This window comes from Brassica rapa, chromosome A05, assembly GCF_000309985.2.
Source record: "Brassica rapa cultivar Chiifu-401-42 chromosome A05, CAAS_Brap_v3.01, whole genome shotgun sequence".
Classification (NCBI taxonomy): domain Eukaryota; kingdom Viridiplantae; phylum Streptophyta; class Magnoliopsida; order Brassicales; family Brassicaceae; genus Brassica; species Brassica rapa.
In genome coordinates, this window is record NC_024799.2 from 24,183,324 (window position 1) to 24,251,830 (window position 68,507).

Here is a 68,507-nt window from a genome sequence, read left to right on the forward strand (position 1 = left end):
GCTCTCTTTGGACCCACAAGCCAAAGCTTCCGAGATCCCTGAGCCTAACAAGAAGGTGTGGAGTGGAAAAGTTTTATCTTTTACTATGTGTGTTTGCCATTTAGTTTTTTTTTTTTGTATAACAAGCAGTGTGCTTTTGTGATTTGTTTGTGCAGACTGCTGTTTACCAGTATGGAGGTGTGGATTCACATGGTCAAGTTCCTACCTATGACCGTTCTTTGACTCCATTGCTTCCCAGTGATGCTGTTGACCCTTCTGTTTGCTATGTTCCCAATGCTTACCCGCAGTTTTATTATGGAGGTAGCTTCGTTCTAAACTCATTTTACAATCTTTAGTAACATCCACTTCACTCGCTTGTGCTTAACAAGTTTATCTCGTTTTATTAACTTTCAGGATATGGGAATGGTGACTGGAGCGAATACACTGGTTACCAGAATCCTGAAGGTGTTGACATGAGCTCTGTAAGTGTGTGCTTACTAGGTTCATTGTGTAGTTTTGTTTTGTGTTCGCATCTGCTCTGCTTAACAGCTTCGGATGGCTTTTTCCAGGGAATTTATGGAGAGAATGGCTCTATTGTGTATCCTCAGAGTTATGGGTATGCGGCTTATCCTTACTCGCCAGCGACAAGCCCTGGTCCACAGGTTGGCGGAGATGGGCAGTTGTATGGTGCTCAGCAGCAGTACCAGTATCCTGCCTTTTTCCCCACTGGAGCTTTTGCTTCGTCTGTTGCGACCCCTAACCAGGGAGATCTCTCTGCAAACAAAGCTGGTGGTGTGAAGACAGCGGAAACTAAGAATGTTGCATCTGCTACTGGTATGGCCAAGGGAAGCAACGGAGCAGTTACAGGGAAACCAAATAACCAGACCACACATAACACCGCAAGCAATTTGTATGGAAACGGTGCTCCGGGAGGAGGTTTTGCTGGTGGGTATGGTTATGATGGGTTTTATGCTCCTGTGCCATGTTACGACGGCTCTAAGTATTCAGATGTGCAGAGATCTGGTAGTGGAGTTGCTTCCTCCTATTCTAAGGCAACTACTGTACCATCATCGAGGAATCAAAATTACCGCTCAAATTCCCATTACACGGTATGTTATTTTTCTGTATTTCCTTGTATTGACGAACGCTATTTTTATTGGACTAAAAATTGGTCCTTAATCAATGTTTTCTTTTGCACCAGCCTGCCTCAATGACAGGCTACGGTACAGGTCAGGGATACTACAACAGGGTGTATCAGAACAAGGTATATGGTAGCTATGGAAGCTCAGGGAGATCTGGTATGAGTTATGGTTCTTCTGGGTATGATTCAAGAACAAATGGAAGAGGATGGGTGAGCACAACAGACAACAGATACAGAAACTGGGGAAGGGGTAACAGTTCCTTCTATGGAAATGAGAACAACGCAGATGGGTTGAATGAACTTAACAGGGGACCTAGAGCGAAGGGTACAAAGAACCAGAAGGAAAATTCAGAAGATAGCTTAGAGGTGAAGGAGCAGAATGTAGCTGAGGCTGTGGAGACGGAGAACACTTGCATTGTTCCTGACAGAGAACAGTACAACAAAGAAGATTTCCCAGTGGATTATGAGAATGCTATGTTCTTCGTCATCAAGTCCTACAGTGAAGATGATGTGCACAAGAGCATCAAGTATAACGTTTGGGCTAGCACCCCAAATGGAAACAAGAAGCTTGCTGCAGCGTACCAGGAAGCTCAGCAGAAGCCAGGCGGCTGTCCTATCTTTCTCTTTTTCTCGGTATGTTTTAATAATCCTCAAATCAATCATGCATTGCTTTCTGTTACTTTGTTTGATGATGTTGGAGCTAATATTCATCTCTTGTTTTTGTCTTCCAGGTCAATGCAAGTGGACAATTTGTTGGGCTTGCTGAAATGACAGGACCAGTTGATTTCAACACAAATGTGGAGTACTGGCAGCAAGACAAGTGGACTGGCTCTTTCCCTCTCAAGTGGCATATTGTGAAGGATGTTCCCAACAGCTTGCTGAAACACATTACCCTTGAGAACAATGAGAACAAGTCTGTCACCAACAGTAGAGACACACAAGAGGTAACAGACCTGTGAAGCCTTTACATCTCATTAAGTTGTGTCCTCTATTTTTCTTCCCGTGTGTTGAAGTTTGTTGTGTGGGATCGTATGACAGGTCAAGTTGGAGCAAGGCTTGAAGATTGTGAAGATTTTCAAGGAGCATACAAGCAAGACTTGCATTTTGGATGACTTTTCCTTCTATGAGGTTAGGCAAAAGACCATCTTGGAGAAGAAGGCTAAGCAACAGCAATCCCAGAAACAGGTTAGAACATACATGCTAACAGTTCTAGAACTCCTTCGTAGTTATAGTGTACAACAGTGTTCATCTAACATCTAAATGAACTTAAATTTAACAGGTAAGTGAGGAGAAGACTACAGCAGATGAGAAAAAGGAAACCGCAACTGCTGATTCGGCTAAGAAGGAATCTCCTCCTGCTACCAGTGATGTCAAGGCTGATGAGAATGGGTCTGTTGCAAAACCAGTCAGTGTGGTGGCAAATGGTTGCTAGATTAGGCGATGTAGCTCACGGCTTGTGCATTAAACGCAACAAGAGAGAAGAAGATATGAACAGTCCCGTTTACAGTTTCTCTAGAGAAGTGCCGTGAGCTTTGAAGCATGGAAGGAAGAGCCTTAGTACCTGAGACCGAGATTCTGTTTCTATGCCCTTAGAAGTTAAATGTCCCAGTTTTATTGTTTCTTCAATCTTTTCGTGTTCTCTTTTTACCTTTGTCTTTACAGTTTTTTCTTTTCTTTTTTTTTCATGTTCTGTCGTTGATCCTCCTGCCTTGTAAAATGCTTATAGGACCTACTAAATTGTGGGAAAAGTAAGAGAAAGAGGATATAATAGCAGGGTGGGAGTTGTTTCCATTTCTGTTGGATTGATGGGCAGATTTTTGTTTATTTTCCCCCTTTTTCTATTCTCCTGTTTCTTGTTTGGGTTCAGACATGACTCTATTTGAGGTCTGTTAGCATCTGAGGTTCTGTCTTCGTAGTTTCTTTCTTCTGTCACTGTCCAAAGTTACCTATTTGACTTCTGTTAGCATCTGAGATACTGTCTTCGTAGTTTCTTGCTTCTGTCACTGTCCAAAGTTACTTGTGAACCATTACTAGTTTCAGTATAAGATGTCTACCTTAAAAAGATTAATGATGTACATCTCTCGGGTTGAAAACATGTTAATGACAAGATTCAAGAAACTTAATTTAACTAGTGTTCCGGTCATGGTATGACAGAGAAAAAGAAAAGTATACGAAGTGCATTCCATCTTGTCTGATAAAAAAAACTAGTTTGATCTGAGGGACCTTAACCTGCAGTCCTTTATGACAAAAAAAAAAAGGGAAATTGCACCTTATAACCATAAAAAAAAACACAAATTCACTATCTAACCAAAAACACTTTCTCTCCCCTTATTTCTTTTCCTATCTATCTCTAACTTCTTACTAAAAATCTAATTACTCTTTTTTTTTTGGTTATTTGGCAAATAAGCCCAAAAAAAAAAGTTAACCTGTAGTTTTTTTTTTTGAACAAAAATCTGTAGTCTTAGATATTGATCCTTTGGGTTGTTTCTTGAAATGCTTCTCTATCTGTGTAAATGGCGTCTTTTCTGGGTTACATTGGAAAATGGAATGATGTACGAATTGGATGATGCGCTGCATGAATAACCGAAGCTATTAGAATAAACTTGATAATCCTTTTTTGCCCCTTTCTCTTTAAATACTCTATTGGTTCGTTCTCTCACACAGTAATTGTTTAAATAACCAGCGAGAATGTAATTGTTCTTCCCAACTCCCAAGTATAAATACACAATAATACTTTATAAATAGTTAGTGTTAGCCTGCTGGGATGAGATTAATCAAAAGAATCGTTCTCACCAAGTTGGTGATACTTATAAGTCAATGCATATAGCAAGTTTTATTTTGTTCATTTTCCCTATATTTGAATGGGTTGAGAATTACAATGTTAATAATCATTTTGAGTAAAGAAAAACATTGTAGTACCACTCAGTACACGATTTTAATAGGCAGTTAAAGCCTGACTGGTTGAAACACAGCGGTTGCGATTGCGGCTGCGGGCATTTGCGGATGCGGGTGGTTGTGGTTTCTAGCGGTTTTAAGAGATTTGTATGACTGGTTCTGCGATTAGAAATTGGTGTGTTTACGGGATACTTATGACTGGTTAACTACTAATAAATTAACAATATTTACATTTTATATAATTATAAAAATATCAAAAATCATAATATTATAATAAATATGTAAATTATACTTTCAAAGTTATAGTTTTAAAATTTTAAAATTATAGAAAATATTTTTATTTTAAAATTTTATAATATTAATTAAAATATAATAGATATATTTTAGTATTTTTATAATTCCATTTTAAAAAATTTATTGAATATTTTTATTTTATTTTGTATTTATATTTATATGGTTTTAAAAAAAAAAGAAAAAAAAATTATCCTCCCGCAACTGTCCGCAACCGCAAACGCTAGCTGGAACCAGCTTTTGAATTTAAGAGGTTTGGAGCGGTTTGAAGCGATTTGTAGCGGTTTGAAGCGATTTGTAGCGGTTTGTATGATTGTTTCGAAACGCTGTCAACCGCTATCAACCGCAAAAGTTGCGTTTGCGGGTGGTAGCGGGGAAACCAATCAAGCTCTAAGTATCAAACATTTGAAAGTCCATTTCATTTTATTTAAACAGTATCACATCACACACAATGAAACAACAACTCAACAAACAACAACTAACAAGATCAATAAGATCGTTACAACTCGTAAATTACTGATGAAGACCTTTACCACGTATAGAAGTACTGCCGTTAGAGCTGATCTTCATTCCTTTGCTGATATGTATATTTCCAACCCCGTTTCCTGTTTTTTAGTTTGATAAACCATGAATCAATTACTAATGACATGCATTTCTTAAATTAGGGTTTCTCTATTGTTCAAAAAATGAATTTATTGAAAATTTATAAGAATATAACGGTGAATCAATTATTAATGACATGCATCTAGCCTTGGGGCCAGAACTCATCTTAGTCTCTTTTCAGTTTAATGAAGGAATATGTTGCTCAAAAAAATATGATCCATCAACGATTGGATCATAGTATCATACATATATACAACAACAGAAATGTTACCAGTTTAGTTATATCATCACTTTATCGATCAAAGTCAAATATCAGTTTTACTAAATACACAATACACCGGTACTCCCCACATATACGGCTTTCACGTGACATGTACATCCACAAATAAATCTGACTTATGCCATCACACACACACACACACATACACAATCTCAAAATAACCATAGAATAAACAGAGAGGAGTGATGGAAACTTACTAGAGTGCGAGATGAGTAAGTTTCGTTGGCCAAAGCTGGGGTCAATTAGTGCAATGGACAAGATGAACATTACACCAATTAAGAAACCCAACTTCCATTTCATCATCTTTTTTTTTTTCTGATAGCTTAACGACGTTGAAGAACACTTAATTGTGGTCCTATATAATAGGATATAGAGAAACCGCGTTGTTAAATTATTACAAATGTACAACGAACGATGCATGTATAACGTTAATTGTGAAATGGAACCTTAGCCGCTCAATGCCATTGTCTTTCTGACGTTCTGTGACCCTGTCATCTCAGTGTCTTGTTTCTCACCCTTAATTTCTTGTGTTTACATTTCTTTTGTTGTTTTATTTCTCTCCTTGTTTTGTTTGTTGTTGTAATTTCTGTTAAAAGAAGATATACGTTTTCCACGTTTTGTATATATTTTTTCAGTTACAAAAAAAGATATACAAAAACGTGGAAATGAGTAGATTTTTGACTTTTTGTTCTAATGAATGCCATCCCTTCTCACATATAAGTTAAAGTTATAACGTTAGTTGTGTTGGAATCTTTTTCTTTTATAAATTTAATGGATTAAGTAAAAAGTTGGATAAATATGTTGAAAATGGATTTTTCTGCTCTTAAAAAAACTCTTATAATTTTTGGTTTAAAGAGTGAAAATGTATATTAGAAACATGTAGAAGAATATCACTAGTATAAATATAATATTTTCACAAAAACATGTTCAATAGTCTTAGAAAAAAACTACGAAAAGCGTGAGAGAAATGTTATGCAAAAGCACACTACACATATAGGACCGGCTTTTGGGGACTAGAAACAATTTTTTAAAAATATTAATAAATTTATTTTATATACTTTAAGGACTTATGCATATATATGTAAAAAATATCCAAAAATTTCGAGCGCGTTAATGTTTCACTTGCCTATGTCTAGATCTGATTTTGTATACTGTATAGTGTATACACACTGCCATTGTGAAGTAGACTTAACTCGTCCTTGACTCTTAGAGCATGATTATCCCTAGCACCCCTAATGTGGTGCTTAATCATTTTTTAGTAATAAATGTGTGTTAAGAACTTTAAATAAGATACCTTTAAATTTTTGTCCTCCAATGCAAGTATCTTATTTTGAGATTCTTAAAAAAAATTAAGCATTGTTTTATTTAAGATAAAATTTATAGGAATATATGTATAAAACCATTTGCAAAACATGGAAGTTTGGAATCTGAATACCATAATCACAAGCAACTAGAGAATCAAAGGAAGCCTGCTTTTATATTAGCATAGGAGGAAGGCAAAGAAACATTTACGGCTCTTTTTGTCTAAAGTAGGAGGGCGAAGAACAACATGCATAGTGATGACCATTCCATGAAGTTCGCCAACGGGAAGCGTTGATTCAGCCAGTGTCCTATTGTTGTCTAGTATCTTCCCGGCATTGATGAGCTTCACATCATTTACAGTCTTAGGAATGTTTTCTGAGTCTATCAAAACAGAGAGAAACACTTGAAAACTTCAGTCCCAACACAACCTTAAGCAGCAAGAAAATTCTAAACAAGGTTACAAAACATCTAAACAGCGAAAAGCAATACACAACTTCGGTCATCAATCTTCTTGCCACAGTATAACCTTTTAATTATCTGTTAAATTCTCAAATTTACAAAGTTCAGTACCTAATAACTTAAGCCAATAAAACGTTCGGTAGACATTAAAACATTACAGAAACAAAGAAAATGATGGAAAGGCAGAAACAAGAACTAAAGAATATGAAGTTTTTTTTATACAAGCAAACATAACGATGGAACATATGTTACCTTTAGGCCATCAGCGAATTTAAACTTGAGCTCTATCCAATCTTCACCTGCCATCTCTCTCTATTCCCTCCCACAAAACAACACAAAAATCCCAAATACAAAAAAGTCTTCGCCTTTTCTCTCTGGGGAATATCATCGAACACAAGATGAGCCCTTTTTGCCAATTCAACCTAAAAAACGAAAACCCAAATCAAATTTCGTAGAAAACTCCAAGACCCTGTTGCTGAAGAAGGATTCACTGCGAAAAGATACAGACTTTTATCCTCTTCTTGAAGAACATATCCAATTATAATTGAAGGGTTTTTCGATTTAAGAAAGAATGAAACATAAAGAATATGGAGAAGAAGAGAAGAGAGACGCTTTGGTGTTGCTGAGGAGGAGATCAACCGAGAAGAAGAAGAGGAGTAGTGAATCATCTCTTTGCTCGTTGAGAGAGAGAAAGGAGTTTCAGACCAAACTCTCTCTAATTGTAACACGTGTCCCTTAAGACCCGGCGCTTCCTTCTCCTAATTAAGCGTTGCTGCTTCAGATAATTGTCATTTTTCTTTTTCTTTAATTACAAAATAATCTAAGCACCTCTCCTAAGATCTCGCGTTAATGGTGGTCTTAGGTTTTGGTTAATGTGAAAATGTTTCTAAGATAGTTTTTAGTCCGCAAAATGTTTATTCTAAAAACACCAATAAGAAATTATTTTCCAACACAAAAAGCAACAAGACCAAGGGTTTTTGACTGATATGAGAAATTTCAAATTTGACATTTTGATCCTTCTTTAGCAGTCATTTATTTAACTTGCTTTGGTCATTGATTTATTAATCAAAATATAGCATGTCTCATCGATCTACTTTAAAGATAAACTTCTTGATGAAAAAAGGTCTATAAACATTTAGCCTACAAATTGTATCTGTACCTCATTTCATTGATGTCACACAGAATCTAGTTGTTAGAATCGTCATAATCTTTGATGACGAGAACCTTAATTTAACTACATCTCATCAAATTTGTGCTCATATAAGTCAATGCATGTAGTGAGCGCATGTCGACTTTTATTTATTTATGCTATTTTCCTTATATTTGCATGAGTTAAAATTACAATGTTAATCATTGATTTGGGTAGACATTTATTTTATAAAAAACACATTGTGACACAAATCAATACACAATTTTAACCATCAAACAAAAGAAGTTACATTTCACTTATTCAAAGAGAATCGAATCATAACACACATAGTGAAACAACAACAACAATGCACCAGATAATCACAATGGGATGGGATATTTAGGGTAGATCAATAAGATTATTACAACTCGTATATTAGACCATCCGCAACGCCAGTATTTCACTAATCCTTAGCACGTTAACCTAGGGTGATCTCAATAAAAAAATATTAACAAGGCTGAGATCGGTAAGGAGCAGTCCTTAAATAAGGTGTTTAAGGACTTAGTCCTTAGTGACGTGGCAACGTCTAATTGGGTCTGTCGAAATATGTATACCGGCTTAGAAAAAAAAATTTCATTCGCGAGACCACACGAAAAAGCGTTTATATCACAAATATAGATTCTAAGAATCAAAATGACCAAAATATTTTATTAAAGAGGTAAATATATATTTATACCCTTATGATTAACTAATCCAAACCATAGGGTTTAGAGTTAAGTGGTGGGAACTTGGGTTTGAGGTTTAAATTTTTATAAAATAGAAAATAAATATTAAAAATTTGAAAATAAAAATTTTAAAATAGTTTTAAAAAGCATTTACGAATTACAAAAAGAAAATTTGAAAAAAAAATTAAAAAAATTAAAAAAATATATAAAAAAAATTTGAATTTGAAAACATATAATCTAAAACTATAAAAAAAAATATATTTTATTTTTTTATATATCTAGGGTATTAGTGTTATTTTATCTATTAATGATATATTTTGATCATTTTTCTCCTTGTGGTCTATTTTTATGACCAAAACTTGAAAATAGTATATTTATGAGAATTACCATATATTTAATCATGCAATTAATAAATTTTTAAATTTCACATGTTTAAAAATTAAATCTTTTTTTTCTTCTTAAGAACTCCTAAATGGAGTACACCATTGGACACACATTTTTGATAAGAATCCTTAACTATTCAAACAAAAAAAAATTAAAAAAAAAATTACTTTAATATTGCTAAGAACTCCAATGATAGTAACACCATTGGAGATGCTCTTAGGGATGACGACCAGAGGCCATCCTCTGCAAATAATTCTATCAGTTGCCAGAAGAAAAGAGACAAAATCAAACCACCCCAATGCCTAGATCCACTATCACTAAAGTCATCTACATTCCTACTCAAATTTTCTTTTAAAATGGAATAAAAGTGAATATGAACTAAAAAATGCTTTAGTTCAACTCCATATCTCACTTTATAATAAAATTTATTCCATAAATGAAGTAGTATATATAATTTTTTGTGTTCATCATTCCATTATAAACTGGGAAATAGAATAGGATTAAAGCAATTTTATTCTATTTTAAAGAAAAAAAATTGAATTTTACATTGGAGATGCTCTAAAGTACAAACTCTCTGGGAATAGCTGACCAAGACACCTCCTTAGCCCTTAGGTGTTGGCTGCCTGAGTTGTGGGGCCGAGATCACTGCAACTATTGTTGAACGTTGCTTCTTGAGGGTAATAAGTAATAACAAGTCACTATCAGCCAGCCAATAACATGGCAAGGTTCATTGCTGTTCTCTCTGTCTAGACCTTGCCTATATCTGTGATGGGTACTATACTCTATCATCATCACTTTTTATATTCCATCTTTGATCTTGGAAGTCCCCAACTTTGCTTACAATCTTGGATGATAAAAAACGAAACTATACTGTTGTACTTTTTAACGTGTGAAAATAAACTTGATCTTGGAGCAGAAAAAAACAACAGAAAAATCGTCTCCATTTGAGTATTTACAATGTTCTATTAGAATCTTAAACAGTAATACAAAAGAACTTCGAGAGCCTTTCTTCAAGGACAAAATTCTCAGCAGGTTAAGCAGCTCCAAGGTGCTAAAACACCACACAACTTAGCTTTGCAAAGCACAAACTCGCCACTCTGTTAAAGATAAACATAACAATTAGATTCATGCACGTAGATTTTGGAAACATCAACCATTACCGAGAAAGGTGTGGGTTACATACTATTGCTGGATCTTCCTGAACTCCGTGAGGACCGGGTATATATTCTCAAAGGCTTTGTAAGTCTCCTCTCTCATCTGATAGTGTGAGTGGAGCTCATGAGATAAACACAAAAACCTAAAAAGAGAAAGCGAATTTTTTTACCTTGGCTCCAGTGATGACTATCTTGCCAGACACAAAAATTAGTAGCACAATCTTAGGCACTTTCATCCTGTAGATTAGCCCCGGAAACAACTCAGGCTCGTACTGGAAACATCAATATGAGATAGAGGGAGGCAACACACACAGTCAGCTTAATTATTAAGTTAAAAACATGTAGAATGAAGGTTGCAAAAAGTGTTGATATAACTTACACTTGAGAAAGCGGCGTGAGAGTATGCAAGACCTTCAAGTCTGATAGGGAACTTGACATCACAAGAACCTACTATATTCTGAATCTTGAAATCCTAAAGGACAATGTAACCATCAATATATCTGGTACAACTAAGCCAATCATGTAAGATAGGGGACAAGAGATTGGGAGGATAAGTACCTTGAACTTTGCAGGAAAACCAAGCTTTTGGACAATCCGAGCATACTAAACAATCACACATCCCCTATTAGCATAACATGATGTAGTGCAAATAGGTTAGGAGAAGGAAAGCTACCTTTCTTGCAGCCATCTTTGAAAAGTATTCACTCTTGGCTCCAGTACAAACCTAAATTTAAGATTAGACACCAAAATTCAGAAGAGAATTCAAAGCAAAAATCAAAATGAAATTTGAATGTATAAGAGTTATGAAAAAAAAAAAATAGCAATCAAGATATGACTAACCATTTTACCAGAGGCAAAAATTAATGCTGTAGTCTTTGGTTCTCTAATCCGCATGATCACAGCAGCAAAACGCTGTAAAAATGAAACACAATAAATCTATTTAAAAAAGATAAACTTAGCTATCCCCAGCTAGTTTTGAAAAGACCAGATAATATCTTAATTTTAACTCTAGTTAATCAGTTAACAAATCAATTCCAATTTTCTTTTGATTATTACAATAGAATGTTACTACAGTGGAAAACCTTAGGATTGTATTCAGCATTACGAGCTTGCAAAGCGATGGCTTTAAGATCTAGCTTGCAGTCCAAGTTCACCGTCGACACAATGTTCCTGCAAACAAAACATCCCACGATGAGATTATCATATCAACATGGTTCAATCATTGGACATACGAGACTCACTATAAAAAGAACTCACTGAAGAGTAGGTACAATCCCTGAAGGATGCTCGGCTAGGTCCACTGGATTACTCCCTTCCAATCCTTGATCTGTCATTTGCCTAACCATAACACACAAAAAAAACTAATCAGACCGTCTCATTTTTGATTATTCAATAACCGGTATAAACCGGGTTTAGATTCATCTTCAAAGCAATGACACATTTTGTCTATTCTATGAAAAACCGTAGCATCCAAACACAATCATTTCCGACCAATTAAACGAAGGAGAAGAGTTTCAGACCTTTCGTAAGAGAGATTCGGACACGAAATCTAGGGTTTTCGTGGAGATTTGGGGAAATGAAACGAAGAGGTGAGGCTTTTATATACAGATCTGAAGGATTGGAGAGGGAAAAAAAGATTTTGTAAATGGGAGTTTATATAAAGGGGGAGAGTGATTTGGCTCTCTCTTTCGTTTTCTCTCTTTATGTATGAACGAGGAGGATGAGGTCTCTTTTAGATCTGTGAGGAGAGAGGCTATCGCTTGCGTTTTGGAATTGGTTAGCTCTTTGGATATTTATAGGGTTTATATAGTTGTCTAATCCACCCCTGGTCGTCTTGTAATAATGAGGGTGCTTCGGTAAATTCATGGAAGAAGTCTAACATAACGACTCTCGCGCTTTTATTTACGCGACCGTCCACTGACATTCAGCCACGTCGGTACTCGAAAATAGGCATAAACAGACGGTGATTTTTGGTTTAATCAGTGTTTTTTAAAACTAGACCGAAAGTTAAACCGAATTTTTTTTGATCACGGTAATTCGACCGAGTCAAACCTGGTTGGTTTAATATATTTTAGTATATAAATTTAAATGTAATGTTATTAATTATGATATTAATTAATATATAAATAAATTTTAAACATAAAACATAAATTATGTTTAAATGAATGGTTTATAGATTTTTGATAGTTTTAGTGATTTTTATCATTTTAATAAGTTTGAAATCCAATCGGGCTACGTGACTAAGTTCATGGTCGAACCAGTTACTAGAACCAACCCGGCTATATAACTGGTTCATGATTGAACCGGTGATTGAACCCGGTTCAATCATCGGATCAGTCCACTTTTAAAAACACTGATTTAATTCGGTTTTGGTAAATAGACAAACACGTAACCGGGTTTTCATAAAAAAATGAACACTAGACCAACACCTCAAAGAATCAAAGTGTTTGCAACAACATTACAAGTTCTTGTAACAACAAAGAATGCTCCTGAGATCATCAAGTTCTCACCGCCATTGTTTCTCCATAAACGATGACAAAGATCTCGAAAACTCCGACACCAACGAAGCTGTTGACGTCTCCTTCTCCAAGCTCACCTCATCTCCGTCTCTCCAGAACTTGAGTATAACGAGATTCTCCTCTTCTGTCGACCTCTGAACCAAGATCCTCCACGCGAAGCCTCTCTTCCTCATCATCAGACAAATCTCCGCCGGGTAATTAGAACTCAACGTCACCAAGTAGAACCACCCCTTCTCCGAAAGCAAACGATCAACCACAGGTAACATTCTATCGATAACGCTCCTCCCGTTCTCTCCTCCAGCCCAAGCAGAGGCTATACCTTCCATACCAACTTCGTACTCGGGCGTAGGAACGTAAGGAGGGTTCACCACCATCACGTCCACCAAACCAGCGAGTCTCTCTTCTAGACAAGAAGCTATGTCCGTGCAGACAATCTCGGCTTTGACTCCGTGTGCTTCTAGAGTTTGGTTTGTTACGCGTGCGGCGATGGGGTTTGTGTCGGTGGCTAGGTAATGGACGTTGGGGAGTTTGGGTTTGAGGAGGAGGATGAGGGACGTGATGACGTATCCGCTTCCGCATCCGATCTCCATACAAAGGTTGGGGTTGTGGTTTATAAGGTTGGTCTGGTCGGCGAGTAGTGCATCGACTAGAGCGAATGAGTCATCGCATGGTTCGTAGACCTCACGATGCGAGCTTACACGCATGATGTCAGCGATTCGTGGTGGCTTCTCGGACATGACAGCCTACAAGAAACCAGACAGTAGTTAGAAAAGCTTATAACTTTGAGAACGTGTGTTCAATATGTCACAAAGAAACAAGCTTTACACAGATTCTATAAACAAAATCGTTAGAGGTTTGTTTATAATGTGAGATTAATGATGGGTTCTTCCTACAAAAGTAGACTCCTCGCGAAGTTCTAGTGAGACGTGAGATCTGATACATCCAGAATAAGAACGAGAGTTACCTACTGAAGATTAAGGATTGGAGATTTTCTTGTCTTGGAAAGCTTCGATTTTTATCAACTTGATAAGAGCAGTAGAGAAAAATCTCAGACGATAGATCTCCACGAACAAGGAGGCGACGGCGAAGGCGAGTGTGACAGGAGAAAAAAAAAGTTGAAAACATGCCCTTAAGTTTCAATAATTACACTTTAGCCCCAAAATAACAACGTAATTCGATCATTCAAATCCCATTTATTGAATAACGGGCCGTATGTTTATTAATGGGTCTTACACATATGTGTGTCGTTGCATCACATCAAACGGTTGACCAAAGTCGTTTATATACACTCTTTCAGTTCTAAAGCTTTTGAGTTTATATACACTCATTCAGTTCATACCACATTTTTCTTAAAATTTTACTCAGTAGTTCAAAAGAATTGTAAGAATTACAAATTACCGTGTGAAGAGCTTTGAAACAATCGTTAGTGCATACATATAAGACAAGACCAAGTCTTCTGCTCAAATAAATCAACTAAATGCACAAGTTAGCTACTATTTTATATTCCTTTTCAATGCTGATTATTATAGTAACGAACTGATCGAATCAAAACTCGAAACAATCAGAAAAAAAAAAGTCAAACAAAAAAAACAACTTGAAAATCCAACTTTCAACAAAACCTGAGAAAACTATGTACTGCAGCCAAAGTAACATCCAACTAATCACAAACCCTTCACCAAACCGACCCCTCACACTCTAACCCTCAATCATTAACCGACGGATTGTTCGAACTCGAGTCCACCGATGTTCCATTGTTCTCCATAGAAACATTACTCGACGTCTCCCCATCAGTCTTAGCTTCCCCATCATCATCCCCCGTAGGAAGCAAATATCTACACACAGGACACGAGCTATGAAGCTCAAGCCACGGCAACAAACACTCGCTGTGAAACTTATGCTTACACGGCATCTCTTTCGCCTCAACCCCAATCTCAAAATCATCCAAACACACAGTACACTGCACCAAACTTTCCTCCACCATAACCGTCTCCAACGACTCAACAGCTTCCTTCGTCGCGGGAGGCGTCCCGTACCTGTTGTTGGGATCGTTCTCAGCTAAACGCTGCAGCAACATCTCGAACCCAGGTCCGATAAAATAGTCGCCTAAAGATCCAGAAGGAACGGCACTAGCGTCGACGGAGTCTTGGATCCTTATCCTCTGGTTAAAGGAGTTGATCAAGACAACAAGCTCGTTATCTTGATTGTTATTATCCTGGTTGTTTTCGGATTCAACCGATAACCCGGCTCGGATCCCTTGGAGAAGATCGAGGATCGCGGCAGAGTGTCTCCTCCTTCTCCTCATGATCTCTTCCAGGTGCCGTTCCAAATCGAACTCTCCATCGTTAATCTGACCATCATCATCGTCATCGTCGTCATCTTCGTTTTCGACATTAGATTCTGAATCTCTCTGATTCTGATCATGATCGTTCATCATCCCGAGCAAGATGGGAGCCCAGAGAGACTCAGAAGCTTGATGAGGGTGATCATTGGTGGCCTGTTCTGGAGTTTCGTCCATTTCTTCGACGAATCCGCTTTGGCAGAAGTTGCAGTTGATTACGTCGCCTTCGATGACTGGATTCACGGATCGAGAGCACATGTGACACCAATACCTAATCGCGTTTGCATCCTCCATAGCCAATCCTTGCTTCTAATCTATCTGATTCATTCATTAGTCAAAATAAACACACTCAGATTTAAAACATGTAGAAACGATAGAACCCTAGAATTAGCGACTTGACTAAACCAGCCTAAATTTTTCTAATCATCAGCCAAAGTCAATCGAATCAATTCATTTGAAGAAAACCAGAAAAATCTCGAATCGCTTCAATTTACACTAAATCTTGGAAGAGATTTATAGATTAGGGATTTTTTTTTCAATCGAGATATTTGAACGAGACACAATAGTTAATAGAATTTGATAAGAGGATCGTAATAGGGTTTATTTAAGTTACCTATTCAAAACCAAAATCACGCGTCGTCGTATGAATATTCAAAGGGGCACACAGAGTAGAGGATAAACTCGATGGGAACGCAGAAGAACAAAATTTTTCAGCTCGAAAATTCTGGGTATTGTGTCTGAAACGGCTGAAGATCCACGCAGACTATTAACCCCTTTTCATTATTTACTTTTTAATCTAAAATAATCGGATATTATTTAGTCAGACGTGGATAAGTTTCGGAATTTAGGTCAAAGAATTAATGTGCGCACGATATCATCCCATCTATTTACTAGGCCCAATTAGCTAACATAGTTATTCTACCTGAGCTAGTGGTTCAGCTTTACGACCCAGGCCTAGGTAGGGGTTGTACGGTTCGGTTTTGGTTTGGTTTGGTTTCGTTTGCTGCAATTCCGTATGGCATATGTAATGTAGTTTCTTCACTGTTTTCTCGTACGGATTTTTATAAAAGTGTCATACCATATACAATCATGTTCAAGCTCTCACTTCAGTATCTGGAATAAACATGGTTTTAGTTTTAACTTTTGAACTGCATTAACTTAAAAAATTAGACGAATACCAAATGAGTGGATGAAGAAGAGAGATCTTTATTACTAATACTCCTCCAATGCACCCTCAAAACAATGTAGTTTTCCATATGTACAGAAAAGAATGCTCATGTACATTCCGAGTCCAAATATGTCGACCCAGTTCTATACAGTAAAAATGAATGATGAAAAGGCAAGTAAAAGACAGTTCTTACTTTGTCACCCAATATCTAAATCTCCTATCTGGATTCTTCAAACTGGAAACAATTATAGTGTCCCCTTAGATCGTTGAATGAGTTTGCTCCAGTCAAAAGTTGTGTTGCTGGTGCAAGCCTCTGCAAAAGTGACACAAGGAGTTGGAAACTCGCCAGGCAAATGAGAGAAGCTACCTAGAGCAATGCTTGCAAGTAGGAGTATAAATTTACTAACACATGCAACAGATTCACTAGTAAAGGCACCAACCAAAGCTTGCTTTCTACGTGTCTAATATAAAAATGTGGTGTCTGCAAAGGAAATATATCAGAGACAAGGCATGGTAACATACCGGTGGCGATCATTTAATGTTTGAATCGATGGAGACTAGAATCAAGGGACTCCAAGGATCTGGATAGTGGAGACTTATGTCGAGAGGCTTCTGCGGCTGATAATTGGGATCCTCCGAAAATGTTTTCAGCTGAATGATGTTTAATCACCTACAAAAGGATACACTATAGGATGAAAACCTTGCTATGATATGTAAATTTTAGTGCGCTAAGACAAGCGAAACCGCATCACATTATGTTCTATTAAGGCAAGAGTGCTCTTGTGTGTTTGTGGCAAACATATTGCATCTAACTAAGAGTGCCAAAGAGCTAAAATGCATAGGCGCTCTCTAGTTAGTTCATCCCTAGATACATCCACTACAGGGTCCGAAATCTCTTTACAAAAGGATTCAGATCCACGAACAATGTCCGCAGGGTAAACGAGCATCAGGGAAACCTGACTGTATAACTCATAACAAGTGGGAAGTTAAAATATAATGAGTGCATAAACAAATTTTGGAGAAGAAGAGCTAGAACATACATGTGTTACCTTGGTTGAAGAGAGATTGTTTTGGCCACCATCACATGAAGGAAAGTGGTAGGGTGGTCCATCGTTAAATGGAGGAAACTGGTGGGCTGGTCCATCATTAAATGGAGGAAAGGCTGGTCTGTCGATAGAGTCTTCCAAGATTTCACCAGAACGTGGTCCATTGATAGAGTCTTCCAAAAAATCATCAGAACGTGAACGATGCTCAGCTGTAGTAGAAGGCTCTAACAGGCTAGTTCGTAGATCAGGATCACGTGAACGTTGGCTACCTAAACAAGGAGGATCTACGAAGCTGTTTTGTGAATCTGAATCCGATCGACGGGGAAGAGAAGTGTCTACAATGGAAGCTCCCAGCCTATAAATCTGAAACCACAACAGAGAGGAAGATAGCCTCACAACGAACCCAGCGATTTCCATAGCCATAGTGAGTTTCACAGAGAAGATGTAAAGGGCTTTATACATCTCAGATGAAATGTTCCTGCATACACAAATAAATCATCTGTCAATATAAGGCTGCAGATGAATGGTGGCTCTACAGATCTTTAACAGACATAGCCACAAAAAAAAACAAAGAGATTTTAATGAACAATCTTGATCAAAAGATAATGATGCCATCAATAGAACAGTTGATATCAAGCCAAGAAAGCTATTTAACACCATACTTAGTTCATGATCACAGGCAAGTCTGTTTCATTCAAAGATAGTGTGCAATACCAAATCTCACTGGAGAAGAGAATGAGCCATGAGATATCAAGAAGAATGGCGCAGAAAAGAAGAACGGCATAGGTGCGGCCAAGACTCTGGCTATTGCTCTCGATTGCCACAAGCGCAAACAACGCAATCGCCAAATTGATCAGCAGCACTCCATTGTACAACGCCCCTAGGGAACCAATCATCGCGCATCCTATCTGAAACCAATCACAACGATATTCTACAAACTCAAAACCCTAGGCGCCCAAACAGATACGAATCGAGGATCAAAAGGAACGAAACGGTTACCTGAGCGTAGATAAGGATCACGACGACGGATTGGAGCCTAACATAGTCGCGAAGCCAATTACGTATTCGATTTCGCAGCGAGCCACAAAGCATCTTGAGAATCTCGTCGTTACTTGTTACTCCGATGTCGTCTCTTCATCGAGAAACGAAAAATGCAACAATGGCTCGACGAGAGGCAGCGAGAGAAGACGACGGTTGAGAATGATTCTTTGGCGGGATCGCGTTGGAGAAGAGGAAAGGAATTATATTCTCTTGGCTGGTGAAGTTTTCTGTTTCTTTGTTGCAGTGACAGCTACACAAGGAGTGGTAGAAGCCGTGTTTTTGAATTTGGGCCGTGGAGAAAATATAAAAGCCCACTTCGGCCTAAAACACATAACCGGTTATCTTAACTAAACCAAAACCGGTTTATTGATTCTGTTTTGGACGTGAAAACGACGTCGTTAGCTCTCCCGACCTCTCCTTTAGTCTGTCGTTTTGAAATCTAATTGATCCATCGATTTCGTGGAGCGCGATCTCGATTTCTCTCTCCGGTAAGATTGTTCGACGAAGAAGATGATGAAGATGCAAATTGGTGTGCTGGCGTGTTTGGTGGCTCTCTCTGCGATTGAATTCGGATTGGCTTCTGCTAATACCGTTCCTGCTTACCTCTGGTCTCCGCATCTCCAGTTAAGCCTCTCTCTCTCTCTATATATATATATCATAATGTAAACTATGGCGTTGACATATTGTAAAATCTCTGCATTCGGGTGTGTTTGGAGATATTTTGATTTCAATTTGATAAAAGCCTGAGACTTGGGAACTGTTTTGATCCTGATGTGTGTTGGAAGTGGTTTGATTGGTTGATTTGGTTCTCGAAATCAGGCGTGATAATGGGGAAGTGGATGAGGGTGTGAATTATCAGGTGATGTCTGCGAAGGATCTAGTAGGTTCTGTTTTCACACAAGGAGGATGGTCAAACTTTCTGGTATGTTCGTATGCGTGTGTTCCTGTGATTTCATTTCTCTATGTTAATGGATGTAACTTGGTTCTTCTTCTAGTGCTCGGAGAAGAAAGTTGAGCAAGCTGTTGACGTTGCACTTGTGTTCATCGGCAGAGAGGTAAAAGAATACTTTCTTTTTATCTATGATATATGAAAGAGATATCATTTCAAGTTGTGTGATTGAATGAGGGAGGGTTTTTTGTTTTAATCTTTACTTAAACGTATCATTAGAAACGTTTGGTTTGTTATTGTGATATTGTGAAGAAACCTTATGTCTTTAACATTGCAAGAAATGAAGCGTCTCTCTTCTGCATCTTCTTCTGCTATTGCGAGAATACTGATATTCACATTCTCTTCCTCCTGCAGCTACTGTCTTCTGATGTTTCTTCGAAAAGGAATTCGGATCCTGCCCTTGTTAACACATTGAATGTAAGTGCGAGTTTTACTTTCTTACAAGCATATTGCCTTCATAACACACATCTCTGATAAAGTTGTTTTTGCTTTTAACCTACACAATACTTTAACATGTAAATCTTTGTTTCAACAGAATCTGTTTACTGCTTCGAACTTCTCATTGGCATTCCCATATATTGCTGCGCCAGAGGAAGAAAGGATGGAGAGTTTGTTGCTTTCAGGGCTTAAAGAAGCTTGCCCTCACAATGTAGGAGTCAGCAATATTGTGTTCTCTGATTCTTGCTTTGTTGAAGATGGAACAATTCAGAAACTCTCAGACTTGCAGTCTTTCAAAGTAATAATGTGAATTGCTCTTTTATGTTTTCGGTATCATCCCTGTTATTCAACTCCTAATATAACTAGTGAAATAATTGACAGGATCATTTGCTTGCTAGAAGAGAAACAAGGAAAGAAGGAGAAACTGACTTGGTTGTGCTCTGTTCTGAGGGTTCTGAATCAATTAGTGAATCCGGCCAGTCACATTCCGAGCGTAAGTGGAAAGATCATTACTTCAATGGAATGTTATTATTTGAAAACAAAGAAGTTAAGCAATTCTTTGACCTATTATGCAGGTGAAAGCATCTCCGAACTTGTTAGTTCTGTAGAACAATCTGGCAGTAAATATGCAGCTCTTTATGTTTCTGATCCTTACTGGTACACATCTTACAAAACTCTCCAAAGGTTTCTAGCTGAAAGTGCTACAGGTAATAGCACCGTTGGAGTTTCCACAACCTGTGATGAACTCTGCAAATTCAAGTCATCACTTTTGGAGGGCATACTAGTGGTGAGAAGTCACTCTCTGTTACGCTTCTGTTTTCATTTGTGAACATCACAAAACTGGCTGCAACTCATCTGACAGACTTTAATTAGGATAAAGCTAATATGATTCTATCTGCTTTCATTAATAAAAAAGCCTCTAATTATGCCTCTTCCTCGTTGTGATTTTCTTTTTGCAGGGAATCGTTTTTCTTCTCATCCTCATCAGTGGACTTTGTTGTATGGCGGGTATCGACACACCAACTAGATTCGAGACTCCTCAAGATTCTTGAGCAGTTGACCCCCTTAAAGAGTCATCCCCACTCTTTTGCTTTGTTTTTGCTTGTGACGGGTCTTTTCTTCTGCATAGTGCGTATGGTGAAAAAGGTATCTCAATCTCGATTGTTACATCTAAAAACAAAAATGGATATGCGATTAAAATCCCCCTTGTAACATTTATTCATCTTGTTTGTGAGTCTTTCCTAAGCGTTATAAATTAATAATGGAGAACGAGTAAAAGAACCAGAGATACACTGGAAGAACACATTCTTTTATAAAGTTTGTTATATCTCAATCTCGATTGTTACATCTAAAAACAAAAATGGATATGCGATTAAAATCCCCCTTGTAACATTTATTCATCTTGTTTGTGAGTCTTTCCTAAGCGTTATAAATTAATAATGGAGAACGAGTAAAAGAACCAGAGATACACTGGAAGAACACATTCTTTTATAAAGTTTGTTATATTTCTTTTTATGTCTTTAATTTATACTGTATTACTTTATGATTTTAGACTGAGTTCTCACATATCATAGATATGGTCGTGTCGTACTCACATATCAATTTGGGGATTTGGTAATAGATTCCGTGGAATAACTCAGGACACTGACATCCGTAGTAGAGTCAGAGTGATAGGACATGTTTAGTAGCACTTGTAAAAGTGTTTTGGGTTACGAAAACATGAGAAGTAATGATTGAAAAATATTTGCATAGATTTCCTGAATAACTAATAAATTAATAAGTTTATTTTGTTATATTTTCTGAATTATTAATAAATGTAAAGAGACATTATTGACCAAAGACTTTCTAAAATTTAAAGAAATGGATAGATTTGTTAGTGTGGTATGAAAAACCCGGTTAAGTATCTCATCATGTATCCCACCCATGTAGCTCTTCAAAGTTGAATGATCAAATTTACGGTCTATGATTTCGTATTTTGCAAATGTAATATATGCTTGGGTCCTTATGGCTTATGGTCCCTGCATGGATTTTTTTTTCATCACATTGATCTATTTGACAAAGTCGTAAGATCGACCTTTAAGATTCTCTGGTTGACCTAATCTCTCCATAAAGAAGAGCATTAGCGAATAAAAAATGAAAATGAAGATTCCATAAATCTTTTTGACATTATTCTTAAAATCAAATGTAAAGTTATATTAGCATCCTGCATCTATAATCTATACCCACCTTTGACGGCTTCTTTCTTTTACAAGCTAAATAAAAGTCCCAGAAATGCATGGAAGAAAAACTCTTTTGGTTGTTTAAAAAAAACATATTGGGTTTCTAATAAAAATATTTTCGACCAAAATTAGTTTTATAGCATGAAAATAATATAGAGGGAAGCACATGAATCATAGGGGTTTGAGCCTAACGAGCAGTGAAAATCCCACTGCTCTGCCACTCCACCAACTGACATCACATTATCACCCATTTTCTTCTTCTTTATTTCCTAACAAGTATCCATTTTCTTCTATATGCACCCAAAAAAATATTTATTACCTGCAATAACAGCAAAAATTATAGAACTTGACAATAATGAAAATATGTGAAACAACAAATCTGTTTCATCTCTTATTTATTCTATATTTCATGCGTAATTCAGATAGAGCCTTTTTATTTTTCATTCATATTCTTCTTTTTCTATTCATCAACTATATTTTGGGGGTTAACAACTTGGCATATGTTGACAAAAAAAAAAAACAACTTGGCATATGAAATGTTGAAATCATAATAATTAAACAATACTCTGAAAACAATGAAAATGTAAAAAAAATGTATGGCCACGCAGGTGATCTACTCTAGAAGGCCTTTTGATTTTTTCGATAACTTTGAGATTCCACGTTCTGATATGTGTATGTCTATGTAAATGCACATACATAGATACATATCTTGCTTATTTATTCGTGCCCTTTCGAGTACCTGTCGGGATAACTAGGGGTTCATGTAAATGTTAAGATTCCTTGCTTCTTTTAAGAATTGTGTACGAGAATTTGTCTTTCTTCTCTCCCTATGTGTGTATACATTTTTCTCGTGAGTTATTTTCTTAGTAAGTACTAAAATTAGAAACTTATGGCTCCCATCAACTTACTAAATCCAGGTCGATTTTGTGCAAGTGGGTATTTCTTCCTCAAACCATGTATAATTGTATTTGTTCAAAGAGAGTTTATTTACCTAGACCAACCACAAATTTTTACTCTAAAATATACTCCCTCCGTTCCAAATATGATGTTTTAGACTAATATACAATATCAAAAAAATTAATTTTTATCTAAAAAGTATCATTAAAATATAAATGAAACTTATTTATTCAATTACAAAATATGCTATAAATATTATTAGTTACATTATTCTTTTAATAAAATTAAAAGTTATTAAAATATGAAAACATCTTACATATTAAAACATCAATTTTTTTTAAACATGTATTTCAAAACGAAAAAAGAGTATTATAGATTCTAGGATAGTTTAATAAATATTCAAAGTATCAAAATATTATAAAAATATCAAGATTTTAAAAATTACAGCATGGAAAAGGACCCCCTTAATTTTGTCAGCCGAAAGGAAATTAAATACTTCAGAAGAATGATGTTAGGAGTTTTCAAGGCTCCTAAGACAAATGTTGTAGTATAGAAGATTGTCTTACCAGTTCTGAGGGATATCAAAGCACTGAGAATGCAAGTACTCACTTAATCTAAGTGCAACCAATGATTTAGATGGGTTTTAAACTATGACTAAAACTAGAAAGCAATAACAGAATGATACTTTCTTGACTAAAGGAAAAGAGAACTCATGGGTATAGGGATTAGACCTTGGGTGATCAAGTATCAAACTAAGGATGGCAAATGATCAATCAAACAATCAACCTTAAGCCTAGACACAATTCTAAGCAAGCTCTATGTCTAGATGAATGCTCATTTGCTAACATATCTCAAACATCAAATGTCTTTGGTTGAATAATATGAAAGCAATCATTACTAACAAGTCTATTAGCTATCTTAGTACCTTTAACAACAAATGTCTTTGGCAAAGTATACTAAAAGCCTAGGAGAGTTGTCTCGGGCATTTCATCGAACACCTTTCGGGTGAGAAATGCCTAAGGATCAACAACTGAGTGGCCAACTCAGAAGATGCATTATGATTACTCTACTAGCAAGGAAATATGAATGATCTACACTAAAACATCCTAACTCTAACCTAATCACCCTTAATCTCCCTAACCCATGAATTCCAAAGGTGATTACTCACTAATCTCCATGATTCCTCTTAAACCCATATTGGATTTCAGATTAATCATGTAGAGAAATAGATAAGAAATCAACAAGAACACAAGAACATAACAAATCAAAACCCAAGAGATGAACTTCTCAAGAGAGTTCTTGTGTATTTCTCAATAGATCAAAAGATAAAAGATAATCTGCCTCTGGTGGCTACAAAAGATGTTTAAAACATAGGTTTTTCCAAGTGCAAAACGTCCAAAATAAATTGCAAAAAGGTCTTTAAGAAATCATGATTTTCGGCAGCAAAATAACGCGGAGCGACTTGCAGGTGTCGCTCCGGGAAGTCGCTCCAGGGCCGATTTTTGGTGTCTCCGGGCGAGAGGTCGCGAGCGACTTTGGTGTGTCGCTCCAACGGGTCGCTCTGGATCGGGAGCGACCTTGGTAGGTCGCTCTGAGAGGTCGCTCCAGGCTTCGCTTCGTGTCGTCTCTCCATAAAGACGCGAGCGACCTCGGGGTGTCGCTTTGGGAGGTCGCTCCGAGAGGGGTGTGAGATGCGAGCGACTTCGTGGTGTCGCTCCGGGAGGTCGCTCCGGGCTCGTTCTCGCGTCTCCGAGTGATGAAACCGCGAGCGACTTCTCCCTGTCGCTCTGGTAAGGTCGCTCCAATAGGGAAGTCAGAGCGACTTGGTGGTGTCGCTCCGGACTGGTCGCTCCATGCCTTGCTCGCCTAATGACCACTCTAAACACTCCTTTTTGAGCTCCAAATGCACCCAAATGTCTCCAGAAACTCCATGTGGTACTCAAATACCTGATAGAGACATATGTATGCAAAATGCAACCTAAACATGTCTGAATCCTAATCTATATGATGAAAATGCTCATGGATGAATGGATAAAACAATGCAAATATGCAAGATATCAACTCCCCCAAACTTGTTCTTTTACTTGTCCACAAGTAAACTTTCTAGAACTCATAGGAAGAGAGGTTGAAGGTGGGAGCACATAGCCAAAAGAAACACAACTAGCACACTCTCCTATTACACTCTAGCTTCTCTAGGCCTATCTTAACTCTTTTTGTTCTTACACTCATCATCAAGCATCCACACATTCAAATCAACCAACTCTCACATTCATTAAGCACAAAACATCAGGTGAATTCTTGCAAATGGTCAGTTGGTCCAAGTCATTTGGTTGGGTAAGGGAAGGCTTTTATTCAAGTGATTCAAGAGGTTCAAAACATATGATCTTTAAGGTGGTTTACTCTCAAAACAAGTAGCCTTGACATTGCACATAATATATCTAAGAAAGGGACCAACTCATGCATACAATGCTCAATCTCCATTGTTCTACCCTTTTCCCAAACATACAAATCACACAATCATTTCCCAATGTCAAACTCTACTCACATCTCTCACCAAAAGATCCTAAGAACTTTAACTCCTTCTCTTTGAAATCTACAAGGGATTTTTCACAACCTCAAAACATTTCTTAGCTCCTAACAACTTTGCTAGCCCCCCTTTTTCTTTTCTTTTTCTTTTTTTTTCTTTTCTCTTTTTTTTTTTCGTTTTTCTTTTTCCTTTTTTTTTTTTTTAGGCTGGGGGCCAAGACTTTTCAAAACTTGAGCTAGAGGCTTCTATACTGGTCCCAATAAAACAATTCACTTAAGCACAAAGAGTCTATTCTTTTCCTTTTTCATTTCTCCCAAATCATAATCACAACACTCACCCCCACCTATAGCTAGACAATAGAGTGTCCAATCTAGCAAGAATGAAGATCAAGCATTGTCGTTCCCGATACTCTCAACATTATGCACATGTAAGACTTTCCGAAAAAGGCCTCACTCATCAAACAATGAAAGCTTAAAAGGAGGAAAAGGTTTTGGGAGTGGTCTACCACTAGAGTTTGTCAAAAAAGATTGGTATAAAAGATGTGACAACTCAAGTGTGTATAGCCATGACTCAGTACACAAGGGACCATGAGCAAGAAGCATTAAGTTCGTTCAGTTCAAATAAGGTTGTAGTTGGCTTCAAAGACTGAGTTTCAGCAATCAACAAGTTTCAGGAAGAGTTTTCAAGGCTCGAAACATACAAGTCTTTTTGAGAGGTGCAAAAGCTAGTCAAGTGCAACGTAGTGTTCTTTACAAGGCATTCAAATCATTGCTCCCAATGCAAGTGAATGCAACCTATATGCTCTAGACTCTCCTAAAAATGCAAATGATGCAAACTAAATGATTGATTTTTTTTTTTTTATCTATGCAAATAGGTATGCCATGCATGACTCAATGAAACAACATCAAAGCAAACATGATCAAATACTTGGTACCTCCCCCAAACTTGAGTGACACAGTCTCTGTGTCGTCAAGTAGAGAGAGAGATACAAGGGAGTGTGGTGGGTTACCTTCTATAGGGAATGAGTAGAGGGAGATGCTCCCTCCTCGTCGTCCTCAGGTGGTAACTCTTCAAGGTGCTCATCAGCAGGAGTGCCCATCTCTTCAATGTAGAAGGCTTGCCCGAACACAGTTGGTTTCCTCATTTTCCTCTTGATGTCAAAGTGGAGGATGTTCTCTTTACCCAAATGGAGATCAATCGTGCCCTCCTTCACATTAACAATAGCTCCTGCTGTAGCTAAGAATGGCCTTCCTAGAATCAATGGATCTTGAGCCTCCTCACCCATCTCAAGCACCACAAAATCTGTAGGTATCTCATACCTTCCAATCTTCACAGGGAGGTCCTCTAAGATGCCCACAGGATACTTCACTGAACGATCAGCTAACACCAGAGAGAGTCTACACTTCTTGTACTGAGTGAATCCAAGCTTCTTTGCAACAGACAAAGGCATCAAGCTGACACTAGCTCCCAAATCGCAGAGACTTTTCTCAAATACCATAGGTCCAAGAGCACAAGGTAGTGTGAAGCTTCCTGGATCCTCTAATTTCTCTGGAACATCAAGCCTCTGGATGATGGCATTGCACTCATGGGTAAGAATCATCATGCCTTCCATCTCCTTCTTCTTTGCAGCTACAACATCTTTCAGGAAATTGTTGTATTGAGGAATCAACATGAAAGCATCGATGATGGGCATTGCAACCTGAGCTTCACTCATTTGCTTCTCAAACAGAGCTTTGTATTTCTCTAGCAGCTGCTTCTTGAATCTACCAGGGAATGGAAGTTTGGGTTCATAGGGAGGAGGAACAAAAGAATTTTCACTTGCTGGAGTTACAACTTCACCATCCTTTACTGTCTTCTTCTCTTCTCCAACCTTTCCTTTACCTTTGGCTTCCACTATCTTCTCCAAGATCTCGTCATTGATTTTCTCATCAACAATCACCACTTCATCATCTATGTTGATGGCCACCTCCTCACCTAGTGTCTCAGCATCCTTGGTGAGGGTTCTAGGAGGTAACTGCTTACCACTCCTAAGGGTGATAGCTTTGGCCTCCTTGGGATTTTGGTCAGATTTTCCAGGTAGAGATCCTTGCTGGCGATTCTGATTCTGGTGAGTGTTCATGGAAGCAAACTGATTCTCTAAATTCTTGACTGTAGAAGCAAGGTGTGAGAATTTGTTGTTGAGCTCATTGTAGCTCCCATCAATCTTGGAATGAAGGTTCTTCAACTCATAACCAACTTGCTTCTCACTTCTAGTCTGAGACTCCAAGATTTGCTTCAGTAAGGTATCAGTGCTGCTCTCTTGAGGAGCAGAAGAACCAGACGAGGGGTTTTGCTGAGGCTGATAGCTGCCTTGCTGGTTGTTTCTTGGCGGATAGCCACTCTGTTGGTTGTTGGATAGGATTTCTGTTGGTAGTTGTTGTACTGAAAGTTGGGCTTCCTTTTTGTACCAGCTACCATTGTTGTTGATGAAACACAACTCCTCTTGACCTTCCAAACCCTCAACCTCATTGACAGCAAGTGGATCTTCCTGCTTGGAGTTACCAACAAACTTCAGCTGCTCTTGGGTTGCTTTTTCAGCAATGAGTAGGTCGATCTTGTCTTCCAAAGCTTTGATCTCTTTCCTCGTCTGCTTATCATCTGTTCTACTGCCTCTGTCGTGGTCTCCACTGTAGACTGCATCACTCTTTACCATGTTGTCAACCAGCTCTTCTGCATCCTCCTCAGTTCTCCCCAAGAAGAACCCATTGCTAGCTGTATCCAGTCTGGCTCTGTACTTAGGAGAGCACCACGGTAGAATGTGCTCAGCAAGCTCTCCTTAGAAAAGCCATGGTGTGGGCATTGAGCTTGGTAGCCCTTGAATCTCTCCCAGGCTTCACTGAAGCCTTCCAAGTTCTTCTGTTGAAAGCTGGAAATCTCGTTTCTCAGCTTAGCAGTTCTTGAAGTAGAGAAGAACTTCTCCAAGAATGCTTTCTTGCAGTCATCCCAAGTAGTGATGGAGTCACTGGGTAGAGACTTCTCCCACTGACGTGCCTTATCCCCCAAAGAGAAAGGGAATAGCTTGAGCTTTAAGGCATCTTCGGACACACCATTGGTTTTTGACAACCCACAGTAGCTGTCGAACCTGTCCAAGTGATCAAATGGATCCTCTAGAGCCAAGCCATGATACTTGTTGTTCTCGATCACGTTGAGGAGTCCTGATTTGATCTCAAAGTTGTTGGCTGCCACAGCGGGTGCTCGGATTCCCAATCTATGACCATGAATGTTGGGGCGGTCGTAAGTGCCAATGGGTCGAGCTGCTCGCTGTTGGTTTTGAGGTATGTCTCCCATATCAGTACTCAATCTCTGCAAGTGAGCCTGTTGCTCTTCTTCTCTTCTATTTCTAGCACACTCTCTCTCTAAAGCTCTGATGTCTGCAGCTATTGGAACTAGGTTTGATGGACCCCTGCTCCTCAAGTTCATACACCTGTAGATTAAAGGGAGGTGAAGAAAGAGAATCAGTAACAAAAGAAAATAAAAATGACTTAGTCTCAAGCAAGTGACTAAATCTCAATGTTCAAATCTACTCAGAATTTGGCAACGGCGCCAATTTGATGTTAGGAGTTTTCAAGGCTCCTAAGACAAATGTTGTAGTATAGAAGATTGTCGAACCAGTTCTGAGGGATATCAAAGCACTGAGAATGCAAGTACTCACTTAATCTAAGTGCAACCAATGATTTAGATGGGTTTTAAACTATGACTAAAACTAGAAAGCAATAACAGAATGATACTTTTTTGACTAAAGGAAAAGAGAACTCATGGGCATAGGGATTAGACCTTGGGTGATCAAGTATCGAACTAAGGATGGCAAATGATCAATCAAACTATCAACCTTAAGCTTAGACACAATTCTAAGCAAGCTCTATGTCTAGATGAATGCTCATTTGCTAACATATCTCAAACATCAAATGTCTTTGGTTGAATAATATGAAAGCAATCATTACTAACAAGTCTATTAGCTATCTTAGCACCTTTAACAACAAATGTCTTTGGCAAAGTATACTAAAAGCCTAGGAGAGTTGTCTCGGGCATTTCATCGAACACCTTTCGGGTGAGAAATGCCTAAGGATCAACAACTGAGTGGCCAACTCAGAAGATGCATTATGATTACTCTACTAGCAAGGAAATATGAATGATCTACACTAAAACATCCTAGCTCTAACCTAATCACCCTTAATCTCCCTAACCCATGAATTCCAAAGGTGATTACTCACTAATCTCCATGATTCCTCTTAAACCCATATTGGATTTCAGATTAATCATGTAGAGAAATAGATAAGAAATCAACAAGAACACAAGAACATAACAAATCAAAACCCAAGAGATGAACTTCTCAAGAGAGTTCTTGTGTATTTCTCAATAGATCAAAAGATAAAAGATAATCTGCCTCTGGTGGCTACAAAAGATGTTTAAAACATAGGTTTTTCCAAGTGCAAAACGTCCAAAATAAATTGCAAAAAGGTCCTTAAGAAATCATGATTTTCGGCAGCAAAATAACGCGGAGCGACTTGCAGGTGTCGCTCCGGGAAGTCGCTCCAGGGCCGATTTTTGGTGTCTCCGGGCGAGAGGTCGCGAGCGACTTTGGTGTGTCGCTCCAACGGGTCGCTCTGGATCGGGAGCGACCTTGGTAGGTCGCTCTGAGAGGTCGCTCCAGGCTTCGCTTCGTGTCGTCTCTCCATAAAGACGCGAGCGACCTCGGGGTGTCGCTTTGGGAGGTCGCTCCGAGAGGGGTGTGAGATGCGAGCGACTTCGTGGTGTCGCTCCGGGAGGTCGCTCCGGGCTCGTTCTCGCGTCTCCGAGTGATGAAACCGCGAGCGACTTCTCCCTGTCGCTCTGGTAAGGTCGCTCCAATAGGGAAGTCAGAGCGACTTGGTGGTGTCGCTCCGGACTGGTCGCTCCATGCCTTGCTCGCCTAATGACCACTCTAAACACTCCTTTTTGAGCTCCAAATGCACCCAAATGTCTCCAGAAACTCCATGTGGTACTCAAATACCTGATAGAGACATATGTATGCAAAATGCAACCTAAACATGTCTGAATCCTAATCTATATGATGAAAATGCTCATGGATGAATGGATAAAACAATGCAAATATGCAAGATATCAAAGAACAAAACCATTTTATCCAAAAAGAACAAAAATATTGCTACTAGCTACACTGGCAATATAAATGTTTTATGTGTGTATGTGTATGTATGTATGTATGTATCACTATGTATACATGTTGATATGACTGTGTGAAGGTGTATGTGGACCCATATCTCTTAGCGGCATCTGTTAAAGCTGTAAAGCTTTTGCAGCTTAAGAAAATTATTATCATGAGGATGGAGCAGCATGGAGGAGCCTTATCTCTTTAACTATTGTTTTTATCGAATCTCTTTATTTCTCCATACTATTTTATTCAAGTTTTATTTATTTCGTTTTAATTTTTAGGGTTTTGCATATCTACCTTCTCGGGGGCATAAATGAAAAGAATGCATAGATCTCAAATATACTCTCTTTTCAATTTAGTTATTTTATTACCTCTCATCTCTCTTCACCATCTTCTATATAAATCGAGAGCGGGTGAGTCTTCTAGTATTCATAATCGACCCAAACAAAACACAATATACATACCGCCTCTTCCATCTCTATAGTTACAATCGAGAAGAATAGTATCAGAAATATACATATACATGTTTCTAGTTTATGTGGTTTTCATATATACATGTGTGTGTATAGAGGAAGGCGTAAGTGACCAAAGTAGTGTGCAGCCAAGGATGACTTGCCGATTTAAAATATCTGATAAGTATTTTGTTTCGTATTTTAAAGAAAAAAAATCATGATCGGCAAGTTGTCCTTGGCTATACGTTTCTTTGTGTCGCGCATAGATGAGTGGTAAGATCACAAGAACGCAAGCTAGCTGAGGAACATATTAAGCCGAATAACGAGAGGTAAGTACGGTTCACAGCTATTTTCTCCTTGAAATATATATAGTTGTGAATTATTACAAAATTAAAATATTGTAGAAGAGGTAGTAAATGGTTCGTTCTTGTATATTATAGATTTATAGATACCAGAACAAAACCCATATGGTGAAGTCTAAAGTGATCTTTGTTATACGTGGAAGAACCATATATTTTCAGTTCTATTATTTCTGACTCATTGGCGGCGACCCCGGTTTTGCATTCTTGTGAAATAGATGAAGGATGGTTAAAGGATTATTATACACTTTACAGATATGCCTGCGTATTTATCTGTTCGACACGTGTTTCTCAGGCTATTATGTTAAGACAAATATGCATAATATTATTCAGTAAAACCATGTATCAAATTTCTCTTGAAACTATGCTTAAGTAAACATGTGTCATATGCAGGAATTAACAAGTTTTACCCACACTAGCATTATAATTATTAATCGATTTAGTAAATGTATCATGATATATAGTAGATGACTAGATGCCAAGATTACATCTTTTAGAAGGGGTTTTTGCCAAAACTAACCCACAACTTGATTTTAATTCCAAACCTATACCCAAACTTGAATCAAATGCAAAACTAACCTAAAAGCTTAGTGAAATTACAGCTCAGCCCCTTGTGACCAAACAAAAAAACAAAAGTCATTTTTACGAATATAGCCCCAGTAAATCGTCTGAGTCGTCTGAGATGTTGGAAGTCGTCTGGACGACTGAAGTGTAAGTCGTCTGGTACCAGTTTATTTTAAAAATAATTTATAAATCTTGTAAAAAAATATTTTGATGCGTAAAAAATAAAAATCAAGTAATTATAAACAGTTTTAACTGATATAAATTAAGATATGATAAAATTGATTTGTTTTGAAGATATATGAGTGGAAGTAGTGAATCATGAAATACTTTGGTTTAGGAGTTTGACAAACATATGTTGTAGTATTGTATGTATTGTTAGGGTTAGATTTTGAAAAACTAAAATGTTTTTTTCAAAAATTAGTTTTCACCTATATGTGTTTATTTCTGTGTATAGTAAACACTTTTCAAGTTTGATTTGGTTTTATGAAGTGTTTAATTAGATAATTAAGTTTAGGGGTTATGTTTAGGGGGTGGACGACTTATATTTCAGTCGTCTGTTGAATAATTTACCTGGACGACGTATATTTCAGTCGTCCAGACGACTTACTTGTAAGTCGTCTGGAAAGTCTTCTATTTTAGTTTCCCGCTAAAAATATTTAATTTCCCGCTAAAAATATTAAACTCTTCTGGACGACTTACATGTAAGTCGTCTGTTTTAATTTCTTCACCAGACGACTGAAATGTAAGTCGTCCAGGAAGTCGTCTGAGTCAAAAATATTTAATCTAATTGGATTTTTTGTCTTCCTATATAAAGAAAAATTTACACATTCTCTCTCCTCCTCTCAAATGGCTGCAACAAAAATGTAATGTTCATCATTCTAAAACTCTCCAACCTCTCTCTAATCTCTTTGACTTGAAAACACCAAACTTTATATGAATTTTTCAGTTTTGTCTCATGTATTTCTTACTAATCTATCTCTTTTGCAGGTTTTTAATCAAATGGTACTCATCTTCCACTAATTTAGAGGTAGATCTATTAATTTTAGATATGTATTTTTGTGTGTTTAATAAATGTAGATTTATCTAATCTTCCACTCATTTTCTCTATTTTTAAGTCATTTGAACGTTTTTGAATATGCAGGTTTTTCAGATCTGGATTTGATGTGCAGGTTTTTCAGATCTGGAAGACTTCTGGGACGACTTACCTGTTAGTCGTCTGGAAGTCGTCTGGAAGTCGTCTGGACTTCTTGGAAGTCTTCTGACAAAGTCGTCTGGACTTCCAGGAAGTCGTCTGGACTTCCAGGAAGTCGTCTGGACTTCCAGGAAGTCGTCTGGACTTCCAGGAAGTCGTCTGGATTTTTCTGAGCGTTTTGGTAAGTTCTAATGTCTAATTTTTCTTCATTTGGTAACTTCTTGTTGTATAAAGTTCTTACTTTTTTTCCCAAACTAAAACTCTCCAAACCCACTCTAATCTCTTTGACTTGAAAACACCAAACTTTATATAAATTTTTCAATTTTGTCTTATATCTTTGTTACTAATCTATTTTTTTTTTTTTGCAGGTTTTTAATTATTTGGTACTCATCTTCCACTAATTTAAAGGTAGATCTATTATTTTTAGATATGTATTTTTGTGTGTTCTGTAAAGGTAGATTTATCTAATCTTCCACTCATTTTTTCTGTTTTTAAGCCATTTGAACGTTTTTGAATATGCAGGTTTTTCAGATCTGGATTTAAGATGCAGGTTTTTCAGATCTGGAAAACTTCTGGGACGACTTACTTGTTAGTCGTCTGGAAGTCATCTGGAAGTCGTCTGGAAGTCGTCTGGACTTCCTAAAAGTCGTCTGGACTTCCTGTAAAGTCGTCTGGAAGTCGTCTGAACTTCCTAAAAGTCTTCTGGCAAAGTCGTCTGAACTTCCTGGAAGTCGTCTGGACTTCTTAGAAGTTGTCTGGACTTCTTAAAAGTTGTCTGGTCTTGTCTACTCAAGTGGAATCCAAGCTTGTCTTTGTAGATGAATGATCTATAATAGTTTTGTTTGTGATCTGTTTTATGAATTGCATGTATACTCTTTTAGTTGTGAATTTTTTGTAAAATCAGTAATAATGTTTTCCAAGATGTATTAAATGTGCTAACAATGTGTTTACACATTTACAAATCAATGAAATAATAGACTTCAGTAGCCTTTTTCTTATCTTTGGATCTCTCATATGCAATAATAAACTCCAATGGCCTTTTTCTCATCTTAATAAACAAGAATGTTGGTAAGAGATGGAAACAAACAATAGTAACTAGTCAAAGCATATCATATTTTTTATAAGTTTGCATTGAAAAACTTAGTCAAATTTAGTAAAACTAAGGGAGAGAACATATTTTGTAAATATGAGTTTTACATATCTTGAAGTTACTTATCACTCTTAAAAATACAAGTTATTCAAAAACTAACGTAGAAGACTTAAAAACTAGTGGAGAAGACGCGGACGACTTCAATCTAAGTTGTCTAGACGACTAAACTATATGTCGTCTGGTCAACGCAGAGGTTATTTTTGCAATTGACTTTGAAATCTGTTATTTCGGACGACTGAAAGTTAAGTCGTCTACTATTGTTTGGTTAAAAAAAAAACTCCAAAAAAGCTAGACGACTTACATTTCAGTCGTCAGAGGTTAGTTTTGCATTTGACTGGATTATTTCAGAAGTTTGACTTTTTGGACGACTTACATTTCAGTCGTCTAGTGAAAATTAAAATAATAATATTTTTTTAAAAGTAGACGACTTACAGTTAAGTCGTCATAGGTTAGTTTTGCAATTGAAAAAAAAAACTTCAAGATTTAATTATATACAGACGACTTATAATTCATTCGTCCACGAGACGACTGAAATGTAAGTCGTCCAGGATTTACGAGGTTTGACCAGAATCTCGGAAAAAAATCCTGGACGACTTACAATTAAGTCGTCTGGTGGACGACTGAATTATAAGTCGTCTGTGTATAATTAAATCTTGAAGTTTTTTTTTTCAATTGCAAAACTAACCTATGACTACTTAATTGTAAGTCGTTTACTTTAAAAAAAATATTGTTATTTTAATTTTCGCCAGACGACTGAAATGTAAGTCGTCTGGGGAAGTCAAACTTCTGAAATTATCCAGTCAAATACAAAACTAACCTATGACGACTGAAATGTAAGTCGTCTAGGTTCTTTGGAATTTTTTTTGAAACCAAACAATAGTAGACGACTTAACTTTCAGTCGTCTCAGGTTACAGATTTCAAAGTCAATTGCAAAAATAACCTCTGCGTTGACCAGACGACTGAAAGGTAAGTCGTCTACAGCCAGACGACTTCCCAAGTAAGTCGTCTGACGAACAGATCTGGAAAAAAACTCGATGTCATACCTTAAATTAGTGAGATAAGTTCCTTAGCATACATAAGGCTTCTCCAAGCACACAGAATCACAAACGGAAGTCACCCACCCATAATCGTTAGCTTCTATGACTCTATGAACCATAAAAATTTTAGAATCAAAATCTTGAGTTTTTTTAGCTCATTGTGGAGAGAAAGTGAGAGATATGTTGTGTTTAGTTCACAAGAATGGAAAAAGAAGAAGGGTAAATAGATTTTAGGAGCATTAAGAGCTTCAAATTGGTTGTTCATGGTGGTTGTGGTATTGATGACAATGGCAATCTTGTAATTACTTGAAGATGATGAGGGTGAGAGAGTAAAAATGTCATTTTCGAAAAAAAAAATAAAAAAAAAAATTGATGTCATTTTCGTAAATTATATGAACTTGTGGGGTGAATAGGGCAAAACCAATTTTCAAAAAAAAAGGAGGTTAGTTTTGTGTTTGACTTTAAGTTATAGGTCAATTTTGCAAAAATCCCCTTTTAGAATCTGTTAATCCACTGCTATATATGAACGTTTATTTTGGTCGGGATATCTTGCATTTTTATAGATGGAGGGGTTAATATGTAAAAAAACTGACATTTTGATGTTTTTGTTTTAGAAAACCCATACCTGTTATTGAATATTAATAGAAGTATATATAAATCTTTTTTTTTGTTGGCAGCTTAGAGCACCCACAAAAAAAAAATACTAGTATAAAAATGTTTGGATACAATATTCTCTTAATAATTTTCAAAATAGTATCTCAAATTTTGAAATACCTATTTTTTGAAAACCTTAGCTAGAATTAGGGATATAAACTTTTACAACTTTTTTGGGGGTGGGGGGTGGGGGGGGGGGGGGGGGGGGGGGGGGTTCAATTAATTAACTTAAAGTAGAATGCAGGCCCGTCCCGGCTCGCGTCGTTCCGATAACCGGCGGGGCATAGTATTAAATTTAGTTATAGAAAAGAAAAAACAAGCTTGAAAAACATGCAAAATTTCTCAGTCTACTTGTTTGACGTTGACGCACCGGTTCTGCTCTCCAGTGACGATGAGAGTTACTGTGTCAAGCTTGCTTGCGATAGAATTATTAAACCTTTTCAGGTGATCTAAGGTGTAACGGCCCGGTTCCTGGCCCAAAAATTTTCATAAAAGAATGGGCTTCTCTACGGCCCATTTCACAAAAAACCTAGGGTTCCCTTCACCCTTTCCTTTATAAAGAGATGCAGCCCATTCTTTTCTCTCATTTTCTGAAACTTGAGCGAAGCTCTGCAGAGATTTAGAGAGACTTGGAAACCCTAGCCGTCAAGCTTCTCTTTTCCCTCTTCCCTCTTCTTCTCTCACGCCTCTCTTTCTCTCCTCTCTCCCTCCTCCTCGCCGGTGCCATGTGGTGATGGTGGTGGTGGTTGCAGCCGTGGTGGTGGTGACCAGATCTCGTCTCTCTCTTGTTTAGTTGTTCCAGATCTGTTCAGATCTCTTCATCCTTGTTTCCAGATCCAGATCTAGGCTAAGGTGGAGTGTTTCGAACCCAACCTTCTTTCATGGTTCTGTATACTCCTATATGTTGGAGTTAGGTTTGCTTAGACCCTGTTTGGGAGTTAGGTTGATAGTACATGGTATTGCTAGGATGATAGATGAATGGATCATGATGCATAAGAACCCTCATACTGATAAATGGGACTTGATGAACTGAATTGAATTGTTGTGGTAATGGTTGATTGGTAGTTGATACTTGTATGTTTGGTTGTGATGTCCCATGTGTTGTTGTGATTGAAGTTAGGATGCTAGAGAGAAATAAATGCTAGGATGATAGGTGAGCAGTGATTATAAAAGTTATTGAAGTAGAACTTGAATGCGATGTGTATTGTGTGTGACACCGATAACGGGTGGCGTCTAGTGATTGAGTCCAAGTACAAGTATGAATGAAAAGGGGAGTAATTGGGAATGAGAAGGGTTAAGTGGAAACGATAAGGAAGTGAAAGGATAAGTAAAAGTATGAAAGAATGATGTTAAGGTTAAGCATGGGTGGGAAAGCATATAGAGAGTCTAAGGAAAGTAGGTGGGGTAAGTAGTCCACGCTAGGTATCCATAGGAGATGTGGCGAATCCACATGAATATGGAAGCACCCATAGGAGATGTGGCCAATCCACATGAATATGGGGTAGAAGCCTAGTGGGGGGCTACCCACTGAGGAAAAGTATGTGTGGCAGCAGTTCACGCTAGGTATCCATAGGAGATGTGGCGAATCCACATGAATATGGAAGCACCCATAGGAGATGTGGCGAATCCACATGAATATGGGGTAGAAGCCTAGTTGGGACTACCCACTGATGAAAAGAACGTGTGCCAACCGCGAGAGGCGGGATATAAAAACGTGCATCATGGTCGGGTAACGGGGAGTTAAAGGTGTCATAGGATCGAGTTGGACTGGTAAGATGAGTCGGTTAAGTCTAGGGTTTGACCTGTGTGGCAATGAGTGAGATCATTGTATTGATTGATCACTAGGTTGTTAGAAATGAATGGAAGTTAATGTGGAAATTACAGATGACGATAGGAAATGATAAAATGCATTAACTGATTGTAGTGGCTAGTCGGTCCTAGTTCCCGCATAGAGTAGTATAGAGTGTCATGCGGGCAGGCTGGTCTAGAGCCACTTCACTGAGTAACTTGTTGCTCACCCCTCCATTTCCATTTTTTCCTGTGCGCAGGACTGTAAGTAGAAGTATATGGATGTGGGTGTGACGGTATTTCAAAGAAGGTTATGCGCTCGTCTCTCGGGACCAGTAACGGGATACGTAGGGTTGTCTAAATGAGTAGACACGTGTCCATAACGCCCCTTCGATAACCCCGGTCGGACGCCGGGGGATCGGGCTGTTACAATTGGTATCAGAGCCAGGTTAAGATCCCTTAGTTCTGTCCTAAGGGATCGGCATTTCCGACGTTTAAAAAAAAAAAAAAAAAAAAAAGAAAAGAGAGAATTGTTTTAACTAAAAGAAAAGAGTGTGTGAAAAGTTTTGATTTTTCTGAAAGTTGTGATTTTTCTGAAAGTTATGAACGATTTCAAAACCACCCACTATATCTATACTTCTATTATGGTTCTGATCGGATGTCTACTTGAAGGATGTCTTCGACAACCAGTATCGACCAGAGTGACAATTACGGGTATCGTGGACCTGCATGGTGGAACCCGAACTACACTCGGACTCAGCGCATCATAAAGAGAAAGGTGGTACCCCATCGGTGACGTCCATTGATGAAGTTCCATCGCCAGACACATGAGTTGGAGTGGTTGGAGGAAAGCCAGAGATGGAAACCCGACTAATGTAACTACCGAGAGCGTGAAGGTTGTGGCGGATATCATGAGTTTAGAGGAACATTAGAGGTGCAGTGAAACAAGTTGAGGCCATAGGTCAATGAAAGTATTTCCCGAAGAATGACATATATCTAATGGAGGGTTAGTTCTAGGATATCTGCCCGAGAGACATGATTGTAAGGGAATACAATAAAGATATAACCCCTGAGGAGATTGTCAGGCACTCTCTAAGGGGGGCGAGAACTGATTCACAGCTTCCTGAAGGAAATGAGAACCGATCTGAAGAATAGTTGTAACGTGCAAGATTACTGGGATCATGAACTAATCTAAAAGGGTGCAGAGCTATTGTTTGGTGTAAGAAGATCATAGGCTAACCAAGCATCACATACTCAGAGCCCAAGGAGAACTTGCGACATCGTCATTAACACAAGGCGGTTTCGTTGTGACAAGAGTGGAAGTGCGAGAAGAACCACACTAGGTGATAATGGATGGGAGCGTACTACCAGTATAACCAGTACAACTAGTAGGGCTATGATAGGAGGTTCGTTCATCAAGGAAAACATGGCCAGACCGAAGGACTCAGAGGACGAGGATATGTTCGGTGTGGAGTAGCTCGTTAAGTTTCATGAGATGAAGTGCTCGCTAAGTTAATCAACGGAGATGTGGTTGGGTACCACACAACGGTGAAGGAAGAGATCATGGGACAAGTTTATCGGTCGCAATGGCCATTGTAGTGGGCAGCAAACAGATTTATCCGGATTCGAAGAGGAACTGCCAAGAGGGTTTTAATGGAGCTTTGCAACTAAGACTTGTTAGTTGAGAATAGTGGGATGTGAGGCCGTATATGATTGATGCAAGAGTTTTATGTGTCAAAATGGAAATGGAATATGATAACAATATATTTTTGTTGTTGGGTCGCCAAGGACATGGCAATCAACCTATGTGATGTACATGTGTGTGGAGCTTAGAGAGGAAGTTGGTTAATGGATCAGATATTAGTTGAATCCATGCAAGACATTAGCTATGACTCAAGCAAATGGATATCCCCTATGAGGATTGTATGAACAACCATGTTGAATCCCTTATGTAGGACCAAAGTGGGGGAGATCAGAATCTCGAGCCTGAGATGATCCAAGAAACCGCTTAGCAGATATAATTGTTGATGATGAGCTGCTGTACGAAAGGATAGAAGAGGTACATGACCATCAGAGAATTACGTCGACAAGAGTGGTGGTGATGTGGAAATGCATATGAGATGAAAACAATCTAGGGATGAGAACGCTGATGGAGAATCGATTTGGGAATTAAGAGGACGTTGGATCTCCGTGAGGAATATGGAACCTGGTCTGTTGCATGAACCATTAGATTTCAAAGGACGAGTTGTTTACCCATTCGGGTTCAGGATGTTAGAGTTGGAGTATCGACATATAGAATTCGGGGACGAATTCCATTCAAGTGGGGGAGAATTGTAACGGCCCGGTTCCTGGCCCAAAAATTTTCATAAAAGAATGGGCTTCTCTACGGCCCATTTCACAAAAAACCTAGGGTTCCCTTCACCCTTTCCTTTATAAAGAGATGCAGCCCATTCTTTTCTCTCATTTTCTGAAACTTGAGCGAAGCTCTGCAGAGATTTAGAGAGACTTGGAAACCCTAGCCGTCAAGCTTCTCTTTTCCCTCTTCCCTCTTCTTCTCTCACGCCTCTCTTTCTCTCCTCTCTCCCTCCTCCTCGCCGGTGCCATGTGGTGATGGTGGTGGTGGTTGCAGCCGTGGTGGTGGTGACCAGATCTCGTCTCTCTCTTGTTTAGTTGTTCCAGATCTGTTCAGATCTCTTCATCCTTGTTTCCAGATCCAGATCTAGGCTAAGGTGGAGTGTTTCGAACCCAACCTTCTTTCATGGTTCTGTATACTCCTATATGTTGGAGTTAGGTTTGCTTAGACCCTGTTTGGGAGTTAGGTTGATAGTACATGGTATTGCTAGGATGATAGATGAATGGATCATGATGCATAAGAACCCTCATACTGATAAATGGGACTTGATGAACTGAATTGAATTGTTGTGGTAATGGTTGATTGGTAGTTGATACTTGTATGTTTGGTTGTGATGTCCCATGTGTTGTTGTGATTGAAGTTAGGATGCTAGAGAGAAATAAATGCTAGGATGATAGGTGAGCAGTGATTATAAAAGTTATTGAAGTAGAACTTGAATGCGATGTGTATTGTGTGTGACACCGATAACGGGTGGCGTCTAGTGATTGAGTCCAAGTACAAGTATGAATGAAAAGGGGAGTAATTGGGAATGAGAAGGGTTAAGTGGAAACGATAAGGAAGTGAAAGGATAAGTAAAAGTATGAAAGAATGATGTTAAGGTTAAGCATGGGTGGGAAAGCATATAGAGAGTCTAAGGAAAGTAGGTGGGGTAAGTAGTCCACGCTAGGTATCCATAGGAGATGTGGCGAATCCACATGAATATGGAAGCACCCATAGGAGATGTGGCCAATCCACATGAATATGGGGTAGAAGCCTAGTGGGGGGCTACCCACTGAGGAAAAGTATGTGTGGCAGCAGTTCACGCTAGGTATCCATAGGAGATGTGGCGAATCCACATGAATATGGAAGCACCCATAGGAGATGTGGCGAATCCACATGAATATGGGGTAGAAGCCTAGTTGGGACTACCCACTGATGAAAAGAACGTGTGCCAACCGCGAGAGGCGGGATATAAAAACGTGCATCATGGTCGGGTAACGGGGAGTTAAAGGTGTCATAGGATCGAGTTGGACTGGTAAGATGAGTCGGTTAAGTCTAGGGTTTGACCTGTGTGGCAATGAGTGAGATCATTGTATTGATTGATCACTAGGTTGTTAGAAATGAATGGAAGTTAATGTGGAAATTACAGATGACGATAGGAAATGATAAAATGCATTAACTGATTGTAGTGGCTAGTCGGTCCTAGTTCCCGCATAGAGTAGTATAGAGTGTCATGCGGGCAGGCTGGTCTAGAGCCACTTCACTGAGTAACTTGTTGCTCACCCCTCCATTTCCATTTTTTCCTGTGCGCAGGACTGTAAGTAGAAGTATATGGATGTGGGTGTGACGGTATTTCAAAGAAGGTTATGCGCTCGTCTCTCGGGACCAGTAACGGGATACGTAGGGTTGTCTAAATGAGTAGACACGTGTCCATAACGCCCCTTCGATAACCCCGGTCGGACGCCGGGGGATCGGGCTGTTACATAAGGTTTGTTTCCTTTTTGGCCTTTCTGAGTTATCCGGTTCGTGTTTGATAGGTGTAACAGTCTAAGTAAAAAATTTTAAAAAATTTGATTACTCTGCTTTCCAACCAAATCAAGCTGTGAAATTTGTTGGGCTTGATTCCGAAATTCTAAACATGGACATAAATTAATTTTTCCTTTCAGATTTACTCATCGTTCTGATCAATGAGACTCGAGCATATGTGAAGTAATAATAACAACTTTTAGCATATTAATTATCTTTGTGCTTAAACTAAAACTTTTAAGACTATGCAACTGAACAGCAGTCTCTTGTGTTAGAATGGGGATTATATTAACTGAGCTAATATTGTTTACTATTAGTGATTTGAACAACGATTGGATTTTGCAATATATTAGTAATGTTTAGTGAAATTAGGAAAGGGTTATTTTAGTCACGTAATACACTCACTTGTGGAAAGTACAATTTTACATATCAATTAGAAATACAAAAAAAAACACTTAGTGAAGGTGATGAGTTTAAATAGTGTAGGGTGTAGGTAATGGCAAGCCCTTGACGATACCGCAGAGGTTGGTGTTGAGTGGGATGTTGTATTCGTCTCTTAGTGATTTCTCAGGTGACAGAACACTGACGTACATCTGCTGTCCCAAATATCTTCTCTCCCAGTTCTCTGATCTGATGTTCCACATACCAGCGTTGTCGAATGTCAAGAGGATGGCGGACCAGGACTTGGGGAACACTTGCACGGTGTGTCTGCTGACGGCATCGAGCAAGTTGTAGTTGTTTCTCTTCTCTGGTGTCCATGTTCCTGGCTCAGAACTGTTGAAAACAATGTTAAAAAAAAATGTTATGAATCTTAAATGCCAGGGAGTGAACCAGAGCTGGTTCTGGGCACATCCGAATGAAACATTAGATTTGATTTAATATTTTTCAAATTGATAAAAAATTAATTAAAATTAATCTAATTTTTTTTAATTAAAAGTTATGAGTGGAGCTTACGCGACTGAGAAGAATGAGTAACCATCCAAATGGAAGGATTGCATGCTCTTCTCATGGTTCTCGAAGACTATTTCAACAAAGGTACGGAAAGTGATGTTCAAAACATTGGGCTCCACGGTTAATGTTGTGATCTTGGCTGCTGGCTCGTCCTTGATGACGTTGTATTTGAAGACCTTCTCGGACATCTCAAAGTACTCAGCAAGTTTCAAGGGAGTCTCGGTGTCAACGTGTGATACACCGTTGAGTCCAAACCTAACCTTACCGTTCACCAAGTTCTTGGTGTTGGCGAGCTTGATGGTACGAGTGATGTTGATCTTTCCGTAATGGTAAGATCCTTGCGGGTTAGGTCTAGCCGCGCTGGCGGTTAAGTTCCACCTGAAGGATCTGAACTGGTTAAGAGACCAAGCCCAGCCCACTGGAGCCTTGGGGAGCTCACTTGAAGCCTGAACGTTGCTTCCTTCGTAGCTCATCACACCAACGGTGCTCACTTCCTTCTTGAGGAACCTAGTGGATGCAACCATGTAGTAGTTCTTGGCATTTTGGTCAGCTGTCACAAGAACAGCGAAGCACTGTCCGACGTGGACGTCGAGTGAGTCGTAGTCGTTCTGGAGAACGTGAGAGCCTTCCATCTCAACAAGCTTCATCTTGTGTCCTTGGATCCTGAAGTTAAGTGTGGATTTGAATCCAACGTTGCATATTCTGTACTTGTAAGTCTTTCCTGGCTTCATGGTGAAGAGTGGCACGTTTGGTCCTCCGACTTTACCGGATTTACCGTTGATGAGAACACCGTCGGGGGATCCAAGAGTACGACCACTGTCGAGGAAGGTCTTGAGAGCGGTGTGGCTCTTGGTGTACCAGTCGTTGATAAGGACGGTGTAGTCGTCTTCGGGGTCAGCGTAAGGGACGGGGATGAGGAGACGGCTGTTGACACGGAGGCCACCGAAACCACCGGAGAAACGGTGGAGAGCGGTTGATGGGTAGTAGAAGTAGCTACCGATCTGGTCCTTGGGCTGGAAATGGTAAGTGTAGTTGGTGCCTGCTGGGATTGGGCATGAGGTCCCAGTCACACCATCTTGCCATGAGTTCTTCCTGTGCTGGAGACCACTCCTGCCATGTCACCGAACCCATAGTCAGGACTCAAGATCCAAAGTAATAATGAAAACTGGTTATAAATAGTTGTGGTCATACAACTAAACCTAATACAAAGCATATCTTAAATCAAAACTTAACCACAATGTGTTTTAGTTTTTAATCATTTTTATTCATTAGTTTAATAGGATAAACCAAAGATATTTGTTATTAAAAGTAGATATAACTATGTAACATTTTTTTTCAAAAAAAAAAAAACAAAAAATAATAATTTGAACGGAAACTAGACCAGATTTTTCTCAAACAATTATATTGAATGATCCAAAAAGAATTCGATTTCAATTTGTCGAACCTAAAATCCCAAGAAACAAATAACATAAGTAGACCAAGAGCTTTTGAAACCTAAAACCAATATAAGTTTATTTGAAAATGAAAAAATGATATGAAAAATATGATTTGTTTTTTTTTTGAAGACAACGTTCTTATGTGGAAAACGCTTTATACGTTTGATAAATCTAAAGAGAACAACCATATAAGGTATAAAGAAGAAACGAGAGGGGATGGTTACGAACCATGTCAAGAGGAAAGGCTCGTCAAGGTTGTTGAAGACATTGATGACAACATTGTTGTTGGAGGTGGAGTTTAGGTTAGGACCAGGGAACTGTCCGTTGATGAGAATCACCTGTTGAGGGATTCCAAGAGGCGCGACAGTTCCGTAAGTCACATTCCATGTGTAGTAAAAGTAAGGATCACCAGCGTTCACCAGCGCCACCGAGGAGACGAGGCACACAAACACCGTCAAAAGCTTACCACCCTGCATCATCTCTTTTCTACTTTTATATTTATTTTTAATTAATAAACTAACCCTTTCCTATAGAAGATTTATTTCTTCTCAAAAGCAAGAAGAAACTATGTTCTCTTGACTTTTGACGAGTCTTTTGGTGATGTCGTGATTAACTATTTATGCTGGTGTGGATACCTTGGTTTGCACGGATTCGTCGCCTAATCTCACGCTTCATCTCTAATTTTTTTACCTTCCATATGTGTAAGTTCTATTTTTGAATTCCTCTCTTTGGTTCTTAGGGTTTCAACGTTTTGAACGAACACACAGCTCGGATCATATCATATTCTAATAATGGAAATATCCTCAAACGGTGTCAAATTAACAACTCACAAAGTGTCATTAAGTGATTTTGTTTATATAACATGTTTCAGCTACGGTTTATTACACACAGGATAAAATAAAGTGGTCTTTTGAAAACTACGTGAAGTTGCTACACTTTGTATAATTTAACCTTAAGAACTCGCATTTTCATTGTTGATATATTTCAAATTTGTTGTCTTTTGGTTTATAGGATATTGTGTAAGATATGATATGTTGGTAGGCAATATGCACCCAGCTCATATATACAAAAATTTCGCTAAGTACTATATATGCTAGTTTATGTTAGGTTATTAGAGCAGCATTAACAAGGGGAGGGAGAGTGGATTTTAATTTTTTTTTTTAATTATTATTCTTTTGTTTTGTCCGATTTTTTTTAAAAAAAGATTAAAAACTGACCAATTGTGGATCGTCACGTGTTCATAGGATCCGCGAAAAGTGATAAAACCCTCACAAATTCACTTCTTACAGAAAAGGTAGAAAATGCAGGTTTTAATTAATGGTGGGATCCACATGATTTTAAATTATTATTTTTTGGAAAAGTCAGCCTTAAGAGGCACAGATATTAATGCTCTTACCCTCACTTGAGAATGATTCTCTTTTTTTGATATGTACGTGAATTCCATTAACTTGTAATGTGGAGACTGATACAAGAAACTTGAATCACAACAATGCTAAAGCAAAGAGGTACGAAAGAATCCCAAAAAGTTAAAAAAGACTCAATGACACATGGTTAGATCTTCCTAAGCTCTAATGAACTAAAGAAAAAGCTAAATGAGAAGTTGTTACTAATGGCGGCGATAGGACTTCAAAGGACTTTTAGTACAACATTGCTGGAAGACCAGCAAAAAAAGATGAGTCTAACAAACAATTGAAGGAGACAACCGCAAGGTTTCCACTCAACAACAAGCGGATCAGGAAGCCGACACCCTGCCCCGGTCCTTGGAGAATGGAAACCACTCCGACCAATTGAAAACCAGAAACAACACAAACAAGAGAGCTGACACCACAAAAATATAGACGGGAGAGATCTTGGGAATGATATATTATCCAAGTCTGGACTTCTTTTAGCCGACAAGAGAAGAGAGAAGATGGACCGTCATACATACTGATAAGTTTATTGGGCTTCCAACTTAAAACCAATTGGCAATTAGTGGATTGACCCAAGTCCCTTATATATTACTCAAGTCCCTTTCATATATCCGATGTGGGATCTTCTCTCCAATACATACGAGACAAAATCGTGAAACCCGAACGATGGTGACTGGCGACTAAAAGTAAATACAACATACTGTATGGGGATGAAGATTCAGATCAGCGAGAGTTTTAGTCTTTCAGTTAGTGTAGAGAAAAATTCACTGACTCTTAATGTTTATAACAAGTATTTCTTATAACAATGTAACATACTCTAAATTTAAGGCATTCTATGGCATGACATAATAATAGTTTACTAGATTATATGGTCACAATGAGTCACTTCCAGGCTTTGAAGCTTTTGCCAATTGTGAGAAAAAAATGGTCATAATCAGTGTTCAAAAGAAAAAGTTGGTGACCTGATGACAGGGGAGCCGGCGACCGAAGCCCCGGTGAACTTAGGCCCTGAGCAAGCGATGACTCAAGATGCATAGAACGACTAAGCGGACTCCTAGATTATTAGCTAGGCAGGCGGGTTAGTCATTTAAAAATTAATACAATATACTAAATATATATAATATTTTATATTAAATACCATTATTTATTAATATAAAATTTATATTATTTTATTTTCATAAGATTATATATTATAATATATTAATTATTATAATTTATTAATAATAAACTATATATTATTTATGATTACAGTATTGTAATTGTCTATGACTTAGAAGGTAATTGCTACGGTTTTATAAAACCTAACTGTGCCGCCTAAACGGCCGTCTATACCATTTTTTTGAATACTGTTCATGATGAGTGTTTAACCAAAAAAATTAATGATGTGATAATAATAATAATAATAATAATAATAATAATAATAATAATAATAATAATAATAATAATAATAATAATAATAATAATAATAATAATAATAATAATAATAATAATAATATAATAATAATAATAATAATAATAATAATAATAATAATAATAGTTATGTAAACTTATCAGTTTGCATGTGAATTTCTTGAAATACATTCAAGTTTATGTCTATAACTTATTCACATGACTAATAGATTTTTCTCTCTCAGAGTATTCTTTTAAAATCCAAAATAGCCAAATTCTCAAAGACATGGAAACCAAAGCCAAAAATTAGAAAAGGAAGAAAAATGTTAAGAGAAACTAAAAACACTAATAATAGGGAGAGGTTAAACTTCAATATTCCCAAATATGGAAATGAATAGCGAAATGAGAGGAGATGCCAAAGAAAATCAGAAAAAGCAGTCTTAAAAAACCCTATAAAAACGTCCTCAAGCATTTTCACAACTCGAAATTCAAACCCCAAAACATAACCAAATAAAAATAAAACATTAATACCCCACAAAAACACATATGCGAGGGGTTAAACTATTGGCCGCGTGCCTCTACCTGGCCGCAGCCGCAACGGTGGTGGTCCATGCCGAAGACCCTTACTTCCACCACGTATGGAACGTGACCTATGGAACCGCTTCTCCTCTAGGCGTTCCACAACAAGTCATTCTAATCAACGGCCAATTCCCTGGTCCCAACATCAACTCAACCTCCAACAACAATGTCATCATCAACGTCTTCAACAACCTTGATGAACCCTTCCTCCTCACTTGGTAATATTAATAACCATTCATTCATCTACAAACATATCTTTTCTCTAGAAAAAAAAAAGAACTCTTTAGCCATGGTCGAATCTAAAATTTAGAAAACATAAACATAAGGAGTCTGATCATTTACATTATTAATAAGTTATAATATATTTTTGCATTTTAGGAATGGAATCCAGCACAGGAAGAACTGTTGGCAAGATGGGACTCCAGGGACTATGTGTCCGATCATGCCCGGCACCAACTACACTTACCATTTCCAGCCTAAAGATCAGATAGGAAGCTACTTGTACTATCCCACCACAGGGATGCACCGTGCCGCTGGTGGATATGGTGGACTCCGAGTGAACAGCCGTCTCCTCATCCCGGTCCCTTACGCTGATCCCGAAGATGACTACACTGTCCTCATCGGTGACTGGTACACTAAGAGCCACACTCAGTTGAAGAAGTTCCTCGACGGTGGTCGTACTATTGGTCGTCCAGACGGTATTGTCATCAACGGAAAGTCCGGAAAAGGTGATGGATCAGACGCACCGCTCTTCACCTTGAAGCCTGGAAAGACTTACAGGGTTAGGATCTGTAACGTGGGTCTCAAGACATCTATCAACTTTAGGATTCAGAATCACAAGATGAAGCTCGTTGAAATGGAAGGATCGCACGTTCTTCAAAACGATTACGACTCTCTCGACGTTCACGTTGGCCAGTGCTTTGGCACCATCGTTACCGCGAATCAAGAACCTAAAGATTACTACATGGTTGCATCCTCTAGGTTCTTGAAGACGGTTATTACAACAACCGGACTTCTCCGCTACGAGGGAGGCAAAGGACCAGCCTCTTCACAGCTCCCGGCTGGTCCGGTCGGATGGGCCTGGTCGTTGAACCAGTTCCGATCCTTCAGGTGGAACTTGACCGCTAGTGCAGCCAGGCCTAACCCTCAGGGATCTTACCATTATGGAAAGATCAACATCACACGTACAATCAAGCTCGTGAACACTCAAGGCAAGGTCGATGGTAAGCTTAGGTTTGCATTGAACGGAGTCTCCCACACAGAACCTGAGACCCCTCTGAAGCTGGCCGAATACTTTGGTATTTCCGACAAGGTGTTTAAGTATGATACCATCACCGATGACCCTACCCCGGAACAGATCAAAAACATCAAGATCGAGCCTAACGTTCTTAACATCACTCACCGCACCTTCGTCGAGGTGGTGTTTGAGAACCACGAGAAGAGTGTTCAGTCTTGGCACTTGGACGGTTATTCTTTCTTCTCCGTTGCGTAAGTAAAACAAACACACACTTTGTTTCTTGCATCACAAGTAACTCTTCATTTTAACCTAATTTTGACTTTTACTATCTTTTAAAGTGTTGAGCCAGGGACTTGGACCCCAGAGAAGAGGAAGAACTACAACCTCTTGGATGCAGTGAGCAGACACACAGTTCAAGTCTACCCAAAGTGTTGGGCAGCAATCTTGCTCACATTTGATAACTGCGGAATGTGGAACGTTCGTTCTGAGAACACAGAGAGACGTTACTTAGGACAGCAGCTTTACGCCAGTGTCTTGTCTCCAGAGAAATCACTTAGAGATGAATACAACATGCCTGAGACAAGCCTCCAATGTGGTCTCGTCAAAAACACACCTAAACCTGTTAACCCTTACGCTGGTGCCTAAGTTAACTTTTAAATACAACTAAAGAGTTTTGATTCTTCTGTTGATCTGAAAATTAATTTCTAAAATTATATGGTTTACTCGTATATACATGGAATTGAAAATGTATGTATGTGTCTATACCTTTTAAGTAATTTTTCTTTCTTTCAAGAAGCATTAGTCTTCTCTTTGTTTTTTGTTCTTCACTTTTTTGTAACAATTATGTAATGTATTATGTATCCATAATCTTCGATGAAATAAGCAAAAGAGATCTTATTTCTCCCAAAAAAAAAACTTTACAATAAAAGTATTTCTCTATAGCCTAGAACCATGTATGATGATAACAAAGCCCTTCTTCTTAGTCCGAGCCTTTTTCTAAGGCTCTTTATCTCGTGGTTCTTCCACCAAAGGAGTTTCCTTGAGAGAGAAGTCATCGAGACTATCATCATTCTCTGTATCGACCTGAACAAACTCTTTGAACATCGCCATCACTTGAATCATAGTTGGTCTTTTGAACGGTCGATCGTCTAGACACTGAGACGCAATCTTCAAGTAATGAAACAGCTCAACGTCGCCAGATTTTTCAGTTATCAGGTCCGAATCAAGAATCTCATCTCCTCTACTCTCCTTATAAAGCTGTTTAGCCCATCCCACGAGATTGTTGTCCTCACCAAACTCCTCTGGATCGATCGGTTTCTTCCCCGAGAGAAGCTCCAGAAGTATAACCCCGTAGCTATACACATCTCCTTTGGTCGTGCACCGGAAACTCTGGTAATACTCTGGTGGAACGTAACCGGGAGTTCCTGCGAGCGTGCTCACGCTCAAATGCGTGTCCAGAGCGCTCACCAGCCTTGCCATACCGAAGTCCGAGACGCGAGCCATGAAATCTTGGTCTAGAAGAACGTTGCTTGACTTCATGTCTCTGTGGATAATGTGAGGGATGCAGCTATGGTGAAGGAACGCTAGCCCACGTGCAGCTCCCGTTGCGATCTTCTTCCTCGCGGTCCAGTCAAGAAAGACTCCACCTCTCTTGGTGTTCTCGTGTAGAACAGTCTCTAAGCTTCCGTGTTTCATGTACTCATAGACGAGAAGCCTCTCTTCCCCAATCTTGCAGTAACCCAAGAGTGGAACAAGGTTTCTATGTTTGATTTTCCCAATGGTCTCCATCTCAGCCATGAACTCTCTATCCCCTTGTCCCGTGACTTGAATCAGCTTCTTTATCGCTACAACAGAACCATCCCCGAGTTTCGCCTTGTAAACATCTCCAAACCCTCCTGAACCAATCATACTATCGGCGCTAAACCCGTTGGTGGCTTCCAAAAGATGCGCGAAAGTGAGTTTCCGCAGCGGCTTCTCGAACGTCGCGACGTTGATGCTTAGCGGCTCATGGACGCTAGAGAGCTTCCAGCTGCTGCTACCAGAGGTAGGGAGGCTCTCGATGTACTTCTCTCTCTTCTTCTCTTTCTTCTGAACCTTCCTCACTCGGTAAAGCGCTATAGCAAGCATCAACATACACATGAAAGAAAACACAAGGCCGGTGATCATCCCAGTGGCAATGCTCTGCTTCTTATGGTGAGCGTTGGAGCTCGTGGGGCGGTGGCGGGAACCAGAGCTGCAAGGTGGGAGGGGAAGCCCGCAGAGGCCTGAGTTGTTTGCGTATCTTTTGAGTGGGAACGTTGTGAGCTGCCCTCCGAATGGGATTGGTCCGGTTAGATTGTTGTTAGAGACGTCTAAGTCGCTGAGGAAAGAGAGACCTCCAAGTGATCCAGGTAAGAAGCCTTGGAGGTTATTGTGAGACAGATCAAGAACACCAATTGCTTTTAATCCACCAAAGCTATCCGGTATGGCTCCGGATAACAGGTTATGTCCCAGATTCAAAACCTGAAGGTAAACCATGTTACCGTAACTCACAGGAATAGAGCCTGAAACCGCGTTATACGAAAGGTCCAAGTAGATCATGCTCCCGTTCCCGTCGAAGGTGTACATAGCCAAGCCTGTGTATATCCTTGTCTCAGGACAAGAATGAACCATTGGGAAATGCTCTAACCGCTCTGCACGAATGCCTTCAAACTCAACTAAACCACCTGCACCTCTGCAGTCCGTACCGCCTTCATTCCTAACAAACGCAAACTGTTTACCAGAGACGCTTCCAGGCATTACCTTCCCGGCTTGGCTAGCTAGTTCAGCCGGGAGGTCTCCGGTTAGATTGTTGCTGTTCAGATCAAGCCAGATAAGACTCTTGCAGTTCCCAAGCTCGGAAGGGACGTTACCGGTTAAAGAATTGCCCCCAAGCTGGAGAATCGCCAGCTTCTCAAGCTTTCCCATCCCTACCGGGATCTTCCCGGTAAGGCGGTTGCCAGAAAGAGAGATCCAGATCATATTAGTGCATTTAGAGATTGATTCCGGTATAGAACCGGTTAAGAGATTGTTGTTCAAGATCAGAGTCTCCAAGTTTCCTCCATCGACGCAAATGTCGTCAGGGATCTCACCGGTGAGATTGTTCGCCCACATAACTAAGTCTGATAGCTTCGGCATTGTCCATATCTCCTTTGGAATCGGCCCCCCGAGAGCATTGAAACTGAGATCTATCGTCTTCAAGCTCTTGCAGCTACTTAGCTCTACAGGAACAGTCCCTGATAAGTAGTTGTTGGCGATAAGCAGCTTCTCAAGAACCGGAGTGCACAAGCCGTACGGTACTTCTCCAGTGAACTCGTTTGAGCTAAGATCAAGAACTCGAAGTTCACTACAGTTAGCTAGCGAAAGCGGAACAGAGCCTGAGATGTTGTTGTACGGCAAGTAAAGAGAAGTGATCCTAGGAAGCTTGCTCACTACGGTGGTTAAAAACTCGCCGGAGAGCTTATTGTTTCCAAGGTTGAGACTTTGTAATACCCCACAAGAGACGAAAGACTCCGGGAGCTGGCCGGTGAGACCGTTACCGGAGAGATCAAGAACCTCTAGAGTTCGGCAGAGGAGAGAAAGCTCCGGCGGAATCTCGCCGGAGAATCGGTTGTGCGATAGAGAGAGCTGTTTCAGGCTCTGGAAACTCCCCCACTCGCCGGGGAGTTTCCCGGCGAGGCTGTTCCGAGAGAGGTTCAGCGTCTCGAGGAGCTTACAGTTCGAGAGAGTCACCGGAAATTTCTCCCCGGAGACGTTGTTGTGCGATAAGCTGAAGAAGGTGAGGTTGCTACAGAGCCCGAAGCTGAGACGGGAGAAGTCGCCGGAGAAGTTGTTCTGAGATAGATCGAGGTGTTGCAGAGCCGCCGGGAAATCGATCTCCGGGATCTCCTCGGAAAACGAATTGTTCGAGAGGTATAGGCTCCGGAGATTCGATAACGCCGTGAGGTTACTGAGATTTAGGGTTCCGGTGAGGCCGGCGTTTCGTAGATCTAGGCCGATGACTCTGCCTTCGTAGCAGGAGACGCCTCGCCACGAACATGGGTCACGGCCCGGTGGGCCGGGCCCGTGTTTCCAGTTATCCAGAAAGTTGTGAGGATCCGACTTGACGGAGGTTTGCTTAAACGCCGTTAACAGAGCAGCTTCGCTCTGGTCGTCGGTTAGTAGACGTCTGTGACGAGCGTCCACCGTAAGAAGCAAGACGAGCATACAGAGGATCACGAACAGGAACAGCCATTGTTGCTTCATGTTGTTATCAGCTCACCAAGTGTTCGATTAAATTCCCAGAAGAATCAAGCTCAGGGATCTTCTTTTTCATCTACATGGCGAGGAAGCCTCTATCCTCCATGGCAGAGCTTGCAACACTGAAATTCAAAGTGAAGTTAAGATTATTTCGCTGGAAAAAAGTAAAGAAAAATAAAGTCACTTCGAGGAAGAAGAAGAAGATACATACATGGTATATGTGTGAAGAAACAAAAAAGCGGAATCAAAGGCTGACAGATACGGAAAAAGAGAGAGTGGAAGTACAGAGGAGACAGAGAGAGAGAGAGAGAGAGTTCTTGTAGTGAAGAAGACAAGGGAGATGGTCTTCGACAGTTTTGTCTCTCCAACAAGTACGATGTTGCAGAGATGGTCGGACCGGGAAAAAAGAGAGAGAGAGAGAGTTGAATTCAACCCAAACTAAAAAAAAGAAGATAAAGCTGGTTTAAGATTCTACAGCTTTTACCTACAAAAGGCAGCGTGTTTAGTACGACCACTACACAGAAGAAAAGAAAAGAAAAAACGAATTTTACAGGAAATAAAAACAAGAAAGATAAAGGAGAGTGCTTTTTAATTTGTTTGACAAAGTGAGAAGCTTAAGAGATTTTCTTGTTTCTTCGTCGCATCTAAGAGGAAGATGCAGAGGAGATTTAAGTGTTGTCACTTTTTCCTCCTCTTTGCTGGAAAACTGCAAAAAAAAAAAGCAAAAGAGAGGAAAAATGGGGAGAAAAGGTAGAGAAGACAAAACTACATGAAAAGAGGATTCATAATCATATCATTATATTAAAGACTAGTTCTTATTAATTATTTATCCCACCTATTTCTTATAATTAACCTAATCCATGAAAATATCTTACAATAGATTATCAAACCCAACATCAGATCGATGTTTCGTAATTTGATTTTAGAGAAACATATTTTACAGGTTAGGAAGAATATTTATAAAATCTAACAAAAAACTATGTATTGTGGTGACTAGATTTTTTTTTTTTTTGTAACTTAGATTTGTTGCTTTTAGTCGTTCTTTTGTTAATGTCAATGATATCTCTTTTGTTAATGTCAATGATATCCCCAAACTCATTAAAATTTGTGTAACATGTTATTGCATGGCCAAGCAGATGATAAACTAGTTTCTGCAAAAATAAAATTTTAATGAATAAAAAAAAGCAAATTTCTTACCACCAAACTTTCACTATTAATTTGTTAGATCCAATCATGTATATAGCCGTCTAGAATATAATATTTTTTATTTATTTTCAAGTTACTATATGATGTTGTTTAGTGTTTTAAATTTATAAAAAACTATGTTGTCTAATGATGATGTTTTATGAGTCTTAAATCTTCTATACTTGTTTATGCATAAGTTACAACGCGTATACATCTCTTTTCAAGTCTTTTTTTTTTCTTTTCAAGTCTTTCTATTCATCTCACCCTTTAGATTCGACTCGTTTCATGTTTGACGTACCAAATAAAACCTAATCATCTTCAGGTTAGATCATAGATGAATTACTCCTCACGACGGCCTTCCGGTTTCCATAGACAAACATACGCACGTATTAATATTGTTAGAAAAGAAAAGAATCCGATAAAAAAAACTAAAAAAATATAGTATATTGTTAGAAACAATAATTCTAGTTGTTAAAAAAAAAGAAACAATAATTCCCACCACCGTTCTCGTATTTGCAAACTAATTCCCACCACCGTTCTCGTATTTTTCTTCGCGTGAATGTAACTTTCTAACACTACACGCACGAAGCACTAGCTTCGTGAAATGAAAACAAATATAGTTCTTGTCTGTGACCCAATTAATATTGTTTGTATTTGTGGATTTTATATTGCGATTTATGGATTTATCCGTAACATTTAACATAACTTTCAATTTTTTTTTCTTCCTTGAAAACTACTTGAAGGTGATTGGTTTGCAAATAAACGACGAATTTAATCTCTACCACGTAGGAATTTTTTTAACCCAGTTTTGCTTTATATCTCTCTGACTCTCTCGATAAATTTTATATATTGAATAAATGCATGAAATCTTAAGTCAGTGATTCCAACGATTATCATCGTTGTTTCATAAAATGTTGAACAATTATGATTGCAAACAGACGTGACAGGAACTTCTTTCTGGTAGGAACGAGATTAAGTTAGAATAATCAATGACCGGACCTGTTGTTACTTAAAACTATCCCTTCAAATTTTAATACCTCAACAAGTTCGGGTTTTAATAACTACGTACCTACTATTCGTACGTGTAAATCATTTATTTAAGCTGAACGATTAATGTATTAGTGTTCTTTAATTTATTTATTATTTTTTTTTTGTGTTCTTTAATTTAAGGACTAAAATAAAAATAAAAATAAAAATGGGATGTCGCTAATATATTTATACAATTGCAGACTTGCAGTCGTGCACGTGCATTTAATGAACTTAAATTTAGATCATAAACCCAGTCAAACTTATCTAGGTCATGCCGTTCCTATCTAACTTCTACCTAAACACACATATATGTTAGTTAATTAGTATAGCTAAACGTATTGATGAGAAAATAAGAGAAACAAAGATGAATATAAAAAGGTTGCGAAACTCGTACGCTATATTGTTAATTGAATTTAGTCGGTATTTGATTGATTATTTTATAATTACATATGTTAATATTTATAACTCTAAAAGACAAAAATAACAGTCGACAAAAGAAAAGAAAAGAAAAAGAGACAAAATAACATCTAAAAATCCCTGACTAAGAATAAATTATGAGGAAAAAAATTGCTCCCGAAGTCCTCCTTTCACGTCTTCCATAGTTTATACATAAAAATAGAAAATGAGTATTTGAATGTATAGGAAGTCTTTTGTAGATTTGGTAGATGTTTCCAACTAAAAATGTATAAAATATGGTGAGTCGATGATGGCCCGAGAAGATAGATTGTTTAATCAATGGGTTAATAATAAGAAGTATAAAAAGCGAGGGGGTTTACTAAAAAGAAGTGGGCTCTTGGGCGGGGTCACAGGGTTGCATTTTGTCAGTTTATCCGGCCGCACGAGCGCACATCCTGTGAGTTGTGACTTCCAAAGATTTTCTCGTGCCCACTTATTAGATTTTTTCTATTTGACATTTATCTCTCTAATAGTTGGTTGTTAATTTAGGACCAATATACGTCGATAGCACTTGTTAAAAACCAACAAATAACAAGAATACATACACTGGCCTTAGAGCATCTCCAACCCCACTCTATATTTTACTCCAAAATTGAGAAAATGGAGTGGGAAATGGAGTAATGAACAAAAAATAAAAGGATTACTCCATTTATAGAGTAATCCTTTTATTTTTTGTTCATCACTCCATTTCCCACTCAATTTTCTCAATTTTGAAGTAAAATAAGGAGTGTGATTGAAGATGCTCTTATGTAGTTTTTTAGAATAGTGATTTTGTACTTTAAAGAATACAAAAAATAAATTAAACTAGAGAAACTTTTGGTAGATATATATAGCGGAATAGCTGATACGATTTGAAAATCTTACACGTCGTTTTCATGCATTGATAATGAATATAATAACTTTTCCCTAATAGTAAGCTTTTCATAAAATAGCGGAATCATCGCATTCAAATCTGCCTGATTTCTAGTCCAACCATCCCCTTTTCACGTAAATTTATTCTTGTTCGATTATCTTCTTTGTTCATTTTCGTCTAAATTTTAAATTTAGTAGTACTCGTGTTGTTTAGCTGTATATAAAATTATACAGACGCACGAAATTTTGTCTGCATATATGTACGTAGTCTTGAATTGAGTAATAATTAATGGAATACATCTATGAATCCTTCAACTACTTTAGGGAAACAGTATAATGTACATATTACTTATTATAGTTGCTATTCTATAAATAAAATATTCAAAAAACCCATCAATTTCGTGATTATACACAGGAAAGATAAAACCAAAAAATATTTCGTGATTATACACAGGAAAGATAAAACCAAAAAATATCTAAAGATAAATCCAAGAAAATATAAGTCACAAAGGTCTCTCAGTCGTCGGTGTCTAGCATACTGAAAAGACAAAATCCACATATGATATTGAAATTGCTTGATAATTTATTCACAAATGGGGCCCTATGCTAAATAGGTGCTTGAAATTTCAGCGCATTGATTCAACAATCAACGCTATGGAACCTGAGTTCTCTTGTGATTACGTGAACCAAACGACGAAGGAGAGAAAATCAGACCAAATCAATAAGAAATTCGATCACACGCGAACATATGTAATTTATTAAAGCAGAGTATTTAATTATTGTATTCTTTAAACATGTGATGAGTTATAAAAAACAAAATAACGAATTGGTGTTTTGATATATCATATATATGATAATATGATATCAAATGTAATCTTTAATAAGTATATAATTTGTATACGCTGATTACATGATTTTTCTTCTGGAAAGTACGTTTGTTTTCGTCGAGGAATCAACTTCTGAGCAAAGTCGATTTTTAGGTAGATTTTAGGTTGAAATCTTGATCCTCGCTGTACATCTACGGTTGAATTTATAGGAAAATGAGGATAAATAAATAAACACACGCATCATCCAAAAGATATAAACAAATTGAACATTAACGAGTCACTTTTTTTTTTTGGATCAACTTAAAACATTCATTAAAAGGCCTCAGGCCCAGGAGGAGAATACATTGTAGAGGCAGGTTTTAGCCAAATTGTCTGCCTGCCCATTAAGGTCACGAGGAACAAAGGAGAAGCAACAAAAAACGAAAGACGATGATAGAGACTCGATGTCCGAGAGAATTCCGTAGAGATTCACCGGCTTGGTAACCGAGGTTATGGCTCTGATGAGCGAAAGAGAGTCTGAACGGATCCAGATTTTGGTGATGCCGAGGTGTTGAGCGTGAGAGAGAGCCTCCCGAATAGCCAACCCTTCAGCCATAAGCGCTGATGAGACCCAAGTTTGGTATTGACATCCATCTGATCGGGTGAGTGATGAAGCTGAGTCGAAGATCCAGGCCAGACCGGCAGTGAGAGATTCCTTTTTCCAAGCGGCGTCGGTGTTACAAGTTACTGTCCCGACAGGGATCGATGGCGGTCTTGCTTGGATCTGAGTATTCTTCTGTGGAGAATTGGCGAGGTCCTGAGCCTGTAGCCATTCACGAGCATTCACAAGGGATTTAGTGGCCGTGGCTTGAGCACAGGTTGGTCTTGACTCAAACAGAAGCTTGTTCCGAGCGGTCCACAGGTTCCAACACACCCAAGAGAAGATGTCGCTGCTTATCCCACTCGGCGGCAAGCAGGTCCATGTCCTTGATGTCTGAGCAGCTTCACTAACTGATAAGCAGAGCCCCGGATCAAAACTCCCAGCCAGGGGAATTAGGCTCCATACCTGGGCCGCGTAGGGGCAATGTAGTAATAGGTGTTCAGTAGTCTCAGTCTGACCGCAGTGAATGCAGTTAGTATTCTGTAACATCCCCCTCTTCTGTAGATTCCCACCCGTTGGAAGAGCTCCTTGAATAGCTTTCCAAATGAAGATCTGTAGCTTTGGCGTAGAGGAAATAGACCACACCGATCGATGCCAATCAAAGGAGTCAAGCTGAGCGCTACTATCCAAGAGCTCTTTATCAGCAATGGCCGCAGCATACCCTGACTTTGCGGAGTATATGCCTGACTTCGCTGGGTACCAAATGTAGGAATCTCTTGCTTTTGTTTTGCTCGGTTTGATAGTCAATATTTCCTCCACAAATTCAGGCAATATCCTACTGATCATCTCTATATTCCATTCACAGGTACCTCGATTAATAAGATCAGAGACATAGAGATCATTTGTACCTTCCTTGAGTGGCCCGTACGGTATAATGCGAGACGTAGTTGATATCCAAGCATCCGTCCATACCTTGATCTCTGTCCCTTCTCCCACTGCTCTTCCAATGTGGGAGGCTAGTAAGTCTCTACCAGCGAGGATACCAGTCCATCCATGGGAAGCGCCTTTCACCAATTGTACTTTGAGCAGTGGAGCTTTGTGGCAGTATTTTCCGAGCAGGACTCTAGATAGGAGACAGTTTGGATTAGTGAGCATGCGCCATGGAAGCTTTGCCAGCAGAGCAATATTAAAGGTTTGAATATCCTTAAACCCCAAACCCCCCAAACTTTTTGGTTTTGTAAGCTTATCCCATGATAACCAACACATCTTCTTTTTTCCGGTGTTTGAGTCCCACCAGAAACGTGTTAGAGCCGATTGTATCATCTTACACAAGCCAACCGGTAACAGAAAGCAAGTCATTGCAAAGCTAGGAACAGCAGTGAGAACAGCCTTAAGCATGACCATTTTACCAGCAGAGGAAAGGAATCTAGTAGACCAGCTTACTGCCTTCACCACAATCCTATCAATAATAGATGCAAAGAGGTCTCTCTTTTTCCTCCCGAAGTGTTCTGGGAGGCCAAGGTACTTTCCCACACCTCCCTCCTTTGTGATTCCTAGTATGTCTTTGACTTCATTTCTCACTAAAGATGTGGTCTTTTTAGCAAAGGAGATGGAGGACTTGTCGGTATTGATCCTCTGTCCCGAAGCAGATTCATACATGGTTAGAATATGTTTCAGTTTCGCGCAGCTACGTCTATCAGTGGGGATGAAAAACATGGTATCATCAGCGAACAGTAAGTGATTTACACTGGGACTGTTTTTTGCAATTTTGATTCCAGGGAGAGTTCCATCTTGTTGTGCTTTAGAGCAGAGGCCTGATAAAACTTCACTACACAGGATAAAGAGATAGGGGGAGAGGGGGTCCCCCTGTCTAATTCCACGCTGTGGTATCACTCTGCCTAGGACAGCATCATTAATCAGGAAGGAGTAAGAGACAGAGGAGACACACTTCATTATCCAGGTAGTAAAATCCTCGTGAAAACCCAATGTAGATAGAACACATTCGATGAAACTCCATTCTAATCTATCATATGCCTTGCTCATGTCAGACTTTATAGCCATGGAGGAACGTTTTTTGGACTTGGTCGTCTTAAGATAGTGAAGGAACTCGTGCGTGATAAGCACGTTATCAGAGATGGCTCGGCCAGGTATGAAAGCTGACTGGTTCTCAGAAATAGCACAGTGTAGGACCGGTTTTAGCCTCAGTGATAGGAGTTTTGAGATTACCTTATAGTAAACATTACACAAAGCAATGGGTCTGTAGTCCGAAACTACTTTAGGACTAGTAATCTTTGGGATCAACCTGATATGTGTAGCGTTGATAGAGTGAGGCATTGATCCTGTTCTGAAAAATTCTTGTATCTCCTTTATCATAGCAGGTCCCGTGACATCCCAGTTGGTCTGGAAGAAACTCGCAGAGAAACCATCTGGCCCTGGGGCCTTGTCAGGATGGATGGAGAAAAGAGCAGCTCGAATCTCAAAATCTGTGGGTGGCACTATCAACATTTCATTTTGCTCCGCTGTTATCTTGCTCTTCAGGGCACTATGCACAGTGTCAGTGCAATCGCTTGAAGAAGATGAGAAGATCTCCGTGAAATAAGCAGCTATAACTTCAGCAATTTGTTTCTCTTCGAACACTGCGGTTCCCTCTGCAGTTTCTATCATGGAAAATCTGTTTCGGGCTCTCCTTCCGCGAGCAGCTGCGTGGAAATAACCAGTATTACGGTCCCCTAAGGAGAGCCACATCTGCCTGCTGCGCTGCCTCCAGTACTCCTCTTCGGCCTTATAGGCCTGTAGCAATGCTAGATTCAGCGAGGAAATCAGAGGATCATCTGCTAACGGTTTGGATAGCTCTGAATCCAGACTCATTTTCAGGTTATCAATAGCTTTTTTGCTGTTGAGGAATTGGTCCTTACTCCATTTAGAGATAGCCTTTCTACAATTTGAGAGTCTCTCCATGACATTCAAGTTCTTGTATCTATTCCAGGTTTTCTCTACTAGAATTGTGACCTCCGAGTTGTGTCGCAGCCTTCTATCATATCTGAACAGTCTTTGCGATTTCAGCTTTGTAGGATCAAACACAGATAACAGAGGTCGGTGATCTGAGCCCTCGAAGAGCAGGTAATGACTTCTAGCTGTAGGAAACATATCAGACCAATCACTATTACTCACTGCTCTGTCTAATCTGCAGTGTACCACAAAGGTCCCGGTCTCTTGTGATCCTCTAACCCCTCTCCACGACAAGAAGTTTCCAGTGTGTTGAAGATCAAAGAGGTCACAACTTGAGAGGAAGTTCCTAAAGGCGCAAAATGTACTTTCAGCTCTATCCTTTCCTCCTGACTTCTCAGAGTTGTTGATAATCTCATTAAAATCTCCTGTGAGATACCAGGCCCCAGATCGTGAGGTTGAGATGTTTGAGAGATCATCCCAAACTGCCTGGCGATTAGAAACCTCGGGGGCACCATAGACGAAGGTACAGAAAAATTCCAAGTCCTTAAATTTAACCTTAGCATCAATGAAGTTGTGGTTTGCTGTTAACACTTGTATACCAATATGATTTTTCCAGAGCAGGGCCAGGCCTCCCCCACCCTGTCCATGGGGGGAAACTAAGTAGTGGGAATCATAGTTGAGATCCTTGAGCTCCTTCAGAACAAAACTGTCCTCGTTCTTTGTCTCCATTAGGAAGCAAATATCAGGAGAACAGCTTTGAGAGAGCTCTTTTAAACGCTGGACTGTTCGGGGGTTCCCAATCCCGCAACAGTTCCAGCTTATTATGGCTAAGGAAGAGGACTTCCGGGGTTGTGAAAACCCGGATTGTTCGAAGGGATCTTCGGGCTATTCAATGGAGCAGCAGCTTTTGGTATATCGGAGGATGATGAAGTGGTAGCTCTAGCTCTCCTAGCACTCGACGGAGTAGAGTTTGTTCTTGCTGGTGATGCCTGCACCTTCGAGAAAATCATCTTCTTCGCACTACCTCCCATACTCATCGAGTTAATACGTGTTTTCTTCGCTCCAGGTGGTCGACCTCGCCGTTTGGCTCCTGTAGTAGAGGATGTTTTTGAGCCCACGGCCAGTCCACTACTTGACCCTAGGGGTCCCAATATTGGTTGAGGTTCCTCAGAGTTAGGGAGGAGAATAGTGTCTGGGACGTCCCTCAAGGTGATAGCTTGCTGGGTAAGCGATGCAGTTGCTGCGGCCACAATGCTCGCCGCAGTGTTAGTCATCAAGTCTGCTTCATCCTGGATCACCCTGCATCGTCTAGCCGCACTCTCAATGGGATCCACGCAGTGCACATACTGTAAGGTAACCTCCCTCAACTCCCCAAGTACTTCTTCAGTTGTTGGAATTAACTGTTTGGAAAATTCACATTCGTGTAGGTTTTTTCCAAAAGTAGGTGTGGGGGTCGTTACCGCTAACTCTTGCATGGGTAGAGGAAGAGGCTGGATAGGTGGTGTGTTTTGTCTCTCTCGTACTCTCCACTGTAGCTGCGGAGGAGGAGGTAGCCTCAGTCTTTCCTTCACGGACTTCCTCTCTTGATTTGCGCTTTCCCGTCCCTGCACCAACTTAGGAGGAGACCCGCTGGAATTATCTGGAGTAATCTTGTTCTTAAGAGGTCGTACTAGAGAAATTTCAGAAGTTACTCTGTCACCGAAATATCTACCGTGGCGGTCCACCCTTTGGTGAAAAGTCTCATCCCCCTTGCTATTTGCTCTGACAGGTGGTGGTAGTCTGGGAGAGTAAAGCACTTGTCTGTCCGACTGTGAGGAGTGTCGTCGACTCACATGTAGATCTCTATGGCTTTCAGAGTAGTGAGAGTTTTGTTGAACATTCAAACTCTGGTTTGGCGCTTTCCTGGTACAGTAACGAGATGTATGAGTAAGCATGTTGCAGTTTTTGCAGAAGTTCGCAATTTTCTCGTACTGAAAGGTGATAGGAACTTCTTCTCCAGTCGAGAAGTCCACCATGGATTCCAAAGTGAGTGGGTCTAAAGCGTCGAGCAGGATCCTGATTCTAGCAGAGGTCTTTGTGATGTCGTAGTCTTCCAGTTGTCCTAGCTCAGGGGCTATATTATACACCATCTTCTCATGCCAAAAGTGCAGGGGAAGACCTCTTACTGTGATCCAGAAGGGGATCTTGGATGGAAAAGTGCTAGATATGACCGGTTCCCAGCATTCCAGAATAACCATCCAGTGGTTATGCTGATATGGTCTGTTGAGGAGGACACATTGCAGGTCTTCATCTCTGTCAAACCGGAACTGGAAGCAATCATTCCCTAAATCAGCTCCAATGACCTTGCCCCTGAGAGCCCACTGTTTGGGGAGTTCGAGAATCAGGTGCTCCACCCGCTGCTCGTTGGGGTTAATCAGTCTCCCTATTAGGGTTTTTGAATTTTCTTTGACAAGATCGGAAAAGTCGAAGTCTGGAGCTCTGATACACTTACGGTTAGTCATTAACGAGTCACTACAATGAATAAAAATGAACTTTAAAAAAATGAATAAAAATGAATAAATTAAGAGAAAGTGACATTAGTGACCATGTTGACGTAGCAGGCACTCTCCCACATGGATCTCTTCGTCCATCTTTATCTCTTTCTTTATGTCATGTTTTATTATAAAACAAGCCCAATATACAAGCAAAGCCCAAAGAGGCAAACTTTACAAAAACAACAAGGCAAGAAGATAGGCCCAGCCAAAATTAAACTCGAAGGAAGATGGTGACTAGGTCGAAGTAGTGCTGGGTTGCGGGTCATATCCGCTCCGCTTAATCCGTCAATATGCGGATTAAGTAACTTTTTGATTCAAAAAATTTGATTCGTTTCATCCACACGTGCCTCCACTTAAACTTCCAGATGATCGGCTAAACCTGTAGATAATATCATTAATTATAAAATTTATTATTTTAACTACTTTTATTAAAAAACAATAATAATAATTGATTTATAATTAAAATTAAATAAATATTTCTAAATTTTAATTAATTTTTTTTTGAAAGTTTTTTTTAAATCTTTGCAGGTTGGCACATTGAATTTTGGCTGACTTCCACGACTCCACATAAAAAACACTCAATCTGCACCCGCAAATCAACTTTTTTTCAAATCACTCGACCCGTTTAACTCGTCCCGTGGTGGGTCAAACAGGACGCAACCCACAGATAATGATTCAAATTCACAGCTCTAGGTGGAAGCACCTCTACGCGTTAGCTTTTGGCGAGGAGAGACACATGCTCAAACGACAACCAGCCACCGAACTTCACCGGCATGCACGTTCGTCGAAGCTCTAAACGGAAGTCCACTGGAACCAAATAGAAAAGAAGAAGCTGTTCAAAGAGCTGCGCTGTGATAAGATCTGGAAGATAAATAACCACCCCCGCAACGCGTTGGCCATAAACACTGAAACTTCGATTGACAAAGAACAAAATCGAGAGGATCCGACCATAGATCCTCGACTGAGAGCCAATGGAATAACCACATGACTAAAGCCAAATGAACTTCGCTTCAATTATGAAGGTTCAGTCGTTCAAACCCATCAAAACCAGAAACTAAAAGAAACATATAAATCTCAAAGAAGCAAAGTTCAGACAACAACCGGGAAAAACCCGGAGAGAACCCAAACGACGTCACCGGAAGGGGAACCGACGCCAACGTCGCTGGAGCCAAAAGGCAGAGAATCACCCAGAGAAAAAATGATTCACCGAGCCAAGTGGCAGTGGCAGTGGCAGTACCAAGAACAGGAACCAAAAAATGTATTTTTAGTGTGATAAAGCTAGAGTGAATCAGCTTTCTTTCATTCTCATCGGATCCAATTACACAATTTCCATAAATTCTCTTCCACTTTCTTCGGCTCCTCTTGCAAAGCTTCCATAGTTTATACTAACCAACACGATTCGTTGGTGGTGTACTGTGTCCTCTTCCACTCTCATCGGATGTATTTGCATGACTTCCATACATTTGTACTAGCCGGTGTATAACGAATCCCACTCTTGGAAACATTTTTTCTCAATGATTTATTCTCCAACGAATTTCAAAACACATAACTAACGAAAAATATGAAAAATAGTGTTAAAAGCAAATGAGACATGTTCAAAAAGGTTATGAAGTAACAAAGGTTGAGGGTTTCTTTTGTTTCTCTAACAAGAAAATATGCCATTAGTTGATGAGTAGTATTCTTACTTGGTATGGTAAATGTTACGTACGGTCTGTCGTGCACTGCTTCCCTTGTGCGGTAGGTCGTTCTCTTCTCGAATATCTGAGTCCATGCTTCCTGAAATAAAGATATATATATAAACGTTCCCGTGCTAATACCTTGTTAGAGTTTCTCATATAGACTAGTCGGAAGATAACCCTACTTTTGGAATATTGGTTGTAGTTTATGATTCTGGGAGGTTAATATTTGGTTTCTACGTTATCGTGGGACTTGCCATCTTTTTTTGTTTCTGATGTGCATCCCCTTCACTATAATATTTGATTTTTTTTTAATACTTTTCTTCGCAGTAATCATGGCTTGATGAAATTAACGAGATGCAACAAGAAGTAAGTCGTTATTTGTTTATTTGTCTACAATGAATACACAAATGTATAGATTTTGGTTTCCTTCTTTCATGCTGCATGTGTTATCTAATTATGATGTGTACGGAAATCTCTTTTACATCAGCTTGCACCCTTTGACCCAACCAAAAAGAAAAAGAAGAAGAAAGTTGTTCTTCAGGATCATGCTGAGAGCTCATCACCAGAATTGCAGATGGAGAAAGCTGATGATCCAATGCCTGCAGGTATAATCGATGAAGAACTTTGTTTCTCTTCAATACTCTATTTATGTTTTACTTAAATCCTTTGTCTCATTTATTTTGCAGCAGTTAATGATGGTCTTGAAAGCGCAGTTAGTGGAATGAAAAATAGCAAGAAGCCAGTGAGTGTTTACTTTTTCGGTCCCACAATTACTTTTTATATGAAAAAAATTAAAAAGAATAATATGACTATTTATATAAAATACACTAGTTGACCGGTCCGCACCCTGTGCGGACATAAAAACATGATCGGTCCGCACCCTGTGTTCTCTCTCGGCCCGTACCTCACGAGAGGGAACACAGTAACGTCAGTATGAAGAGGCAGATATTGTGTGTATGTATAATTGTAACGTCACAAAATATTTTGTGTGTTTACGAAGATACTTTTATTCAAAAAATGGAATAAATAGTGTATAGTTTTAAAAGTAACAGATTTTATATTATCATTAATTAGAATTGTATTGTATATGTTTCGTAATTCTTTATTTTAGGTGAATAATATTATTTTTCCATAAATAATAAACAAACATTTATGTAGACATATTAAAAGAAAATATAATAAAAATCAAAATATTATCCATAAATAATATAAATTATGAAGTACATTTCTCGATAAAGAAAGCAAATTCAATTAGAAACTTGCAAAAAATTAAATAAATTTTGTAAGCAATTTGACGGGTTAACATTATTTGATAGATTTATAAATTTCTAAATTTTATTGAACATGAAATAATATTAAATTGACATACCGTCATCGGTCTCCTAACTCATCACAACCCATCTAGCAAATACAAAAAATAAATAATTGCAACAGTTTATTTATTTTAAAATTTGTATTTAAAAAAAAGTAGATTAAAATTACGTATCGTGACTACGAAATATTCTGAAAAACTTGTTTGTAGACAACATTCAATATTTTTGTCTGCGGCTTTCTTTCTTTACCAGTTATTAGGATTTTTAATCCAGATCTCGACTTAACTCTTGAAAGTGAAACTTTGCCTTGCATTTTGTAAGCATTTTATAAATTATTTTAAAATTATGATAAATTTATTCTTTAAACAACGATAAATAATTTAAAAATAATATTAATAAACATTTTTGGATTTTGTAAAATTTAAAATAGTTATTATATAATTATATTCGAACATAATTCATCAAGTAGAGTATAAAACTATTATAATTATCTTATATAAAATTTCGTTCATTGTATTTTATAGTTTATAAATATTAAAAGTAATAAATAAAACATTATTAATATTTCTATAATACTTCCAATGTAAAGTGGGTGGCAGAGTCGATGAAAGTGGGTGGCAGAGTCGATTCATCAAGTAGCATATAATACTTCCAAGGCAAAGTGGGTGGCAGAGTCGATGAAAGATGAGGAGCCTTTGCGTCTAAACACATTTTTCTTAGCACACAAGGAGCATCGTCGTAATACCTTAATAGTATGAGAGGAGAGATTTATGAATAATACTTTAAAGAATGAAAAGAGAATATTTGTATTTTAAGACCTTGGGTGTCTCATATATATATACAGTCGATTTATTTCTCATATTAATGACGCACAATATTTTGCACAATAAATAATAAAATCGTTTAAAGAAAGATATTAAATGTGTATTGTCAAAAAATGATTTGCATATGATATGATTTTAACTTTCGCAAGTAATCCATATTAGAAAGGTAAGTTATTAAAAACAAACAACCTAATTAGAAACATTAAAATATTTTGTAAGCAATGTAATAAATATGATATCAACATGCAGAAGTTTACCATTTGAATAATAAGGAAATTTTTTAATATTTGTTTTAATTCTAAATCTTGCCCAAGGGTAAACTAAATCGATAATATTTAATGATTTCAACTTACGCAAGTAATCCATATTGTGAATAAGTGATTTGCATATTTAATGATTTCAACTTGCGCAAGTAATCCATATTAGATAGGTAAGTTATTAAAAACAAATTTTGTCAATAAGTTATTTGCATATTTAATGATTTCAACTTGCGCAAGTAATCCATATTAGAAATGTAAGTTATTAAAAACAAACAACCTAATTAGTAGGGGTGGGCACTTTACCCGATATCCGAAGTGGCACCCGAACCCGATCCGAAAATGCATGTCAAGTTTTTTATTTAAAAAATTAACAAAAAAGTACATCCAATTTTTTTTTAAAAATAATTAAATTAATGCCTTTTTAGTTTTAAATTTTTATGTCTAAATCTATTAACCATTCAATCTATTAAAAAATCCTCCTATACTTCAGGTCGGGTTCGGGTATTTTTAGTTCGGATTCGGTTATTTCAGATCGGGTTCGGATATTTAGATTTTGAAAAAAAAATTAAAATTTTCATTTCTCAAGTTTCTTATATTTAAAAATATAACCCGAAGTACAGAAATACCCGAACGGGTTCTACACCTCTATACCGAAATACTCGAAAATCCAAAATACCCGACCCGAACCCGAACGGATACCGAACGCCCACCCCTACTAATTAGAAACATTATAATATTTTCTAAGCAAATGTAA

The 68,507-nt window shown here is 38.6% G+C and overlaps 9 protein-coding genes, 1 long non-coding RNA gene and 1 other non-coding gene across 15 annotated transcripts in view; 5 read left to right on the forward strand and 6 right to left on the reverse strand.

Moving 5' to 3' along the window:
- The window catches only part of LOC103870130 (YTH domain-containing protein ECT2), a 3,513-nt gene extending 496 nt beyond the window's left edge, over positions 1-3,017 (forward strand). Inside the window, exons 2-9 of the mRNA XM_009148242.3 lie at positions 1-55; positions 156-300; positions 394-461; positions 549-1,088; positions 1,181-1,753; positions 1,852-2,064; positions 2,159-2,305; positions 2,400-3,017. The exon at positions 1-55 is cut by the window's left edge and continues 22 nt beyond it. Coding sequence (XP_009146490.1) covers positions 1-55; positions 156-300; positions 394-461; positions 549-1,088; positions 1,181-1,753; positions 1,852-2,064; positions 2,159-2,305; positions 2,400-2,552 — 1,894 coding nt within the window. The 3' untranslated portion in view covers positions 2,553-3,017. The remainder of the gene's footprint in view (positions 56-155; positions 301-393; positions 462-548; positions 1,089-1,180; positions 1,754-1,851; positions 2,065-2,158; positions 2,306-2,399) is intronic.
- Positions 3,018-10,038: 7,021 nt separating this feature from the next.
- On the reverse strand, positions 10,039-12,124 carry LOC103870134 (TATA-box-binding protein 1). The gene is made up of 10 exons (XM_009148243.2): positions 11,863-12,124; positions 11,600-11,680; positions 11,425-11,512; positions 11,183-11,254; positions 11,016-11,066; positions 10,901-10,945; positions 10,722-10,814; positions 10,513-10,614; positions 10,372-10,445; positions 10,039-10,285 (listed from the first exon to the last, which is right to left on the reverse strand). Coding segments are annotated over exons 2-10 (603 nt in total). The 5' UTR covers positions 11,677-11,680; positions 11,863-12,124; the 3' UTR covers positions 10,039-10,284.
- Positions 12,125-12,684: 560 nt separating this feature from the next.
- Positions 12,685-14,049, reverse strand: LOC103870135 (methyltransferase N6AMT1). Of its 2 annotated transcripts, none has more exons than XM_033291613.1 (2): positions 13,830-14,049; positions 12,685-13,604 (listed from the first exon to the last, which is right to left on the reverse strand). In XM_033291613.1, exon 2 carries the CDS (start codon positions 13,596-13,598, stop codon positions 12,849-12,851), a length of 750 nt encoding a protein of 249 aa, XP_033147504.1. In that variant the 5' UTR covers positions 13,599-13,604; positions 13,830-14,049; the 3' UTR covers positions 12,685-12,848. The 2 variants fall into 2 exon arrangements, with proteins under 2 accessions (XP_033147504.1, XP_033147503.1); XM_033291612.1 differs by having other exon boundaries at positions 13,826-14,049.
- A 281-nt stretch (positions 14,050-14,330) lies between these two features.
- On the reverse strand, positions 14,331-16,164 carry LOC103870136 (E3 ubiquitin-protein ligase SIRP1). The gene is made up of 2 exons (XM_009148246.3): positions 15,813-16,164; positions 14,331-15,517 (listed from the first exon to the last, which is right to left on the reverse strand). The coding sequence occupies exon 2, from the start codon at positions 15,491-15,493 to the stop codon at positions 14,564-14,566; it is 930 nt and encodes a 309-aa protein (XP_009146494.1). The 5' UTR covers positions 15,494-15,517; positions 15,813-16,164; the 3' UTR covers positions 14,331-14,563.
- Positions 16,165-16,385: 221 nt separating this feature from the next.
- Positions 16,386-18,737, reverse strand: LOC103870137. 4 transcript variants are annotated; one of them, XM_033291608.1, is made up of 6 exons: positions 18,413-18,737; positions 18,128-18,321; positions 17,529-17,891; positions 17,417-17,495; positions 16,890-17,037; positions 16,386-16,680 (listed from the first exon to the last, which is right to left on the reverse strand). In XM_033291608.1, exons 1-5 carry the CDS (start codon positions 18,503-18,505, stop codon positions 16,903-16,905), a joined length of 864 nt encoding a protein of 287 aa, XP_033147499.1. In that variant the 5' UTR covers positions 18,506-18,737; the 3' UTR covers positions 16,386-16,680; positions 16,890-16,902. The 4 variants fall into 4 exon arrangements, with proteins under 4 accessions (XP_033147499.1, XP_033147498.1, XP_009146497.1 ...); XM_033291607.1 differs by having other exon boundaries at positions 17,408-17,495; XM_009148249.3 differs by having other exon boundaries at positions 17,417-17,891.
- A 103-nt stretch (positions 18,738-18,840) lies between these two features.
- Positions 18,841-21,174, forward strand: LOC103870138. Its single transcript, XM_009148250.3, has 8 exons — positions 18,841-19,077; positions 19,274-19,376; positions 19,450-19,509; positions 19,758-19,820; positions 19,939-20,139; positions 20,223-20,334; positions 20,417-20,628; positions 20,801-21,174. Exons 1-8 carry the CDS (start codon positions 18,965-18,967, stop codon positions 20,891-20,893), a joined length of 957 nt encoding a protein of 318 aa, XP_009146498.1. The 5' UTR covers positions 18,841-18,964; the 3' UTR covers positions 20,894-21,174.
- Positions 21,175-28,305: 7,131 nt separating this feature from the next.
- LOC117134562 lies at positions 28,306-28,412 on the forward strand. The gene has a single exon (XR_004458746.1). It is a non-coding gene; the product is annotated as a small nucleolar RNA R71 (small nucleolar RNA).
- Positions 28,413-36,289: 7,877 nt separating this feature from the next.
- On the forward strand, positions 36,290-42,459 carry LOC117134048. Its single transcript, XR_004458156.1, has 2 exons — positions 36,290-36,535; positions 41,970-42,459. It is a non-coding gene; the product is annotated as an uncharacterized LOC117134048 (long non-coding RNA).
- Positions 42,353-44,985, reverse strand: LOC103870173 (L-ascorbate oxidase homolog). The gene is made up of 3 exons (XM_009148277.3): positions 44,623-44,985; positions 42,962-44,068; positions 42,353-42,781 (listed from the first exon to the last, which is right to left on the reverse strand). Exons 1-3 carry the CDS (start codon positions 44,871-44,873, stop codon positions 42,481-42,483), a joined length of 1,659 nt encoding a protein of 552 aa, XP_009146525.2. The 5' UTR covers positions 44,874-44,985; the 3' UTR covers positions 42,353-42,480.
- Positions 44,986-47,666: 2,681 nt separating this feature from the next.
- Positions 47,667-49,913, forward strand: LOC103870175 (L-ascorbate oxidase homolog). The gene is made up of 3 exons (XM_033291499.1): positions 47,667-47,989; positions 48,150-49,259; positions 49,347-49,913. Exons 1-3 carry the CDS (start codon positions 47,739-47,741, stop codon positions 49,651-49,653), a joined length of 1,668 nt encoding a protein of 555 aa, XP_033147390.1. The 5' UTR covers positions 47,667-47,738; the 3' UTR covers positions 49,654-49,913.
- LOC103870174 (receptor-like protein kinase BRI1-like 3) lies at positions 49,888-54,254 on the reverse strand. The gene is made up of 2 exons (XM_009148278.3): positions 53,477-54,254; positions 49,888-53,387 (listed from the first exon to the last, which is right to left on the reverse strand). The coding sequence occupies exon 2, from the start codon at positions 53,269-53,271 to the stop codon at positions 50,005-50,007; it is 3,267 nt and encodes a 1,088-aa protein (XP_009146526.1). The 5' UTR covers positions 53,272-53,387; positions 53,477-54,254; the 3' UTR covers positions 49,888-50,004.
- Between the last annotated feature and the right edge of the window lie 14,253 nt (positions 54,255-68,507).

Excerpts from the sequence above, each read along its gene's own strand:
- LOC103870175 (XM_033291499.1), top strand. The coding sequence starts at position 47,739 with ATGCGAGGGGTTAAACTATTGGCCGCGTGCCTCTACCTGGCCGCAGCC. Across the intron at positions 47,990-48,149 it reads GAACCCTTCCTCCTCACTTG|GAATGGAATCCAGCACAGGA; the intron begins GTAATATTAATA and ends TTTGCATTTTAG. Across the intron at positions 49,260-49,346 it reads TATTCTTTCTTCTCCGTTGC|TGTTGAGCCAGGGACTTGGA; the intron begins GTAAGTAAAACA and ends TATCTTTTAAAG.
- LOC103870134 (XM_009148243.2), bottom strand. The coding sequence starts at position 11,676 with ATGACAGATCAAGGATTGGAAGGGAGTAATCCAGTGGACCTAGCCGAG. Across the intron at positions 10,946-11,015 it reads CAAAGATGGCTGCAAGAAAG|TATGCTCGGATTGTCCAAAA; the intron begins GTAGCTTTCCTT and ends GTGATTGTTTAG. Across the intron at positions 10,815-10,900 it reads GTTTTCCTGCAAAGTTCAAG|GATTTCAAGATTCAGAATAT; the intron begins GTACTTATCCTC and ends ATTGTCCTTTAG.
- LOC103870138 (XM_009148250.3), top strand. The coding sequence starts at position 18,965 with ATGATGAAGATGCAAATTGGTGTGCTGGCGTGTTTGGTGGCTCTCTCT. Across the intron at positions 19,078-19,273 it reads CTCTGGTCTCCGCATCTCCA|GCGTGATAATGGGGAAGTGG; the intron begins GTTAAGCCTCTC and ends TCTCGAAATCAG. Across the intron at positions 20,140-20,222 it reads CAGACTTGCAGTCTTTCAAA|GATCATTTGCTTGCTAGAAG; the intron begins GTAATAATGTGA and ends AATAATTGACAG.
- LOC103870173 (XM_009148277.3), bottom strand. The coding sequence starts at position 44,873 with ATGATGCAGGGTGGTAAGCTTTTGACGGTGTTTGTGTGCCTCGTCTCC. Across the intron at positions 44,069-44,622 it reads GAGCCTTTCCTCTTGACATG|GAGTGGTCTCCAGCACAGGA; the intron begins GTTCGTAACCAT and ends GTGACATGGCAG. Across the intron at positions 42,782-42,961 it reads TACTCATTCTTCTCAGTCGC|TTCTGAGCCAGGAACATGGA; the intron begins GTAAGCTCCACT and ends TGTTTTCAACAG.
- LOC103870137 (XM_009148248.3), bottom strand. The coding sequence starts at position 18,505 with ATGCTTTGTGGCTCGCTGCGAAATCGAATACGTAATTGGCTTCGCGAC. Across the intron at positions 17,892-18,127 it reads CTCTTCTCCAGTGAGATTTG|GAACATTTCATCTGAGATGT; the intron begins GTATTGCACACT and ends TTGTGTATGCAG. Across the intron at positions 17,038-17,407 it reads CTTCAACCAAGGTAACACAT|GTGATTAAACATCATTCAGC; the intron begins GTATGTTCTAGC and ends ATCCTTTTGTAG.
- LOC103870136 (XM_009148246.3), bottom strand. The coding sequence starts at position 15,493 with ATGGAGGATGCAAACGCGATTAGGTATTGGTGTCACATGTGCTCTCGA.
- LOC103870135 (XM_033291613.1), bottom strand. The coding sequence starts at position 13,598 with ATGTCCGAGAAGCCACCACGAATCGCTGACATCATGCGTGTAAGCTCG.
- LOC103870174 (XM_009148278.3), bottom strand. The coding sequence starts at position 53,271 with ATGAAGCAACAATGGCTGTTCCTGTTCGTGATCCTCTGTATGCTCGTC.